At 38.0% G+C, this 60,948-nt stretch overlaps 4 protein-coding genes across 8 annotated transcripts in view; 2 read left to right on the forward strand and 2 right to left on the reverse strand.

Annotated features, from left to right (window-relative positions):
• Positions 1-8,487, forward strand: part of LOC131779212 (leucine-rich repeat-containing protein 74A) — a 15,395-nt gene extending 6,908 nt beyond the window's left edge. Inside the window, exons 8-17 of the mRNA XM_059095740.2 lie at positions 355-448; positions 1,726-1,856; positions 2,097-2,183; positions 2,799-2,914; positions 3,036-3,114; positions 3,496-3,585; positions 4,241-4,345; positions 7,106-7,264; positions 7,370-7,431; positions 7,756-8,487. Of these exons, the coding sequence (XP_058951723.2) occupies positions 355-448; positions 1,726-1,856; positions 2,097-2,183; positions 2,799-2,914; positions 3,036-3,114; positions 3,496-3,585; positions 4,241-4,345; positions 7,106-7,264; positions 7,370-7,431; positions 7,756-7,891 (1,059 nt within the window). The 3' untranslated portion in view covers positions 7,892-8,487. The remainder of the gene's footprint in view (positions 1-354; positions 449-1,725; positions 1,857-2,096; positions 2,184-2,798; positions 2,915-3,035; positions 3,115-3,495; positions 3,586-4,240; positions 4,346-7,105; positions 7,265-7,369; positions 7,432-7,755) is intronic.
• A 2,474-nt stretch (positions 8,488-10,961) lies between these two features.
• On the forward strand, positions 10,962-29,816 carry LOC131779205 (electroneutral sodium bicarbonate exchanger 1). 2 transcript variants are annotated; one of them, XM_059095732.2, is made up of 17 exons: positions 10,962-11,122; positions 11,425-11,497; positions 13,657-13,785; positions 16,921-17,229; positions 17,489-17,868; positions 18,549-18,794; positions 19,551-19,625; positions 20,244-20,413; positions 20,699-20,873; positions 21,326-21,934; positions 22,679-22,957; positions 23,635-23,813; positions 24,182-24,254; positions 24,658-24,726; positions 25,424-25,597; positions 26,098-26,304; positions 27,030-29,816. In XM_059095732.2, exons 1-17 carry the CDS (start codon positions 11,093-11,095, stop codon positions 27,477-27,479), a joined length of 3,627 nt encoding a protein of 1,208 aa, XP_058951715.2. In that variant the 5' UTR covers positions 10,962-11,092; the 3' UTR covers positions 27,480-29,816. The 2 variants fall into 2 exon arrangements, with proteins under 2 accessions (XP_058951715.2, XP_058951716.2); XM_059095733.2 differs by lacking the exons at positions 10,962-11,122; positions 11,425-11,497 and adding exons at positions 13,314-13,369; positions 13,442-13,520.
• Positions 29,817-31,017: 1,201 nt separating this feature from the next.
• Positions 31,018-54,899, reverse strand: LOC131779204 (golgin subfamily B member 1-like). 3 transcript variants are annotated; one of them, XM_066170953.1, is made up of 3 exons: positions 54,806-54,899; positions 42,377-47,701; positions 31,018-38,449 (listed from the first exon to the last, which is right to left on the reverse strand). In XM_066170953.1, exons 2-3 carry the CDS (start codon positions 47,697-47,699, stop codon positions 31,548-31,550), a joined length of 12,225 nt encoding a protein of 4,074 aa, XP_066027050.1. In that variant the 5' UTR covers positions 47,700-47,701; positions 54,806-54,899; the 3' UTR covers positions 31,018-31,547. The 3 variants fall into 3 exon arrangements, with proteins under 3 accessions (XP_066027050.1, XP_066027049.1, XP_058951714.2); XM_066170952.1 differs by lacking the exon at positions 54,806-54,899 and adding an exon at positions 53,001-53,115; XM_059095731.2 differs by lacking the exon at positions 54,806-54,899 and adding an exon at positions 50,724-50,856.
• A 1,186-nt stretch (positions 54,900-56,085) lies between these two features.
• Positions 56,086-60,678, reverse strand: LOC131779222 (uncharacterized). 2 transcript variants are annotated; one of them, XM_059095751.2, is made up of 5 exons: positions 59,345-60,678; positions 58,468-58,821; positions 57,595-57,757; positions 56,729-56,852; positions 56,086-56,419 (listed from the first exon to the last, which is right to left on the reverse strand). In XM_059095751.2, the coding sequence occupies exons 1-5, from the start codon at positions 60,676-60,678 to the stop codon at positions 56,229-56,231; spliced, it is 2,166 nt and encodes a 721-aa protein (XP_058951734.2). In that variant the 3' UTR covers positions 56,086-56,228. The 2 variants fall into 2 exon arrangements, with proteins under 2 accessions (XP_058951734.2, XP_066027453.1); XM_066171356.1 differs by lacking the exons at positions 56,086-56,419; positions 56,729-56,852 and adding an exon at positions 57,088-57,183.
• Between the last annotated feature and the right edge of the window lie 270 nt (positions 60,679-60,948).

The raw sequence follows: 60,948 nt of genomic DNA on the forward strand, positions 1-60,948 counted from the left end.
AAATGATTTACACCATGTTTAACAAAGCAGTGGTTATCTTTCGTTTGGCTCATTGTGGTCTCTTCTGTTTCTGGATGCAGCTTTATGCCATGAATTAACTCCCAAGATCTGATTGTTAATTCTCTGCTCTGGCTGCTACACTTTCCTTGTAAAGTGGTTATGAGATTTAGGGTTTGATCAAGGTAATATCTTGTACCTGATAAATTTGAGTATTCTCACAACTTGTTTGCTAGATAATGTGTGAATACTCTAAGGAGAAGTTACACGTTAATCACTTCTGGGAGTTAAAGGGTTAAATGTACACTGATCACAGCTGCCATCTTTTGGTACTGATGTATCATGTTTCATTCATAGAACCTGTCAGAAAATTTCCTCCGTTCAGAGGGTGGCTTAGCTTTTGCCAGCATGTTACTGAAGAATCAGTCTTTGGTAAAGTTGGTGTTAAGATGTGAGTAAATAATTTAGTAGAGAATTTTAAAGTCAGAGTTTTGTTGAACCTTTTAGAGGAAGGGGTAAGATACACTCGTTGAAGAATGGTTACCACCATTACGAGCTTATGATAAGAGAATGTCCCACGCACTGATTGATACCATTCTAGGTAAACAAGGAAGGGTGATGACAACTTGGCGATACCATTTCTTGGTCAACTTTGATGATTATTGTGATTTTTTAAATTATTTTCCATCCGTATTCTGATATCCTCATCTCCCGTCTTTTTCCCTTTATTTCGTTCTCTTGATTTTCATGATCTTCTTTTTCTTTGTTTTTTTTTTTTTTACTCAAGTTTCCTTGATTTTCCTCATTGTAATCAACGCATTAGCAACAAATTTAAGAGGAGTTTTATTTCCTGACGACTCGACCGAACTCTTCTATCTACACGCCATTGCCAGTGGTTTTTAAGTAAAGTATTACGAACATAATACATCAAGAACAGATCGACTCATTACAAGATTGGAAATAACATAGGAAATACAAATAACAAGAAATATGTATAGCATAGGCAATACTAATAACATGAGGAACATGGGACACTCGACGAAAGAGCAATTTACCTGACGATTTTGGAATACGGCTGCATAAGAACGTACTTGCGATTACCTTTTAACTCGAGCTCACACCTTTTTTATTTATATAATAAGTTTATATAATAAGCTCATATAATAAGATAATAAGCTCAGTTATGCACGCATTCTGATTGGTTCTCACTTATGATCTATTGGAGGACAGACGTATAGATGACGTCATCATTAAAACTTTTTTAATCCTTTATTATATAAAACAAATAGATTCCAAGTTGCCGTGCGTCTGTTCAGTAAAAGATCACAGAGGACGTCAAAATGTGGTAAGAACAGAAAAGTGGCACACGAGACGCAGCCGAGTGTGTCACTGATGTTCTGACGTCCTCTGTGATCTTTTATTGAACAGACGCACAGCAACTTGGAATCTATTTGTTAATTGCATGATTCGCGCAAAGGTCAAATTTATATGGATAGCCGCGCGGACTAGGGCTAGGAGGGGGAATTGGTTTCTACTCTCATTTTCCTTTTAACATAACAGACAAGTAAACTTGCTTGTAATTTTGGAATTTATCAACTGAGATGATGATTTAAATTGGCCACCGTAAAGAGTTTCAAAGCTGACGCTTCAAGCGTTAGCCCTTCGTCAGAGCGAATGATCAGTCTTAGCCTTATGTTTTGCCTTTTTTCTATCTTTCTCTCACTCTAGCAAATCACTTAGGCGACAAGGACGCCAAAGCCTTTGCAGATGCCCTGAGAGAAAATCGAACTCTAACATACCTCGACCTGAGCCACAATGACATTGGAGAGATGGGTGGTATTTACTTGGGAGCAGGACTTGTAAGAAGCTAAGAAAATACCATTTTTTCCCCTAAGTTCTACGCATTTCTTTTTGTTTAAGCGAGAGAGCTGGTTGCTTTATCGTGTGGCAGTCCTCCAGATTAGACCAGAACAACAAGAAAATATCCCGGCAATTGACGACCCAAGCTGTTACTGTCGCGCTTCGATTTACTATCTGAATGCTTGCAACAGGCTATGTCCACTTACAGTGGCTGGTTAACTGATAATTTGTTTTTTTAGGGCCTGAATTATGGCCTGAAACATCTGGATGTCAGCTGGAACTGTATAAGGTTCAAAGGTGCTGTTGGAATGGCACAGGGCTTGAAGGTAACTCACATTCACCGTTGAACTTCAGTCGTATCGCTCACCAGCTCCCTGTTGGCTTGTTAGCTCAGTTGGTCGAGCGCTGCACCGGTATCGTAGAGGTCATGGGTTCAAATCCCGTACGGGCCTGAATCTTGTTCAGGTCCTATTTTCAACTACTCGTTTCAGTAGTGTTCTTAGCTGCGTGAATCTCTTACATTCGTTTCTTCACCGCAGTGCAAATATACGAATTTCATATATCTAAAATCATTGTTCACTTTTCTGTTACTCATTTTGTGTAACCCTTTAACTCTTATAAGTGAGAAAGACAGAATTTCTCCTTACAATATCGATACAATATGAAGCAAAAAAGTGATGAGATTTAATAAATGTCAATTAGGGGATTATTAGTTGATCCAATACCAATTCTCTGAAGTGATGGGGGGAATTGTTTGGCAGACAGTAAGGAGAATTACTAAATAAATGAGATTAATGAGTGACAGGAGTAAGTAATTTTTTGAGGTGCATGGTTTGATTATCTTTTTAAACTTTGAATTTCTGCTTTTTGTTCTTGCAAATGGGAAAGGTCTTAGATCTCCTAGGTATACTGAACTGTTTCATTTGGTCTTGTAACACCAGACGAATGATTGTCTAGCTCATCTAAACATTTCTTGGAATGGCTTATCGTTGCTGGGTTGTGTTGCACTTGGACGATTTCTAAAGAAGAATGAAGCTTTGGAATCACTCGACATAAGGTACCAATTCCTAAAGAAGTACAAAATAAATACATGTTTAGAATGTTACTGAAAAGAATTTCGAAACGTAATTTCGACACACTAGTCGACAAAAGATAATTTCTATAATTATTACTTGTAGTAACAATCGTATTGGACTATTGGCAACACAAAAGCTAGCCCTTGGCATTGCTGCTCATCCAAATCTCAAGGTTCTCAAGGTAAGTGAGAAAATCAGCGTTTTGCATTAAGATTTTAAAGTTAACACCTCTTTGTCGAATACAGGATTGCAATGGGTTTGCTTGAAAACGCTCTGTGATTGGTCCAGAAAACTCGTACCACCCTCTCAACCAATCAAATGCAAAACTAAAACCAATCGCGACTTAGTCATCTGCATTTTCTCGCGTCTCAGGCGGTTAGCTATGATTGGCTCCTGGAGAGATATTCCATTGTTCGGATTGGCTGTAGTGACTACTGGTACATGTAGTGCTTTTACGCAGTTGAAATGCGCGTTATACTTTATGTTCAAGAATCTCTTTTGAGGTATTCGTGCCGTGGTTTCGGTGATTGACAACGTTCTTGGTGGTTTTTATTTACTACAGATCGGTAAGAATCCAATAGGTGACGGAGGTGTTGAGACACTTTTAAATGTCATTAAAGCTCATCGAGCAATCAAGTTCTTGTCTCTTGAGGTATGCTCATGAAGTTTTGACTTAAAAGATTGAGGTAATTAGTTTGTAAGGGTCCGTTTGGCTGTAAAATGGGAAGAATTAAACACTTACTAGATTACCAACATGAAGTTATGCTGTAGCTCGCTCAACTTTCCTACGTTAACCATTATATCAAATTTTTATAATCTGGTGCGTGATGCGTTAGCGCTTCTTCAGTTCAGCGGTTGCATTGACCAAAGATGCAAAACAGGAAACATAAGAGGGTTAAATGAGGGTGAGTTGACAGATGGCACAGAAACATTGGCAATTAACAACATTGGAAGAGGGTGAGGGGCGAAAGAACGTGATGCTTTGTTCTTGAGAAGTGTCCCAGGTAATTATGTTTAGGAGTGTTGGAAGGTTGAGAGTTGCCCAAGCGTTTGGACGGGTGGAAAGAGAGAGTGGTGATGTAGGGGCGAGGTTTCTGTCATTTTTCACGACCTTAATGTGCGGTAACGAGGTTATAACGCTCGAAGTGTCAAATTTTCAAAATTCCCAGTGGTGGTTGACTTCACCTCTCGATGGAGAGGTGAATTTCGTATAGACAGCCACAAAGGCTACCCTACATGGTTTAAAAATAACAGAATTCAATTTTTTGATTTCGTTACTGCTTTTCGTAATCCATTTACTTTTTTAGGACATCACTGTATCTCCAAAAATATACGATGAAATAAAAGAGATCGAGAAGGAAAAGGGTGTCACTATTATTACAGGCGGTATTGGTGGTTATAAAAGACCCAAGGTTTGTACCTTTTTATGCTCATTTCATTTTTGCTGTTGTCGCGGCGAGGGGCTGTCGTCGTCATCGACCCAAAGTTCCCCTTCCATATACAAAAATGCTGCTCGATGATTTATTGGAAAAAAAACTATTCCTTGATTCTTTGGGACTCTTTAAGATCCAATCTCGTCCTCACATCTGTTTTTTCAGAACAAGGTTTCACTGAAAAAAAATTAACTAGTTTCCAAAAATTGTAAAACGTTTTTATCATTTTTCAATTTTTATAAACTTCCTTAAAGTTTCCTTTTTTTGCATCAACCTTGTATTTGATGCTCGAAGCTTATAATTAGGTGACGTCATAATACGTGTCATTCAAATGTCACAGGATGTGACAAGCTTGATCTCCTTTGCCATCCTTTCGCATCACACGACATGCTCTCTCTCCTCGTGTTGCGTGACAACACCAAACAATGACTGTGAATGATTGCCCAGCTAGAGTCTGTTCGTCAATTTTTAAATTTTATTCATTATTTTGAGGGAATATTTGAAAATAACATCATTGACCTATTCATGAAAACTCACTCAAAAACTAGCTACTTGATACGGTCTACCAGCCAGTTCTAATGGAAGTCAAAAGCACAACAAATCGTGAGTTATGCCAGACAGTTGCTATAAACGCAATACTGGCTGAGGCTTCAAATCTTAACGACTTTCTAATAGGCTCCTTAAAACTGTCGGTTAAGGTTAGTAAATGGCACGTGTAGTTTATTGGGTCTTCTAGAAACCGAAATTCATGAATAAATGAATGAAGACAAACAAACGACCCAACGAACCATTTGTGTTTTCGTGTTTTTCAAAAACCAAATGACGCTCTGTATTCCTTTCTTTGTCTCTGTGCTTATTCCAGTTACTAATAGAAGCCACGGAAAGGTCGTTAAAATAGTCTGATATCAGCTAGAGACGGCTTAAGTGCTGATATATTAACAGACTTTTTGTAGACTTCGGTCGTTTTCTTTTTCGGGTTTTGTGGATATTCCAACCGTTTTCCGAGGTCTTTTAAAAGTGGTGAAGCCTTATGACTCAAATTCCGTAATGGCCTTCAAGAATGCCTTTTCATCTATTCCGAAGATGCTCGAAATTTTTAGCCTTTTGTGTATTTTTCCTTATTTGAATTTAAATATAAAGATGTTAGACCTCTAGAAAACTGCGACATATGTAAGAGACAATTGACTAAGTGTTTTCTGGGTGACGACAGTGCGTTTTTATTTCAATATAACACACTCTAATGGCGCCAGAAACATCTTAACCTTGCGATTTAAACGGCCCATATGTTGTGGTGGTTGTGATTTTGGATATTTTCGTTCTTTCTAAGTACGGAAAAAATCGTCTCGGTCGGCAGAGTTAGTTACCGACGTTAAGAGGCCGGGGAGGGAAGGGGAGGGGGGTGACCATTCCCTTTTTCGGCCTAAACAGGTATATTCCACAAACAGGGTATAGGTTTCGGGATTTTGAATCTCCCGAACAACGTTTCTTTCAAGACATGATGTCTTGAATAAAGCGAAATGGTGGTGCTGCGCAGTTTACATGGCCTTTACTATCAATTATTTTTCAATTTGATTGAGGTTTTAATATCTGACTATTCTGGAAGTGACTCTATTTTAGGCTCCGAATTTTCCCTTGCGAGTGCGCTCCTCTCCGTCCCCCCAGCCGCCCCCCGGTTTGTTAAGGTTACGTAACGCACAAGGATGATTTGTCTTACAACAAGGTCTGTCTACCTACTTTTCCAGTTCTTGCAAACTCCATTTGAAGAGATTATTTTTTTAAGAATTCCCCATCGATGCCCATTCCTCCTTTTTTTTCTTTGTCGTTCTTTAAGTCATTTTATCGTTTCAAGCTGTCTCTTGGGCAATTTTTGACAAGTACCCTTAAAATGACTTATGGCTATTGATAAGCCGAGAACACTTCTCATATCATCGGAAACATTATTTTTAAATTACCTTGTTTTAACACTTGTGACCTCATTTTCATACCATGAACTTTAGACGAGACAGTATATAATTAAGTGGTACAATTTTAAAGAAATATATTGCTTTGCTAATCATAACGCTTTGACGAATGAAATACGTTTCAAAGTGTAGGCAATATACTCGTATTTTATCTGCACGTGACATCGAGTATTGGCATCGAACTTTGTTCGTTAAACAGTGGTCAAATTGACGTGATAGTTTCGAGAGGAGCCACTCCGACTCACAATAATATATTTTACTATTAGTCTTAATTTGCCTGCGTTCAGTTGTATTGTGAAGTACCCTACGTTTTATTTGAAGTAATTTGCTGTAATTTGGTGCACAGGCTGCGAATATATTTTATTTTCAGACAGTGAATTTTCATGTTTTGCAGTGGAGTTTCTTTTACCATTGCCTTTGAATAAGTAACCACAACGTAAACACCTCTTTAAAACACGATTTGCGTAGGTTTGTAATCCACATCAGGGCAAAGGTTTGGTATAGTTTATGGTTACTGAAATCATAAGAAGTCCCCCGATGGTGCAACAATCATTTTCCATTCATTCAGGATCTCGTAGATTCAGTTACGATTCAAGAATGTCCTTTTTCCATGATACTTGCCGAAAACATTTGTCACTTTATGGCGTCACATATATTATGAAGCTCTCTCAGCTTCTTTTAATAAACTGTTTATTTTTTATTTTGAATTTGCATAATTTTTTAGTAGAATAGCGTCATCTTTTAAGTGTTTTTCTCAAAATTATTTTTAATCTTTCAGGAAATGCCCCCTGGTATGCGTATACTGCTTACTTTCATTCAAGATAACCGGCTTCGCCTGGTTGACTGGTTTAACCAGTTTGACAAGGACCACAGTGGTGGTATTTCTCGCGAGGAGTTTAAGATCGGGCTGAAGGAGACTGGGCTTGTGATGACGCAGGTATCATTCGGTTTTTGATTTGATGGTTTCTCCCTCTGATCTACTGTTCCCATACAGATCATTATTTTATACTCAAATTTGAGTTCCTGTCTTCTTCCATTGCAGAGGCAGCTTGATCGTTTGATTGACTTCATCGACATAAATGACGATGGTGAAATTGAGTACAGGTAAATGGCTAATATTATTTTCTAAAAGATTGTCTAATCCTTGGAGGATCACAATGACCAAACAAACGAAGGAAAATACCGCAGAGGGCCAATGAGAACTCGAAATAAAAACATGCAAACCACCTAAAGCGCGGGAAAACGCGGTTGGCCAAGTTTCTTTTAGTTTTAGTTTGTATCTAATTGGTTGAGAGGGTGATGTTTATTTCTGGTGACATTTCTGTCCAATCAATAAATCAATCAATCAATCGATCCCGGATCAGTTTCTAGACTTTATTAAAACTTGTTCTAACTTGATAACTGTGTTTCTCTCGTTTCCTCCAACAGTGAACTTATGCGAGGTCGTGAGATTACAATACAAGAAATTCGCCAAGAGAAAAAAATTGAAGAAAGGCAGAGAAAGTTTGATGAGGAGCGCATGCGTCTGCCTAAACTAGAGGGCTACGATTACGACCTTATGTAAAGAGGAAACTGGGGGACCGGTACTACGCCGGTGAAGTGTTCAGGTCTGCATATGCATCGAGGGGACTGGGACAGGCAACATTTATCGCACAGTTGTAGAACAAGAAACGTGTCTTATGTGCATCAGTAGGAAGAGATGCTGTGTTGAACAGTGACGTGATATACATGGAACTATTGATTATTTATTGGCTCTGCAAAAGTGAATGTGATTGTGGCTTTTAAACCGGGAATGGCCGAAATAGAGCTCGGAGATATTCGTAAATGTTCGAATGCTTGGAAGTTGAACAGCTAATCTATGGTCAAGGATGGTCGACTCTGTAAATATGCACTGTTACTGACATTTTAAGTTAACGAACGAAATTTGTTGAACTTCAAAATTTTTTCCACCCAACTTAATTTATAACTGTCAGATATAATATATTTTTACTTGCTCTTAAAAAGACGAGTCGTATTTCGAAAGAATCGAACTGATGATGTCTAATTTATATGTGTGGAGCTCATTTTTATTGCAAAAGATAGTGATTAAAGGCAAAGAAAGTAATCATGTTTTCGAATTGTTCTCCATGTTATTGTTGAAATAATCGACGCCTAACAGTAGATATTGATTATTATTACTATAATTGATACTTTACAATAGTAATAGGACTGAGTGGAGTCCAATTCGGTTTGTAATCATACGAGTGATAATAAAATTGGACGACCGCATAGCGGGAGTCCGATTTGTTCATCACGATTATGATTACAGACCGAATTGGGCGACACGAAGTCTTATAACCAAGTAATCATAAAAATTACAATTTCTGAGTAAAAAAAAAAAAAGCCAAGTTATGAAAGAAAGGGAAAATTTGCATTAAATGGCTGACAATTTCGGAGTCTGTACACTGTTTCTATGATGATTGAAACAGTTGCTTGGTTGATTTAAGCTACAACTTTGAATGTGATTGGCTTACTGGACTGTCCAATAACAAACTTTCCGTATAACAAACTGTCTGATAACAACTTGGCAAGTGAATTAGGGAAAACTAGAAATTTTAAACCATTCAAAATCGAGGAAATTGTAATTTTTTTTATTAAAACAAAATTAGTTGTAAAGATGACGATAATGAAAAATGAACTAATGTTGCGTTGAGATGATTTGATGAAAACTCTTACCGTGAGACAGGCGGCAATGAGCGAGTTTTACTCTTCCTCTAATATAGTACCTTGAGAGATAGCTACAGCTCTTCAGAGGCTTAGAGGGATTAGTGATGAGTCACCACCAAATTTGTAAAAACCAATTATGTACTCTTTTTCCTTCCCCGACTTTTGAAGTACCCGAAAGCTATCACTTTCAGGTTGACCAACTCAGTCCACTAGGGTGTCCCTTAAGGCGTGTTCACTGACATTGACATTCAATGCAAAAATCGACTTATAACTTTACGTATACGCTATCTTATTGTTTTATTTTTATTTTTATTTTTATGAACTCTGTCTTCTTATTTAGACCTTTTGGTTTGTCAACTTTGAAATTCCGCGTCAACCTGGACATGGTAACGAAAGGAGAGCTTAGAAGAACAATGATTTCCCATCTCTCTTTGCTTGCTAGGCTCAACTTACTAATCCTGCTTTTCAAACTGAAAGAATTCGAACTGCGTGAAATCCCTCATTGATTTACGTCATTCGGTATTAGACCCAAATGCTTTTCTTGAGACCTCCTGTTGTAGGAAACGCGTCAGAGAGAGATCAGTGCAGTAACTTGCTTTTTCCTTGCCGTCTCAAATTAGGTTCTTTGCGGCGAGACTTGTCGGATTTCTGTCTGTAATATAATTCAAGGTGTAAGAGAAAGGTATCATCAAATCAACTGGGAGGTGGTTGTTTTTGTTTTTAAGTTACATGAGAGGTTACGCCTTGATGAGCTTCGAGTGGTTGCTCTTATTGATATATTGTGCAGTCACGCGATGATCTCAACCTTGAACCCATTTCACGTCACAAAGTTTAGGTGGATACGCTTATCTCATCGCACGCATCAAGAGGAAAATGGGATGGTCACGGAATGACTCAGCGACGCAAGCTGTGAGTGTCACAAAAGCTTGCGTGACACAGTTTACATTTGTGCTACATTACTAGTTTTTTTTCGGTTAAGAAAGAGGTTGTCATCATTTCAAAACCGACTTAAGAAGTTGAAATCTTTCAGTGAAGCTAAAAAAAGTCCACAAAATGTACGCTTTACTTTACGATCAATTCCCCTTTTGGGGCACGGATATTTCTCGACGTAATTTTCTTAGGCCGGTAGGCAGCGTTTATATCTGGGAAAGGGTAATGGAAAATTCATGCGATAAAATGAGAAATACCATAATTAATAATCCATTTCGGATAAAGTAGATATCAACACATATTCGTTTTTTTTTTTACGCTAATTTTCACAGACAAAAAGTTCGGTACAAACAAAAGGGCATATATAATGAGATTCTTGTCATGATGTATTTGCGACGAATATATACTATCACTGTCTGGAAAAAAAACTGAATTGACAAGATCTTTAACTAATACTCTCTTGTTAGGCTCGATGCATATCATTTAAACTTCAACTTGTTATCAGTTGAACTCGAGCGTACATAGCCTATGCGAGACCTCGGTTTTTTTTTTACCATTACTGATATTTATTTATATCTGTACACACACTTTCATTCAATAGGTCCTCCAATAACGTTGAAAATAAAATTTTTAGGTAATCTTTCAGCGGTTTTGGTGTCAATACAGCGTTGGTTAAAATTCGCAATTTCACAGATCTAGAAATAGTGAAATCAAATGAACGCTCATTTTGGGAACAAGTAACTTTTAAACATTTGCCAGGAACCGATCATTAATCTTATGCCACTGATGCCTTGCACGATCAAATCGAAGTGAGCTGACCAGAAAAATGAATATTTAATATGTTTTTACCTGCCTGTTGTGCACGCAGTAAGTGCTCATCTTTGTTATGCAAAAAGCTGTTCTTCGTGTAGGTAAATTAGCAAAATGAATTGTTAGCGTGACGCTTAATTTTGATTGGGCTATTCTCGTGAATGACATCTCCGACTACCGTAAAAGATTGCACATAGCCTTAAAGAATCATTTCCAATGGCGGATTTTGAAAATCGAGGTTACCGCTTGCTTGGAAGGTTCATAGTTTCTTGACTTAAATGAACTAAAGAGTGTTTTGAGAGGTCAGTTATAGCGCAATATGACGTCGAAGGAATATCCGCCGAGAGTGGTAAGTTGAAGTTGTTTATAATTTCCAACTGGGAAGCGGCCAGAACTTTGAAGTCATTCTCCGGTTCGTACGCCGGGAATAAGAGATAGGGAGTTGACTTGCTCTGAAAGAGACCTAACTACTGTTTTAAGTGTCTCTGATCTTCTATTTCTTTATTAAATTCGAAGGATATTACCATAAAGATCCGATAAAATCTCCCGAACCAGTGATATTGTTGAACCGTACTCCTAGTATTTCTGTATGTTCCGTGATAGTGTGCTCTTTTGAAACCGACAGATGTTCATTTCATTTCTTAATTTCAGGCCTCTGAAGTTGCCGTAGATCCTCATGCACTGGACGTTTTTCATGCGCAGATTGAAGATGTTGAAATTCAAGGTAATATTCTCTTGGCAGCACCGAGATGGGTCAATTTGGATTTATGAATAATCATCGCGAAGACATAATTTCGTCGTCGAAAAATATTGATCAGATTGCCAGTACGGAACGCTTCCAAGTTATTAAGTGCTCAAGATTGTTTTAGAAGCCTTTCTTTCTATAAAAATCTCATTAAAATTTTGGCAGATATGAGCTTAGGGGATTATTTTTGTCTTGCAGAATGCGAATTTTTAAAGCTAATACAGTAGCAACAGGACGAAGAAAGAAATGTTCGATATTGGCTTCTTGAGAACTACGCAAACAATTACAAATGACGCGGTTATGTTTAGTATTGTTTCGTATATTACAGAATATTTCAAATCATAGGAAATCGCGATTCATTTCACAACATCACTCCATGGAGACATTTATTTCGTCGCGTCTTGACAACTACGAGACTAGCGATATTGAAAGCGACTGCCTGTTCCTTAATTGATCGAAGACACGATTTTTATCCTCTGCATCGTTGTATAAATTATATTTTGATCTAACGTTGCGAAGGCAAGTCTCGGACAATTGCGGTATTTTCTGCTTAAGCATTGACTTACTCCCGGCTCTATGAGTATCGCGAGACTCCACCAGGTGGCTGGCTCAATATCGATTACCTCCGGGAAACAAAACTTTCGTAGATTTGTGACGTCAGTGTCTTACCGAATCCGGCAGAAGTTTATCAAATTAGGAGATATGCTATATCAGAATGCGTCTTTGTTCTGTTTGTAAAAATGTACCGCAATGCTCATTCTATTTAATTAGTGTCGTTTTGAGCGTTTATTTATCCTGTGGTTGCTCTATGATTGCTCTCCAATATTTCATATTGACACTTTGGTTGGAGTACTTCTTCAGTTTATGGTTCTTTTTGCAAATTGAGGGATATAGCGCTTAGATAAATCGGAGTAAGTCTTTCGTATATCACTCTTACGGCTTTACAAATCTTACTTCGTTCTACCCTTGGAATTTTTTTTTTTCAAAAGCAACCAAAACCCGATCAAGTAAAAAATATAATGATAAATTATAAAGAAATGGATTTCATTAAAGCAAAGACATTTCAAAATCCCAAAGTTGACCAGTGAAGGAGCCTTTACTGCCTCCCATGTAGGAAGGAAAATTATTTGAGCTCGCGCCCATTTTAATTTAATTTAACATTTATCGTCATGTAAATGACACTAGGAAAATGGGAAAACAAAAAATTATCTTCTGTGCTCATAAACATTTTTGTATGGTATAATTGTATAGGTGGACATATCTGGATGAGTTTCAAAGGGATAATTGACAGTCTGAGAAAACTCTTTCAGTCTTTAATCTGGTGATCGACAATTTGTTCCCTTCCTTACGCGTGACATTATTGAAGGCCTTAAGGGTTATTTCACCTGTTTTCCTTTTCTTCCATAAAATGATAGAAAGTTTACTTCTTAAACTAAAAATTCCTTCTTTCTCCAAACTTCTGAAATTGATGGGGTCGAAGGTAAATGCTTTCGTCCCATGCCACCTGCGCAAGGAACGCGAATATACAATCGCCATTTGATGTTCACGTGCAAGAGCTTTGACAATGGTACGGTTTCGCTTGAATACTCACTCAGTGAAAACAATAAAACTTTTCAATCTTCTTTATTTAATTTTTGGCCGCATCAGTAACTTTCGCAACAAATTTTCCGTTTAAAACTTTGCAAAATTTATAATTATTTGCAAGTGCAAATAAGATATAAACACTTGACGCAAATATCACACGACTAGCCCCAGTCTTCCTGAGCTCTGGATAAAAACGCGACGCGCACGTAATCGAGGTCCAAACAGAAAAAGTGTGAGGGCCGTCGAATCATGGAGATCCGGCAACCGGTGAATAGCCAAGAACTTTTTTTGTGATCACCCATTTTGGGTAGAAATTATAACTTTCGTTCTTTCTCCTAGAGCTACGATAGTATTCCCGGACCCGTTGACGCTGGGGTATCCAGTAGGAATGGCTACTTTGGAGAGCTCGACTATCAAAGTACGCGCGGATAATCGAATTTTTTTCCGGAAACGCTCACGCTAGCCGCGTACAGAAATTTTTTACAATTTTTACCGTGAAGAGTACTATTTTTACTTTTTGATCGTACATCTTAATATGGTGATTTTTGTTACAGATCATCGTCAGGTCTATGTTGGAGTTCATATTCCTCTTCGACAAAGGAAACATCACCACCATCAGCGGCATCATCACCACCGTCGCAGGCACAGGTCCCTACTGGAATCCAAAGATGAACTCTCATCAGGTTAGAATTTGTTTTTGTTTTAAGCTGCTTGTACTATATTACGTATTGTAACATTTGCCCGAATTTTTTTTTATTTGTCGAAGGATCGCTCACTCTTTTGTGTTTGAACGAGGGTAGGAAAGAAAAGCGAAAACCTTTATAACGAGTAGTGTTTATATCATATAAGCGCGTGAATGCATATTTTCCTTTGAAGGTGCGAATAAAATATTATTCAGAGAAATTTGTAGTAGCATTACAAAAAGCTTTGCTTGTTTTCTATAGAAAAGTTTTATTATCATCCTCGTGTCACGAGCTTTAGGGCTGTTGTTATTTTTACTTTGGCAACTTGTAGTAATCAATCGAAAATTACGCAACGATCGATAAGCCAAAGAATTACTAAGGTTTCATATTTCGTGAGAGCTGGTAATGATTGTCAGTCCAAAATTGCACGAATTCGTGCCGTGAACCCAGCGTGCAAACTCATATTGTAATTTTTCTCTAGCTAATAATATCGATCCTTTTTCTGCGACGATTTTGCTATCAACTCAAGTTCCATTAAGTGAGGCATGCGTTTCAATATATGTACCAGTTTATATACGATTCACTCTGGTCAAGTAGTGGTCCTATTTCGTAGTATTTTAAAGAGCAGTTAAAAACCAAATACTGATGATTAATGTTGTCTGTATTGAAGTCTCTATTCACCAATATCACTGCATCGAAAGCTAGAGAATTGTGCATGTGTATTTTTGAAACCCAGGGGAACAAATTTATTCCTTCAGTTCAATGTTGTTACAGTATGTGTGTTCAAATTTGATATTCAGAAATCCTTTATTTCTCAGCGAATTTCGAAAAAAATTTCCATATGGTTACTTATTGAGGAAGTCTCTAGACTGATAAGTTTTCAAGAAATATGTCAGAACCTAAAATTATTTCGTGAACGTTACAGCACAATTTTTGTGCGTTGTTCGACTCACAAAGCTTCTTGCTAACATCAACTCTGTTTACATCCTCATTACCTAATGCCAGGTTATTTGTACAATCCGTCTTTGCTAAATATTACTTGACCTTCAAATTGTGAACTTCCATTCACAGTAACAACTGTGCAGTGTAATTTTTAAATACTATTTATGCCCAAGCTGTGCATTTACAGTGGTGTTTTTAATAGTAGGAAGATTTTGGTCATAGGTTAATTGACTGGAATAAATTAACACATTGTTCTCTGTTGACAATTAACCACATCTCAAAGACTCACAATTACTCCTGTGTTAATTAAACATTCGGTCCCTGTAGTTCTATTTCTGACTGTTCATTCTAAGTCTCATCCTGTCAGCAATATTTAGCTTGAATTTGTTCAAACACACTTTCCACACACTTGTGTTTTGTTATGTTGTTTCAAAACCTCCACATGGGGTTAAATGATGATTTAGATGAAGTGCTTACTTCAGTTGACAAAAACAAAGATTTTGTTTAACCTATAATAAAGATCAGCCGTTCTTAAACAGAAACTTATTTCAATGAATTTCCATCCTCATTGAACTGCTGCTCTAAACAGGTTCTCTACAATGCTTAATGTGTTCTTCTTTCTAATGGAACAATCTTGTGATATAAGCTTGTAGCAAATTTGAATTCTTGATCTTAGTCTAAGTCATTGATATTCAGAGAAAAAGAGCACAATTAATGTTTTTGCACACACAGCTGTTATTCCTAAGATAAGAATATGATCTCGCTCTTCACATCCAGGGTCCCCCTTTTCAGGCAGTAATGAGTAAAATGTTTATCACATCTAGTACCTCTTATCACAGCTTCATACAAAAAATCGCTAGGAATTCTTGAAAATTTAACAGGTAAATGGATAACTCTACTGGTTTGAAAATTTATTTTACCAGCTGTGTTCAAAATAAGGGATAACACTGTACAAAGGACATACAAAAAGCATACCAAGGTGAAATAAATGCTTTCAGACAGGATATAACAGCCGTAAACAAACATTAACATTATCATGACATTATTGTCTCATTAGCTAGACCTATTTTTTCCTCGCCAAACAGAGTATTGTTATGGATGTGAGCAATGGTATAATGCTCTATTATGTCCCATTGTGACTTGCTGGTCAAAGAGAGTTAATCGTGTAAGTGCACTGATTTAAAAACCATTGTCTGGAACTGAGCAAAGAATTCAACAGGTATTCAAGATCAGACAATTGTTTGGCTACTATGCAGATTTCTCAAGCTAAGTCTTAAGGGTTTGAGCTATTTTTCCTTCAGAGGCAGAGAATGTTTTTCTGGTACTTCACACTACTCTCTTTTCACAACTTTTCCTAATGAAAACCCCAAAAGCTCCCAAGAGAAATTGGTGTTAAAATGTTGCTTGTCTGAAGTATTGATGAAGTAAAAGCAGGAAAATCTATAATTATTTGCAACAGCTGACTGGACAGGGTTTGATAGTTTCACATTGAAGGTACTTCAACTTAATTCCACAGATCATGGATTTATTAGCTATTGTTGTAAGTGAAAATCACACATGGCACAGAATATTGGCATGATATTTGGCCTGACAAGTATTAAAAAATGGAAAGTGGTGTGTTGTTATGCATTTAATTTACTAAACCTCAATTCACTGATATTCTGAAAGAACCAGTTTCAATTTGTTGACACCAAAGCTTAGTAAAGGGGTGTTGTTTTGAGCAACATCCAGCATTGATTTCTAAACATCTAGAGTGGACAAGAACATTGGTCATAGATACACACACACACTGCTCCATTATGTTAACTCGTTCATTCCCAAGATCTCACGAGTAATTCTATTTACTTTCTGCCATACGATTCTTATGATGTTAGTTTAGAGAACTTGGTGTTGGATCAGCCAATAGTCTGCTAATTGCTATTTTTCCTTATTCTCATGCTTGATATTGTATTGATATTGTATGGAGAAATTCTGTTACAGTCATTCACCACAGGGTCACCCAAAATGATTGGGAGTAATAATTTATTATTTTAGCCTCTGAAAAGGTGGAATAAGCTTTGCAGTATCCAGTTGTGAATTCTCCCCCAATCAAGCTTTTTGTAATTTAGAAAACTAGACAGTAGCTGAAATATTTCATTCATCAATCCTCTTCTCCTATACAATTCAGCATAAACAAATTCTGCTTGTTTTTAGATGCAGGGACACCATCATTGCCAACAGACAAAGTGCGCTTCATTCTTGGTGGAGAAGAAGCTGACCAAGAGCAACACAAAATGTTCACAGAATTGCTGGAATACCAGGGTGATAAAGAGGGGAATGAGGAGTGGAGGGAAATGGCTCGGTGGTTGAAATTTGAGGAGGATGTGGAAGAAGGAGGAAATCGTTGGAGTAAGCCGCATGTCGGCACTCTTTCACTGTACAGTCTGTTTGAGTTGAGAAGTGCACTTTTGCGTGGAACAGTACTTTTGGACATGAATGCAAATAATTTATCTCAAATTGCTGGTAAGTGTCTCCTCAGAGCTTTAAACAACTAAAACATGTACTCTAGTTAATTGTAAAGAATGTGTTTCTTTCATGTCAAGCCATTCCAAATAAGGACAGAGAAAATCATCAGGTTAACATTCACCATGATTCACCAGGAGTTTGGTTCAGCTATTTAACAAGGATGTGTAGTCGTTAAGTGTTTACTGTACTTCATTAAATCATTTTTATTAAGTACTGTAAACACTCTTGTGAAATTAAACGATCTTTTTCTTTTCAGATCTTGTCCTTGATGATCTGGTGAATAAAAATCAATTGGATCAGGACAACAGGCAGCAAGTACGTGATGCAATCTTAAAGAAGAAGCGTCATCAGGGAAACAAAACAACAAAGAAGAAGAACTCCAACCCAATCAGTAGCTTTGGATCATTTGCAAAGAAAGGCTCATCTGCAGGCTTTGGTGACATGTTCAAAAGATCTGATTCATCCCATAAGACAACTGCTCCAAAGAATTTAGAGGTGGTGAACGAGGAAGACAGATATGATGGAGAGTTCCCACATTTGCCATCAGCTGCAGACTTGGTGGGAAAAGGGAAAGAGAGTGGTGTTAATGGTGATGCAGGTCTTAACAAGATAGACTCCGAGACTTGCTTAGAAGCGGTTGGTTTACCCTTTTTTCTTAGCTGTTACACTCAAAAACCATGAAAAGCCATATTTTTTATTCTGATGGCAAGTCTGCCCAATATTGTATTTTTTTTTACCTGAAAGATTCCTTCCTTGCTCAGAAGTGGTTTAGTTTAACTTTTTTCTTACCTGTTCCAGATATTTGAAATTCTAATAAGCTACATTTATTGAAAAATGTGATGTCAAGTCTGTAAAAGGTCAAGGGTCAACCACCACACTGTCCATGTGGACTGTTTAGCTTCATGTACCTATAAAAATAATTATAAAGAAAACTTTTCTAGGTGAAGTAACTAAGGTCATCATGCTATGATCCTTCAATGCTTTGTTGTTTTGAAACCAAAAAGAGTTGAAACACTAAGCCCTTTACTCCCAAGATTTCATTTGTAATTCTCCAAACCATTTGCATACCATTCTTATGATGTTAGTGGGGAGAAATTGGTATTGGATCAATTAATAATCCCCTAATTGCTATTTTTCTTCATTCTTATCAATTTTCTGCTTGATTTTGTATTGATATTGTAAGGAGAAATTTTGTCTTGGTCACTTATGGTGGTAAAAGGGAATTAAGCAACACTCTGGTTGTGTTGATCCACATGCACTCACCTATTAAGTGTTGAGTTTCTATCATCAAGATAATCAGAAAATTTCCCTTCCAGTTTGATGCCAACTTTATGAAGAAGATTCCCCAGGGTGCTGAGGCTTCCAATGTCTTAGTTGGTGAGATGGATGTCATAAAGAAGCCAGTGACAGCATTTGTACGTCTGGAGAATGCATCACTTTTAGGTGACCTCACTGAAGTTCCAGTAGCATCAAGGTTTATATTTCTCATGTTAGGACCACCTGGTACACCAGGAAGGTACATGGAAGTTGGACGTGCTATTGGGACATTGATGTCAGATGAGGTAATGTTGTCCATATCGTGCTCTAAAGCTGGACTAACTAATTAACCCTTTACACCCTGACATCAGCATGTATATTCTCCATGCTGTTCTTTATACATTTCCTATGGCAACGACAAGGAGAATTTATATGAATGAAAGTGATCCTCACAGTAATGTGCACTACTTGGGCAGTAGTGAAAACCATTTAAGGAGAATTTAGTGAAAAATCAAAAGCTTTTCAAGTTTACGATCATTTCCTCATTTCTCAAGAGTCTAAGATTTGATTCAGAAGTGAAACCTTAATGAGAAATTACATACTAATCACCCCAAAAGATTAAAGGGTTTAAAAAATGCCAAACTTGGTTTAAATTCCTGTTGTGAGTGTTTCTAACTTGAGATACCTCGCTTTCTCAGCCCTGTAATAGTGCAAAATGTGTATCCATACATTATTGCCTGTGATACTAAATCCAACCTGAAACTACACATTTTTAAGACATTGGTTAATTAAATAAGGAAAAACATGGCTTTGTATTTTATCTGATGGAATTCAAATTTGGGAAATTTGATTTGAGTGCACAGACATGTTATAGCTCAAAATGAATCCAGGTGCGAGTGGATTATATTTAGTTTGATTCAAATTTTTATTTTTTCTAGATACATAACCATAGTTCTTAAATAAGGAAAAGTGAAATTGAAACAATTTTGAAATAATTTTAACCTGATTAATTGAAATAAGCATTTTTTATTTCAATTTTAACCTCTTTGTTTATTTTGTAGATTTTCCATGAAGTAGCCTACAAAGCACATTGCCGCGAGGATTTGTTGGCTGGAATTGATGAGTTTTTAATGCAGGTAATTTAACAACAATATCTTCATCATCCAATTGCTGTTAGTAGTTAGTCATGAGTTTTTCCCAATCCTCCCTGTCTTGTAGTGCTCTTTTACCTTGATACCTCCTCTGGCATTTGGTTGGTATTCCTCTCTGATTAGACCAGCCATATACTGATGGAATATTATTAGCTTTGGATTAACAGTCTTGTCATTGTTGGGGGTATGGTGGAAAAGGTAGCTTATTGAACAATTTGGAGCTTAAGGAGGAATGGATATGAATTGATGTTTAAATTTGGTGATCTTATCTTATTTCATTCTGACTGTGTGGATAAAATGGAGCAAACAACATATTTGTTATATCTCTAATTCCTTGCACAGTCTAACATCACTTGTCTCAATAGCAAACATCTTGATTTGAAAAATTTTAGTGTGTCTGTATGTGTTAATATAGGCATTGTCACAATTGATGCCCATAAATATAAATTAACGCCATTTGCCATGCTTCTCTTGGTTATAGTCTTGTTCACTGTGTCAATAATTTATGTCACCTTACATTTGACCCAACCATCACAACTCTAAGGAAACACTTATCCTTTCATTTCATATCTTGGAGAATACTTTTTTATTTTGTGATTTCAGGTTACAGTGTTGCCACCTGGTGAATGGGATCCATCCATCCGCATTGAGCCCCCAGATGCTGTTCCATGCCAGGGAAACCGTCTTGAGACTGTGAAGTCTGGAGGTGGTGGAGAAGTGGAAGAACATGATCCTGCAGGAGACAGAGAGGAACAACTTCAGAAAACAGGAAGGTAGGGAGATAATGACTGGTACAAAAAACAATGCAGAGAATTTGATGCATCATGTTTTGCCTGACAGTTGGGTGATTAGACTGTAAAAAAAAGGATCTAAAACCCAATTGAAGGTTAAACCTCTTAATCCCAAGATTGAAATATCAGCTAAAAGAATTAAGCCTCAAATGAACCAAACTTTCCAATCAGATCTGATTGGGTAGTTTCTTAGAGTGTTTAGTCTTTTTTTAGTCTTCCTAGTCTTTTTTTGCAATAACTGGGAGTCATTCTTTATTTCTCTGACAGGTTATGTGGTGGTCTTATAGCTGACATTAGACGTCGTGCTCCTTGGTACTGGAGTGATTTTAAAGATGCCCTCAACCCTCAATGCATCGCATCAATCATCTTCATTTACTTTGCTTGTCTCACACCAATTATTACATTTGGGGGTTTGATGGGCACAAAGACAGGGAAGAACATGGTAAGATGTGACTGATAATGCAGCTGTTTTACTGCTATATGTTCCTTTTTGGTTGCTACTGCAAAGCATTTTGGTATGAAACATGGTCAATTTTGCTCATTTTCATCATTATTTGAAAAAAAAATATATAGTTGCTGATTGCTGTCGTTTAACAAAAATTAAATAAAATAAGCTTACTATTGCTATTGAATAAAAATACTGTAGGTTACCTTTCTTTAAATGCTATATATGTAATGTCTGGGAACAAACTAGTTTGCTTCAGCAGCTCAACGTTTTCTGTTTCAGTTGATTTTTCCTTCTGTTTTACACATTTTTTTCCTCATAGCTACATGTATATATTTTTTCTCTCCAAAGCTCTAAATAGGCATGTTTCCAATTTCTTGCTTTCAGGAATTGTCCAGGTAACCTATCCTAAATTCTCTCTCCTCTTACTACCTCTCCTAAATTTTTAGGCTGCCATGGAGCAAATTCTTGCTGGTGGAATTGGTGGAGTCCTCTTCTCCGTATTTGGTGGTCAACCACTTATTATTCTGGGTGCCACTGGGCCTATGTTAGTGTTCGAAGAAATTCTTTATACATTCTGTGATAAATTTGGCCTCGACTACATGCCGTTCCGTTTATGGATTGGCATATGGACGATGTTGTACTGCTTTATCCTCGTGGTAACAGATGCTAGTGCACTTGTGCGATACTTCACCCGTTTCACAGAAGAGTCATTTGCCACTTTAATTGCGTTGATCTTCATTGTTGAGGGCTTCAAGAAGTTGTTCCATGTATTGCATGATAGCCCAGTGACTAAAGGTTACATAACTAATCATAGCTGTTTATGTTATCCGGGAGAGGAAGATTCATCAGATCATCACATGACAGACAGCTCGTCTTTCTACAACATAACACCCCTGGACTATCCTATAGGAGACTGTGCAAGGTATGGTGGTCAGCTTGTGGGTGCGGCATGCAATGATAATGTGTTTTTCCTGTCTGTCATCCTTTCTCTCGGAACCTTCTTCCTGGCAGTCTCACTGAAGGAATTCCGTAGCAGCAGTTATTTCCCAACAAAGGTGAGTTTCATTTCATTTTATGCTCCAGACTGTCCTACAGGTACATGAGCATCAACTCCTTATAGGAAGACAAAGGCAAAACATACACATGTTTTGGCTGAATCAGTCACTGCATCATAAGTGATAAGAATGCCCAATATCTTGTTCTTTTTGGTCTTGTCTCAAACTGTGGCAAAATCTTGTCATGGTAAAGATGATGTTAGATATTTGCTCCAAAATATCAGGATTTCAAAAAAAGCTGGTGACAGCTGGAGTTCTGCAGGCTTCTTGATAACATGTCAGCAGTTAATCTGCTCAAAATAATTACCTTTTGGCTCTTAATGAACTTTTCACAGTCCATCACTTTTACTCAGTCTGATGCTTAAGCAATTCAATTAGATTAGTGGTCCCAACCAAAAACAGCACTTTCCAAGATAACGCATCGAAGCTATTGAACAATTTACCAGAATCTATTAGAAACTGTAAAGATTATAGATTGAACCTTTTTAAGACTTTCAAGGAATTTTTTTATTTAATAGAGTACAGAGTGATTAGTTGGTTTTACTCTAATTTCTTTTCTGTTAATCCTACTTCTACCTGATGGATCTGTTGATAAACCATTATTATTATATTATTATTATTATTATTATTATTACATCAGAACATTTTTAAACCCCTTGCAAAATAGTTTATCCTATGCTTCCTGAGCAAGGATGTGATGTCTAATTTTAATAACCTAAATTTTTAGTGTCTTTCCCACAACAGGTCCGCTCAGTAATCTCTGACTTTGCCATCTTGATCAGTATCATGGTTATGGTTGGTGTGGACTTGGCATTTGGTGTCAACACTCCTAAGCTTGACATCCCATTGAAATTTGAGCCAACAAACAGTAAAGCCAGAGGATGGATAATCCCACCTTTGGGTAAGAACCCTGTGTGGACCATCCCTGCCGCAGCAATCCCAGCCTTACTAGCCACTATCTTAGTTTTCATGGATCAGCAAATTACAGCACTGATTGTAAACAGACGGGAACACAAACTCAAGGTATGAAGATAGATAGATATCTTTTTTAGTGCCTGCTTGAAAAACAATACTTAATAACTTAAAAGTGTCTGGTAAAATTTTAATGACATAGATCAATATGAAGCTTCAACATTTGCCCCCACAAAGCTGGATTCAGTGGTCAATTTTTTTTATAAAAGGCAAAATCAGCAACTGTGACTTTCTACATATTGACCAACCTTTAATAACTAGACCTTGAAGACCTTTACTTTTGAGCCACTCCCTCACAAAAATTAACTCTTTACCTATGGATACCTTCATGTTTAAGGTAAAACACTTGTATTCTGCTGGAAAGATTTGACACTTCTGGTTCAATTTCCCCACTCCAGCTGGGCAAGGTTCAAATACCCATCCCCTGTGTTTTAGTCTAAGACCAATGCTACCTTATAGGAATCCTAGCCCAAGGCCAAAATAAGCCACAAAAACCTTGAATTAGATCTCAAACTCTATGGGTTTTTTAATTACAATCTAAGCCTGAACACTTAAAAGCCTTAGGCAAAACAGATCAACTTTTACCTAGCATTTCACTGATCTGAAATTACTTAGTACCAAGGTTATGTTGCCAACAATGGGTTAACATTTTGGACCAAATCAGCAATAAGTATGTGCTTTCAATTAGACTGGTAATTAAACTCTCATTATGTTATTTCTCTTTACAGAAAGGAGCAGGTTATCATCTTGATCTTCTACTTGTGGCTATTATCATTGGTATATGTTCATTGCTGGGTTTGCCCTGGGTAGTAGCAGCCACTGTTCTGTCAGTCGGTCATGTGCAGAGTTTGTTTGTAGAATCTCAGTGCACAGCTCCTGGAGAGAAAGCACAATTTCTTGGTGTGAGGTATGTTGGCTTGTCATTATGCAAATACATTACGCTCTTGAACATACCTTAGAGTAAATGAAGTTACTTGAAAGGGGTGCATTCATTTGCAAGGTGCCTGAAAGGTGTTGTGGTGAATGACGGAAAGTAGATCCACTATGTTGCAAGAAATTTTTGTAGAGGTTTTAGTTTGCAGCTTTGCAGCTTACACATACATTGGATATACATTTAGTGCTAAATTTTCCAATATTTAAACAGCGTTTGCTACATGTTGCATTGATCTAGATACATCAAACCCATCAAAGAATAGTAGTAATAGATAACAACATGTAACACTCTATGAATAGATTCTAGTAACTCCAGCTGTACATTTGTTATGTACCTAACAGGGAGCAACGTATCACTGGCACATTCATTTTCATCTTGATTGGCCTGACTGTGTTTATTGCTCCTATACTTAAGGTTTGTGTTTCTTTGTAACTTCCCCTTAAATTTATGTTTAACCTGTTTTTTTGCATGCAATTTAAAGAAAATTTTGTTTTATTTGGCTTTTGTAATACTAACAGCAGGTTTCAAGAAGTGTTGAAATTGATCAAAACTAAACTCATTATGACATGGTCACTCCTGTTTTCCCTCAAAATAAGCAGTTGGCGTGTGTGTGTGTGTATGGGGGGGGGGGGGTATTTTCTTTACTTTGAACTTTCATTGGTTCATTGTGATAATTTCACTTACTCTGATTGGCATTTATGGTTACTTCTGTGTTGGTCACATGACACTCAATCATAATGTGCTCTAATCTTTTCCATGTGTTAAGTTATACTGGATTTGATTGCTTCATTTTTAATTTGCCACCTTTTTTCTATAGTTTGTTCCAATGCCTGTTCTTTTTGGTCTCTTCTTCTACATGGGATTCTCAGCCCTTAGGGGACTGCAGGTTAGTACCAACCTGTGCCTATTGATTAAATGTACTGGGAGATACATGAAGCAGTGGCTGTTTATTGTTAAGAGAACCTGAAGACATGGACGATTCAGGGATACTCATGAATTGTTGGGAAAATGTAAATAGTGCTGTAATTTAAGGACTAGTTACAGCTTGCTGAGGACAAAACTGAAAGGAATCTATGGTGGCACCCCTAAATACTCAAGGAGAAATTCAGGGTTTGGTTCTTGATGATGGACCAACAAAAATACTGGGAGGATTCATGTAGTAGAATGCCGACCTTGTTAAAAATGCTTAAGGGAGTGTGAGACTCCATAATTGGAGGGCTCAGAGCAAGAACGATCCCTTGATTTTTCGGCCATTTTTGAAAGTGTTCAGAAGTAGTTGACAACTACTTCTGAACACTTTCAAAAATGGCCGAAAAATCAAGGGATTGTTCTTGCTCTGAGCCTTTCAATTGATTCCCACACTCATAAAATGCAGAGTCTACAGGGTGTCTTCTAGTGGACCAAAAACCTCATTAAAATGCCGAGGGGGAGATGTTGTTTACCAAACAAATTTTGAAAAAGATGTGCGTAGCTTAAAGGTATAAACTAAAATACCACTTAAGAGGTCATAGTCATATTCTTGAGATATTTGGTCACCAAATCATCTGATTATTTACTGATGCGATTCTTCTTTTGGCCAACAGTTCTTTGATAGGTTAAAGATCATGTTTATGCCTGTGAAGCATCAACCTGATCTGATGTTCCTGCGACAAATTCCTCTCAAGAGAATCCATATCTTTACACTGATTCAGCTATTCTGTTTGGCTGTACTGTGGATCATCAAATCCACTGATGCTGCCTTGATCTTCCCTGTTATGGTTTGTACTTGCTTTATGCATATAAAATGAAAAACTTTTTTATCAGTCAATGAAAGAGTATGTACCGCCAATTTATAATTTTCTTACTATTTTAGTATATTGATGTGCTCTGTCCAAGGGGTTAGGATTGTGAATGAGGCGATACGATATTTAACAAATATTGTAAACCTAGTTATTTGTGATGTAAATTACCTTTCTCTTTTTGCATGGTGATTAAAATTTGCATTGCATTGTCAGTGTTGTAATGTTGTCATACCTCTGTTAATTAGTAGGTCACAGATAGGTTGATAGGTTAAAGTCATCAAAATGTGGTAACCTTAAAAAAAGTGGCACACAAGGGGCAGCCAAGTTTGTCTCTGATGTTCTTACCACATTTTGATGTCTTCTATTACTTAAGAGACCCACTGCAACATGGTCAAGCGCTTCTATTTTAGGAACCATTTTTTCACATGTTTTGGCTGCTATAAAAGACTCTGAAAACCTTTCCATTTGGTTAACAGGTATTGATGTTGGTTGCTGTACGTAAAGTCATGGAGAAGATTTTCAACCTCCATGAACTTGAAGTGTTGGATGACTTGATGCCAGAGAGCATCAAAAAGAAGCAAGCTGATGAGGCAGCAAAAAAGAAGGATGATGACTATGATTCTGATGAGGATGAATATGATGAGGACGGTTTTAATCATTGTGATGAAACTGATGGCAAAAAGGTGAATATAAGCTAATCTTTACATAGTGGTGTATATGGTGTAAGTTTTGCATGATATTATCTTTTCCATGTAAGTCACCCTTGGTAAGTATTGATTAGTCTCGGTGGAGCCAGTAAAAGCCAAGCCTACTTTTTGCATGGGTTCATGATGTACCTGTTTTATGAATTTGATATTAAACTCCTCCCTATCCTTGTAAGGTAGACAGCTGTGCTGATGGTAAGGGTGCTGTGTATTAGTGCTGTGTTTCTGCTCTTGCAAATTTCTCTCAGTAAAGCAGATAGTGTTTACTGTGTAGATTGAGAGTCTCAAATTCCTTTATATGCTAATCCTGTTGAAAAAACTACCACACTTTAGTGATGGTGATTGGTGCTTTTGGTAGTTATCGAGGGCCATCTTGACCTGATTTGTTTACCTGTAGACATGCAAAGAGTCTGTGTGTGTGACAGTTGATTTCCATTTTGACTTATTTTCTCTGTATACAAGGCAAAGCAACAATTGGTTTCATGCTTAAGTAAGCAATGGGAAAAAAGAGAACCTTTCATTTTGAATATTTACAGATGTAAAATTACTTGTTCTCCATGATTAAAACTCAGAGATAAAAAATCAAAAATGAACTAAGACCTGCAACATTTCCTTCTGTTGGACATTGGGACTGAAGGATTTAAAAGTTTGTTTGTGATGTGTTTCCCTGTTCAGTAAATTCTACATTTTAAACCTTTTTTCAGGCCCTCACTGATGGAAAGGAGTTAAATGGCACTGCAAATGTTGTAGCACCAATGAATATCTCAGAGGAGATGTGCAGGAGCTCACTGTGGAAACAGTTTGTCAAGGATGGAACAACAGCAAAAAGCAGAAAAGGCAAACCTGGTGACAAATCCAAGCATAAACACAAACACCATCACAAAAATAGGCACCATCGTCATAAGAGAGATCGTGAAGGATCAGCTGACGAAGAGGGACTGTGGATGCTTGAAAAGAAGAAGGAAAATGGTGAAGATGCAGGAAGTGATGTTGAAATGGGAAGAAAGCTTTCTACAATAAATGAGGACAAGCAAGATATTGTTATTGACATGGAGGAGATACAGAAATCATTACTTGAGTTGAATGAAATTGGCAGCACTGTAGCTGGTGAAGATGACAAGCAAACTCCTGGTGATGCGGAAAATCCTGTTTAGATTGTTTCTTGCATGAATTCTGGTATTCATGTAATGCCAGTATTGTTGGTCACATGACAACATATTAGTACGCATACATGATTAAAAGGCAGGTTCAATTGCATAAAATGGCACACTTTGAGGTTGAAATAGACAGCAGCAACCCAATGTATTTAATTAGTATCTCCAGTAACAGACATAAGTTGAAGTGCATGCATGTTTACATAGCAACGGTGAATTTTCAATTTTATAAAATTTTAAAACTCCAGATTTCTCTTTGGACGTGGCAATGTTTATTGACTGCATTAATTGATGAAAAAATTCTGATTTTTAATTGAAGGCTGTATTCAAACATAAAGGTGAAAAAGCTGTATAGGAAAGAGATCTTTTGATGTGACAAGTTATGTGTGGTTAAAAAAATCCATAAGATCTGTTCTAAGAGTTGGAATTGAATTAGAACTCCCTGGGAAATTTAATTATCTGTTGAAAAAGATTTTGACATTTGGCAATTTCTTCACATAATGATCTCTGAATAGAAACGTTTGTCTCAAAAATTCATCAGACTTTGTGTGTGGGCTGAAAGATGATATATAAATTTAGGTGGAAAACAGCATCAAGAATGCTTTGTGATAAATCAAACTTTGTCTGTTAAGATTGCTTGAGAATTCACGTTCTTTAAAAAAACTATAATTAAGGTAGATATAGCAGTTAAGAAAAAGGCTTTATGTGGAGAATAACTTTAGTTGTTGATAAGAATTGTATTTGGCCGGCTTTTAAGCACAAATGGTGAGTACTTACATTGGGTTGTAAGTTATATTTAATAAATAAGCTGTCAAGGTGGTAAAATAAAAAGATATCCATAAAACAAATAAACAAACAAACAAACAAGCCTTTCCAGCAGAGACAACAAACAGTGTTGTGTAGCAGTTTTTGCTGTAACTAATAAATTTCAGTATTTTTGTATTTTTAGTAAATAAGGCAAAGCAGAGGCGGGTCCTCTTAATAATTGTTTCTAGCTTTTGTTAGTTCAGCCTCTCAATCATGGTTTTCTTTCTCTCACAAGACGTCTGTGACAATGCAAACTCAGACCTCACCCTCAGGCTCAAGCCATATTTTTTCACTTAAAGTTTCCCTTCATTTTGAGATTTCTTTCAGTTACTCAGGATAAAATGACCCAAACTAATGGTTACTGAAGGAATTTATTTTGAAACTTAAGTTAATGTGAATTAAATTTGTGACAATCTTGTATTTGTGACTTTCAATAGAAGGTATTTATTCCAGCTTAATGCTATAATTTAAGAGGAACCGTCCAATTTTGTAACTTTGTAGTAGAATTTTTTTCAGTGTTTGTGGGCGTACTTTCAATCTTTTGCATTTGATTTTCCAGTCATGGTGTACCACTTAAAGTATGAATCCTTTTTGACAGTAATTTACTCTTAATCAAATATTTGCTTTTGTAACTTAATGTACTGATTTTTATGGTTTTCAGTCAGTGATAACATCAATGAAATTGATCTTGCAATTATGTTCACCTTATATTTTAGTAATAGTACTAAGAGCACTGTAGGCTTAAGCCATAGATTTTTGATAAGTGACATTTGAGAATGTTTTATGTAAGTTGCTCATGCAGTAATTATCATCCTCTAGGTTATACCTGATGTTGTTGAACTTCTCTCTTGGTTCAAATTTTGTCATCATTTCTTGCTGCTTATAGTAATGAATGCGAATTCATTTGAACAAAATACACTTCATAAATAGGCTTTGAACCAAGAATAAAGTTTAACGATGATATACATTTCACTTCGTCATTTTGGTTTAAAATTGTCTTAATCAGTTGGAATAGTAAATGTATTTTTTTTATTTTCCTCAATTTCGGATGATCATAAAACCAATCTGATCACTAAAATTTTAAACCTCCATGAATTTTTAACTATACTATAGACAAGCTTTATTCACTACACATATTCCAAACTTTTAGAAATGTATGTAAAAAGTATTGTAATGTCAAAATATTTATTGTAAAAACACAGCAAGTTAAAATTAGTTTGTAATTAATGAGGTTACCTCAACAAAAATCTGTGTATTGTGTAATTCACAAGATTTAAGTATGTGATCATAATTGCGTGCATTTGGGAACCAGTTCATTGTCTTTTGTTTTCCAGTTGTAAACAACTTAGAGAATAATTTTGTCAAGAAGCAACACGAGTTTGACAAATAATTTAAAGAAGCTACAAAATTGCCCGTAAGTGAACGTGATATGTCATTCAAAAGTTTTGTTCATAACTTATCTGCTAAACTATTGTCAATTTGTGTAAGTGTTTCTGGAAATCAAATAAAGTTCACACATTCACATGATAACCAGAATATTTTGAGACTAGATTATTCAATAACATATTTTGATAAGTGTTACATTTCCTCGAATAATTCGAACAATCACCCGAGCACTTAATGAAAATTTGGCGAAAAGGAGCAGGGGGAGGGCGGTGCTTATTAAATTAGCACAGCAATAGAACCAAAAAAAAAGTCAAAAGAAAAGATAACGCATATAAAGAACTTTGCAAGCAGATAGAAATAACAGGAAGGGGAAAGAAAGTATTCTCCTGTACTAATTTCGCTGTAGTTGAAGCTTTTGAAAAACTTATAAATGAAGTGGCAAGAAGAACAGGTTTTCCTCGTATCCCTACTATTTAAGAGAGTGAGGGAGAAGGGGGGGGGGGGCGCTTATTTGATACTATAGCCTAGGGGGTGAGCGCTTATTCTGGGTAGGTCGTTTATAAAAGCGTGGGCGCTTATTCGAGGAAATACGGTATTTTTACGTTTAATATCAGGTAGTGTCACAGATGGAGTTCAGCACCATGTCAGTACCAGAGATTCAACTGTAGAATCCTCTACCATTTACCTACAGCTTCTCGAATACGTAAACAATAACTACGTTTTGCTGTAGACAGTGTAAAGAATTCGATATACTTTTGGCTATGGGACGTTTTCAATCACTTGCTTAGCAGCTATGTGACGGAATTGGAGCAAAAGAAACTGTACATAAATGAGAGGAGTTCAATCCCCTAGGATCCCTTTAAACAACACCATGGCCGCCATTTTATGGTTTTTAACCAATATAGTTGCAGTAATATAGCCAGTAAGACGCGCGTTTCTCTGCCGGCGGGAAGATTTGAGACGAGTCAATCGAGGAGAGGTTTGCTGTACCCCCCTGGCAGACCCGGTTTTCACCGACTTGCGTTGTTCAAGGCCTCATACCTGTATAGCCTTTTTTCGGGGAGTATCCCTTCTTCTGAGTGAAGTTGTGATGCTCTGAAACCGCGTTTCAGTGAGAGCACGAAGTGCGTTTGACCCCAATTCAGACGCATTTTCTGGCTAGAATTTTAAGTTTGCAGGCACTAGCATGACAAGTTACTTATTTCTCATCCAACAAAGGACGATTTCTGTGATCTAACGATCTTGTACTCAATATTTTTGGCTGCAGTGTCCTCTTCTCATAGAAAAAAAAAACAAAGATCCAGGGACATTTAGTGATTTTTACACAGGAACTCCTTTAAGATAACTTTATTAAAAATCAACGCATACCCTAGATTATTTACAAGAAACTGCTTTTATCGGAAGTCCATTCGTGTAAGTACGTTAAAATATTAAAACTTTTTCCTTAAAAGAAAAATCCTTTCATGCATTGGAACTGACGCACATTATACCTCATCTGATTCCAAACAGTATGTTTTTGAAATGGCGATTGTTCGAAACGTTAAAAAAATACTGTTTCAGTTCAATATATTAAAGGCTCTTTATGAGGAAATCATCTTCTTAATCTCTGGAAGTCATAGTTACTCTATAAACCTTCGATAAACTATTCGTTAAACGTAATTTATGCAACTTTGCCTTTGTCCACACACGATAAATATATGATTTTCATGGTACAAACAAACTATTTGCCGTCTCAAAACAAAAAAACATTTTGGATCGTTTTGCGAACGCAAAAAAACTCAGCTAGTGATATTCACTCATTGTATTATGACATAAATGTTCTTCACATATAATGTATAGCTTTGCAAAGTTCTTACGCGAGAGTCAACAAGGTCTCTAATACATTGTATACCCGGGTTTTCTCCCTCCACTTACTCGCTCGGTGAGGATATGCTTTCTCAGTGATTTCATTTCTTTCATCTTGCCTTTCAGAAGACTTCTCAATCTCTCTGATTCCTTTCTGCTCTGCTTAATGGCCTCCAGAAGCTCAGCTTCCTGCCGTGATCCTGAGGTGTTTTCCAGCTCTCCTCTTTTCTGAAGCATGTTCTCCATCTGAGCGCACTTAAGGTCTGCGTGTAGGCTCCCCAGTTCAAGATGATAACTCTCTTTCAACATCCGTAATTGCTCCATTAGATCTGCAATCTGCCTTGTTCTCTCGTCCAGCTGGTCTTTCATGATCTCCAACACGTCGCTTTTTTCGCTGGTATGCATCCTAGTTGCCTGGAGACGAAGCTTCAGGTTGTCAATCTCCATGTCTTTGGACTCAATTGCAAGCTTGGCTGCTATTTCATCCGCGTGTCGTTGTTGTTCACTGGCCTCCTGGATAATGCGAACTTCTCGCTCCAGGGCCTCAACGCGATCTTGTAAAACCTTGACCTCATTCTCGTAGCGCGTGCGCAGTCGTTCGAGCCTTTCCTCCTTTGACAGACTGGCGTTCTTCTGCTGTTCCATTTCACTTATTACAGACTTGACTTCTTTCTCCCAGCATTCTCTCTCAATGACATAACTCTGAAGTTTGCTGTTAGTGGATGTTAGATCCAGCTTCAACTCCGATTCCCGGTTGTGTTTCTGCATCAGATCTTTCTTCAGGAATTCGTTTTCTTTTTCTGTCACTTTGAACTTGGTGACGTTATCGTTGTATTCTTTTTCTTTTTCTTTCAGCTCTTTCTTCAGCGACTCTGACTCAGCTTTCAGCTTACCAAGCTCCAGTTGTTTCCGCGCCGAGTCAGCGCATGCACCACTCTGGATCTTCACCATCTGTCGTTTGAGGTTCTCAACCTCGTGGAAGGAATTGACGGATTTTTGCTCTGCAGCTGTCAGTTGTTCCTCTGATCTATTCAGCATATGTTTTATATGGTCCTTCTGTTCAATGACTCCTTTTAATTCGCGATCGAGACTCTCCTTTTCGCATTTGACCTCGCGCAGTTGGCCGTTGAAAGCGTTGCTAAGTTCTTTCTCCTTATGAAGCAGGGCTTGGTATTGAGCACAATCTCTTTTCGTGGTGTCTAGTTGTTGCTTCAAGATCTCGTTAGTTGCTTGAAGACTTCCACTCTGGATCTCAAGTTCTTCACATTTCTCGCGCGAATGTTGTAAATCATCCTTCATTTTCTCTAACATCGAAGTTTTGTCATCAACGTTGTTTTTCAAGTCTGCAATTTGATTTTCGAGGCTGGCTTTCTCCAGTCTATTTTCCTTGCAGTCCTCCTCTAACGTGGCCATCCGTTCGTCCGCTCTTGCAAGCTTCGCATAGAGCTCCGTTTTCTTCTCATTGGTATTGTCATACATCTCTTCCAGTTCTTGGATCTTCGATTGGTTTATGCAAAGCTCTTTATCTTTTTCTTGAATCACTTGCTCTTGTGCTTTATCGTTTGCCTCCAGCTCAAATGTCCTTCGCTTTAACTGCAAAATGTTTTCCTGAAGTGCGTCAAGCTGTTGTTGACTTCCTTTGATTTCGTTCTTAGCATCAACAATCTGCCTTCGCGAGGCTTCTAGATCCTTGTAATATCTCTCCTTGTCTTCTTCTGAGGTTTTCAACTGCGCCTTTGTTTGTTCTAATGCCTCTTTCGTATCCCACAGCTCCTTCTCCAGTACGATCTTTTCTCCTTTAGTGTCAGTGATTTCATTATCCTTCTCCTTTTCCATTTCCACGCATTTGAGTTTCAGTGCTTCAAGACGTCTTCGCAATCTTTTAACATCGTCTTCCAATTTTCCTTTTTTCTTCTCCAAATCATGAAGGTATCTTTTCATCTCAGCTGCGTTATTCTTCTCCTTTTGAAGACCTTCGTCCAGACGAGCAATTTCGTCTGATTTTTCAGCCAAAACTTGTTGAAGTCCTCTGTTGTCGTTAAAAGACGAGAGGCACGCTTCATGGAGAGAGGTCACTACATCTTTCATTGAAGTATTCATTGGTGTAACTGGGCGAGCATCACCCCCGTCAACCCCTTCCTCGTCTTCTTTAGCCATGAATTCCGATGACGGCAGCTCTGCGAAATATTCGCCGCTGTTCGTAGCCTTCATCTTGCGTACAACGTTAAGCTTTGCATGCGCTTCGGCCAAGAGATCTTCTACGTCCGTATTTCGTTCCTTGAGCTCCTTCTCCAACCACTCTACCTTCTCTAAATTGATATCCAAGCGCTCTTTCAGATCATCGCTTTCTGCGCGCGTTTTTTCCAGCACCTCTGTGGTCTTCGTCAGCTCGTTCTTCAAGTTTGCGTTTTGCATTGACAAATCTTCCAACTCTCGATTGCGTTTGGTAATGTCTTTCTCAAAAACTTTCTCTTTTTCGCTTAGAACGTCATTTGTTTGTTTTAGATCGTTTTCCATCTTTGCTAAAGCTGTCTGAGTGATCTCTAACTCTTGCTTGAAATTTCCACGCTCTCCGACTACCTTCTGATGCAGTGTTTTCAACTTGGTCATCTGATCGCTCCATGCTGATACTTCTTTCTCGTTTGTTTCTCTTTCAGATTGCAGTGTTTCTTGAAGGTGTTGGTTCCTCTGCGCGCTTGATACAATCTGCTCCTTTAGTTCCCTGATCTCTGCTCGTAAGTTTTGAATGGTTCCTTCGGCTTCCGTTAGCTCGTTTTGACTAGCCCAATACTTCTCAAATACTTCCTGCTTCTTCTCTTCCAGCGACTTGATCTTGCTTTCGTCCTTTTTCAATTCTTCTTGTAACTCTTCCAATTGTTTTTGTCGCCGGTCCAGCGCACTTGTGGCCACGGAAAGCTCCTTCTTCGTTAGCAGCAAATCATTCTTCAAACTGGCTGCAGTTTCTTCGTTGCTTGAGATTATGACTTCTAAAGCCTCATTAAGGGACATAACTTTACTGGAACTCGTTTCTTTCTCCTTCAGGAGCTCATCACAAGCTCCCTGTAGCTTCGAAATCTTCTCGTCTGCGGCAATCATCTCATTCATTAACTTCTTTCTCTCTTTCTCGCTTCCTTCATGGTTTTTGTAAAGACTCGTATACTGATCATTCTTATCCGCCAGTTCTTCCTCAAGTCTCTTCATCTCAATGGCCTGTAGCTCCGTCTCTTTTCTCAGTGCGTTTCCCGTTTTCTCTAAAATACTGACTTTTTCCTCCAGGTCCGAGTTCTCCTCTTGCAGTCTGCTAATCGAACGTTCTAAATCTTGTAGATTGTTCCTATACGTCTTGCATACCGCAGTGTTTTCACTGAGGTCCAGCTCCGCTTTTTGCCGTATGTCTCTCTCCGAATTCATCTGTTTCTTCATACTGTCAAGCTCCTTACGGGTGTTCTTTAATTCGACTTGATCCTGTCGTAGCTCCTCTCTCATTGTACACAACTCAGTTTTGGCCTCTTCTTTCTCTTTCAAGACATCTTCTAACTTGCTCCTGAGTTCTCGTAAACTTGCTTCCGTATTCTCCAACTCGCGACTGAGTGTCTGCTTCTCGCTGTATTCGGCCTCTAGCGAGGCAATCTTCTTTTTGTCGTTCCGAGCTTCCTCTTTCATTGCTCTCGCACTTGCTTCTAGATGCGAGATTTTCTCGTGACAGACCAGTAGTTCTTTCTCCAAAGCTGTCTTTTTCTGTTCAGTTCTTGTTAGATTTGAATCCAGTGTTGATAGCTGTTGGTTCGCGCGCATCAGCTCCGCGTGTTGTTTTTCTGCTTTGTTCTCGTATTCACCAAAAAGTGACTCCAACTCGCTGCACTTGTTCTGTAGTTGAATTATAGATTCGCAATTCTCCAGATTTTCCTCTTTCAAGTGGTCGTGCTGTTCTTTCTTTTCTTCCAACAAAGATTCCTTCTGAGCCAGATCTTCTTTGAGCTTTTTTATCTCTTCGCATAACTTTTGAGAAGTAGTTGAAAACAAGGACAGCTGATTTCGAAGTAAAGCGAACTCCTTGTTGATAAAATCGACGTCTCGCTGATAGCTCTTCGTCTCGTGTTCGGTTACTTTGGCCTCCGCGCGGAAGAAATCAAGATTTCGTTCTGTAGCTCGGATACTTTGGCGCAAATTCTGCATTAGAGCCTCATTGTCTGAAACACTAGTTTCGCTTTCTGCTTGACTGAAATTTTCTTCCTCTGCGACTCTTCCTTCTTTGTTAAGAGCATTTCTGATGGTTCCTTTCATCTCGCGGTTCTGTTGCTTAATCTCATTGATTAAGCTCTCTGCATTCTGTTGCTGCGCTAACACCTTTCTTGTGGCAACGAACAAGTCGTTTGTTAGACTCTGCCGCTCATCTTCAAGTTCTTGTTTCTTTGCTTGCAGCTCTTGGATGACTTCTTCTTTCACGCTGCAATCTCTGAGTACACTCGCTTTCTCTAAACGGGTCTTTTCTAGCAATATATCCAACTCTTCATTTTTACCTTTCGACTCGAGGAGGCTCTTTTCCATCGCTTCATTTCTCTTTAGACTTCCTTGGTGCGCAGTTGTCAGCTTAGCCATCTCTAAGTTAGCCAGGTTTAATTTCTGCTGCAGATTTTCTTCCTCTTGAACGGATTTCTTGTACCGTTCTCCCATTTCCGACAAGTCTCTCTTGACTAACTGTAGTTCGTCGGAAAGCCCTCTTATCTCCGAGGATGAAGCGATCTTGCTCTTTTCCATTTCTTCCATTGATTTTTCAGCTTCTTTCTGCTTCCCCTCTATTGCTGTGATATGGTTTTTCGCTTTGTTCAATTCATCTTGCAGTTCTTCACAATGCTTCAAAGTTTCGTTCCTCACAGTTTGCATAGCTTCCCTGTCTGTTTTCTCCTTGTCGGCGGACTCTTTGTGTTTCTTTATCTGTCTTTCAGCTTCAGAAATCGTCAACTCCACCTCACACTTTGCCTCAGTTAACGCCATGATATCTTTCCGTAGCTTCTCGTTTTCGACCTGAAATGCATCATTTGTTATCTCAATCTCTGTCATTTTTACTTCAAACGACTTCAGCTCGCTTGCCAGTTTTGAACTTTCTTCATCTGCTCGCCGTAAATCGTCTTTCAAACTTTCGTTTTCCGCTTGGAAATTTCCATTGGCGTTTTCTAGATCCGAATTGATCTTTTTCATGGTGTCAACTTTGATCTTCAAGTTTTCTTCATTCTTCTTCGCCTCGGCCAAATCCTTTTCCATGGCTTTGTTTTCATTTTCCAAAGACCTCTTTTGTTCTCCAAGCTTATTGACTTTAGCATTGGATAGCTCGTCACGAATGCGCGAAGCTCTAAGTTCGCCTTCGAGTTCTTGCCACCGTTTTTCAGATTCCTGGTATTGTGTTAAATCCTTCTGCAGTTCGCCGTTCGCCAGTTGTAAATCAGCGCACTCAGCCTGCAGGCTACTCACTAACGTCTCCAAATCTCTCTTCTTCTTCAACAGCACATCCACTTTGTCTTCAGCTGTCGTTGCCATGGAAACACCACTTGGCGCGGAAAGGAAAATATCAGCATGATCGTTTGACAAAGTAGAAAGCTTTTCTTCTATGATTTGAAACCGGTTTTTCTGACGGGTACTTTCATCCAGCAGTTGTCGAGAAAGTTCCTCGTATTTCTTTTTCTCACTGCTTTCATGCTCAAACTTCTCTGCCACAGATTTGGAGTACAATTCCAAGGTTTTTTCTTTCTCTTCCTGTAGGTCAATTTTCTCCTGTAACTCTGCAAAATCCCTCTCGCGATTCTCAAGAGTTGTTTTCAAGAGGTCCGCCTGCGTCGATACCACGGCAAAACTGCGCTCGAGCTCGACAGCTTTATTTCTAGCTTCTCGAGTTTCGGCCTCCAACAACTTGACTTTGTCTTCGAGACCAATGAGACTTTTCTCCTTTATGCCAGCGTCGTTTTGCAGAATTTCATTCATCTGCGATAAATGCTTCAATTGGCTCTCCTGTTTCTCCTTTAGCACAGTGAATTCGCACAATTTTCCACGCAATACTTCGTTATCTCGAACAACCGCACGGAAACTTTCGATCATGGTCGGCATCTTGCATAGAAGTCCAGTTTCCTGGCCGAAACCATCACCGGAGAATGCATTATCTGAGGCAACAGAGTTGGGGCTGCTTGGGCCAGAGCTGAACTCAAAAGCAGATGTTAAAGAAACTCCTAGAGCAGAATCCGGAGAAATGCTTTCATCTCCTCGGAAACTTTTGCGCAGGTCGTTTATAGTTCTTGACGCGTTTAAAATCTGCTCCTCCATTTTTTCTTTTTCCTTCTCAGAAACTTCTAGTGCGGAATCTTTTTCGTTCAGTTTTTTCTTCACTTCTTCGATCTCACGCTTCATCCCGTAGTTTTGTTTCTTGACGATCTCATACGCTTCGTTCGCCTCTGAGCACGCTGATTTCAAACTGAACAATCTTTCTCGTTGCTTCTTATCGTCTCCTTCCATCTTCTCCAACTTTATCTTCAGCGTGTCTAAAGACTTCATGTTTTCCATGCGCAGTTTCTCCTCTCGATGAATGCTCTCGTCTTTATCCCTAATCTGTGATCGCAAATCATAATTCTCAGCCATCAGCTGTTTAATCTTCTCTTCTTTCATTTTAACCGAGGCTTGCGCATCGCTGAGTCCTTTTTGCAACATGATCATTCGTTCGGTGGTATTCTTCAAATCTTTTTCAACCTTCTCCTTCTCTTCTTTGGTGAGCAGATACTTCAGCTCTGCTTCTTTCAGCTTGTCAGCAATACCGTGATACTCAGCTTCCATTTTCGCTTTCTGTTGCCAGTTGACGGCTTGTTTCTGAACTTCCATTCTAAGCTGCTCGACTTGGCCTTGCAGTGTCCTGTTTTCTTTTTGCAGCTTCTCGATGGAGTCGTCTTTGGCTACAAAAAAGAAACGTAAATGTTTAACACTTGGCTGTAACGATAGGCAAGAAGACAAACAAACAAACACTTGACAATTTGAAGAGTAAACTGACTTATACCTTTGCTATAAACAAGCTAACGCCAAATCAACGCGTCCACGCCGAATTTACAAATACAAGTTATTGTTCTCTCTTAATCCAAGTGGGAATTGGGTCTTTAAATAATTGGGGTTCTTTGCATTTTTATTACCGATTAAAAAATATGTGACTGTAAACTTTAACTCACCCAATTAAACAGGCCTTTCTTTGAGTGTGAACCAAATATTTTTTCTAATTCATGTTTATGAATATCCGAGTTAGTTTTAGATAACTTTTGAGTAAGCGTTAGATCCTTTGCGTTCACGAGGTCGGCGTCGCTCAACAAAACAAAAGCTTATTTGAATCAAACGGAAAACGCGTGCATTATAATGGGACAAAGGTTTGTAATCGAAGTGTTCAACACGCTTACGCAAATCTTATCAAAAACTTTCCAGAGAAGTCTAACTCAGTTTTATTAACATTGCACTAGATATCAGATATAAGAATTTCTCTCCGGTCGGGGCAAATTTGCCTAATATGAGAGAGTTTGGTTGATGGAGCAAAGCTAGCAATATCTTCATTAAAGCCAATAAATTCCTATACGTAAACAGTTATAGAAAATTTAATGTAAATTCTGCAAATTACGATGTAATTGCGTCAAAAGATTATCAGGTTATATATAGGTTTATCCTGTGTACGGAAAAAAATTATCGAGAATTCCGTGATCGTTTCATTTTTTTTTTCTTTTCTGTGATATTTGTTCTACCTCTCAGAAACGTGCCATCCGTTAAACAACGATTTTACAGTTTTCCTTTGTTTTTGATCTCCGCTAAACGTAAAAGTGGCAATTTATTGTTCACATTTGTTTAGTTGTAAAAGACCGCCAAAGATTAAATCAAACGAGAGAGTATAACAGCTGATTTTGAACTCCCCTATGCTGATAAAACATCCTCAGTGGACAGAAAAGTCGCTCGCGATAATTCCAGAGTCAAATGATAGTAAACTTTGGATGCGCTTTATAGTTTGACAAATGATACTTTTCTGATCCAAGTATTCCGCTGAAAAAAGGAAGAAAATTCCAAGCTGTACATCATAAGTTTATCATTGACTAATTGAATGTCTGCACAAGAAAACTGCCTTATAAGTTGCTCGTAATTGATTTTTTTTTTCTTTCCACCTTGGAATACCCACGCTTTCGGTGAGAGGCTTGTTTTGTTGTTAAGGAAATTGTAGCTCCATTAAAGCTTTGTTTCAGAAGTCAATTAGACTGCTAATTGCAAATGTTTTACCCATTCCAACAAGATCTGGGAGTTTACTCTCCTAACAGATGTTTATCTGTTCCTTTGTAAGTTATTCATAAGAATCGAAGACAACATCGGCCTGATGGTTAGGTTTTTTTTTACTTCAAGACCCGTTTGCTTGACACTGTTTTCAAGTTGTTAGGCTAAGAAAACATTTGAAATGATCAATAGTAAATTAAAAGTTTCAAGGAGCATGTCATTAGTAATTGAATGACAGCGCAGCCAAAAGTTGAGTAGAAATCACACTTGATTGTTCTTTCTTTGTTACTCTGAATACACATGAAGGCCTTATCAAATTCGTTTGTGAGGCCCAATTGCAGTGGTAATGGCAAATGTTGTTTAATGATTTTAGTCAACAAACGTTATCATAACGTACAAAGGTTGTCTTATGTTTAAGATATATGCGAATCAAGAACTTATATCTAGGACAATGCAAAAGTAATGTTTTTTTTTTGTGTGGTCATTAATTGACGTTGTTTTTTCCTTTTTAATTAAGCGCTAGCCTTTTGCTTCGCACACACAGCGTAATGAGAGGCTCTGAACAAAAAGGGCATTCCCTTTGGGAATTCCTAGTTCTTTAATGTATGTTTGTAAACTTACTAGGTTATCAGCACATAATGAAAGCCACCTTTTTAAAATTTTTTCTTTACTTTCAGTCAAAGTTGTACATATTCGTACATTTTGAAAACATTTGTACTTGACTTAGCTTCATACATAGGTTTTAGTGAGATTTGTGAAAATAAAACAATTATTGCAAAGTTTTGTTGTAATTTGGATGTCTATATAGGGGTTTCGATAAAAGCCGGTCACTAACAGTCTACCGCCACCTATAAATCTCTCACAGCTGTCTTTAAGCTCGTGTTCTGGTTTTGCGGGCACTGCCGCCTTGTAGAGGGTTTCAATTTTCAACCGTTAGCCGTAAAATGGTCAAAAAGTTAAGCCTTAAGCGTAAAATTGAAAACTTTTAACTGTCAGTCGTAAATAAAGTTAACCGTAACAATTTCCGTGAAAAATTCACCGTTGGCTGTAAAATGACCAAACTTTTAATCGTTGGCCGCAAAACCCATGACCCCATTAAGACCCTCCTATAACACCATCGGCGGCTGTGTAGGGAAAAGTTATTCAAACCTCTGGTTTATAGAGTTTTCATATCTTATACTTATACTTATTAAGAATGAAAAGAACTACAAGAGAGAGAAAGCAATACCATATGTTTCTGTTGATGGAAAAATTTAACGCTGTCGAACAAACTTCATGGGGAATAGCGGGGAATAGCGATCGACTCCTTCGCTCTCAAGATATAAAAGTTAATTCTCCTAACTAATGATCACACATTTCTTATTTGATTGTTCGTGAGAATTTGGTCTTATATCAAGGCAATATCTCCTAGATAATACTTTTATAATTCTCCTTATCTCTTTCATTGTTAATGTATAAATGATTATAAGAGAAATTTACAATTGATAACTGCTGGGTGTGAGAAGTTTATTCGGCGTAACCCTACCTCAAAACGACTTTGTTTAAATAATTTTGATAATAATTTGGTCATATCAATTTTTAACGACATTTCGATATTTCGGCCGGCTATGAGAAAGACGGAGAGTGTAGAACATCCTTTTTGAGTAAGCAGAACTTAAGGTAAAAATTCAAGGAGTCTTGCATTACTGTAGTAATTTGGAACGTTGCAAAGATGATCGTGTTATGCCAAAAAAACAACCAGGCATAGTCAATTTGTTGTCATGATCCATCGGCGCCCAAAAACTGTAAACTGTTATTATCCAATCAGTTTTGTAGGTGATTTTGCGAAGCATCATTTGCACTTATTCTTTTGAACTATACTAAAATTAGTAGTGTTTGGAAACTATTAAAATTCGGAATGTTCTGGTCAAGTGTTTGGGAATTGTTTTGGCCTGTTAGATTATCTTGAAATCCTCGTTCAATCTTGTGGGATTGCTGAGGTTAACTAGCTTAATCAACTCGCGCAAACAGAGGAACCAGGAATCTGACCAAGAACTTTTATTCTCTGTCTGCTTAATGACTCGGAATGGCTCTTCATCGGAATGACTGAGTCTCTCTAATTCAGCCCTAAGTACACGCTTTTAAATATCCTATCGTTAGGCATGTTTGGGCTTACGGGATAACTGACCTTGGCAGAGTTAACACATTTTTAGAACGTTAACCCAAACAACTCCATAAGACATTCGAAATGAACAACAAAGTACTTGAAAAACAATCAATCTTCGAGAACTAAAACCTAAATAAAACCTCCCGTTTAGGACTCTAAGCAAGGTCAAAGACAAACCCAAACACGACTGGCGATCACGATTATTGTATGAGAATTGAGCCCTATTACAAAGACACATCACTCAAAAGGTAAAAATAAATGTGTGGTCTTGCAGCACATGACAAACCAAGGCTCACAAGACTTGCACAACGATTTCAAGATAATCTAACAGGCCTAAACAATTCCCAAACACATAGCCACAACATTCCTAGTTTTAGTCTTTCCGAACACTTCTAATTTTAATAGCTCATTACCGGTAAATCATCAATGAAAACTCGCTTACCTGTCAGTGCGGAATCTCTTTCGCGAAGCGCCGCAGTTAAGCTTGCTTTTAGACTCTCAATCTGACTCGTCTTCACTACTTTTTCGTTGATGAGTTCATGCAGTTCGTTTTCTTTCTCTAACATCTTTTGTGCATTCTTTTCCAGTGTTTTCTCTGTGTCCTTTACGCTATCCTCGAGAATTTGGACCTGTCTCTTTAGTAATTCTAATTCCTTTTCTTGATTGATCTTTTCGTTTTGAAGTCGCCGCACAGTTTCTTCTAAATATCCTTTTTCCTTCTGAATTTCGTCCAGCGCGACTTGAAGAGTTTGTAATTGTTCCTTGACTTCTACGACCTCGTTTCCTATCTCCTCAATGTCTTCAACATTTGTGCCATCTATCGGAGGACTCTGAGATAAACTTTGAGCTGCAGCTGTTTCGCTTATGATTTCTCCGTCAACAGAGTCAAAATATAAAGGATCTTCTAAGCGTTTCAGTGAATCGTCTGCGAATGATCGCTCGAGTTTGTCTTTCTCTAACTGTAAGTGCTCAATAAGTTTATTTTTCTCTATGATTTCCTCCACTTTATGTTCCAAGTTCTTATCCCTTACACCGAGTTTTGTTTCTAAAACTTTAACTTGTTCCTGTAATCGACTAACACCTAATTGCTCCTCCATAAGTTGTGTAATGGTTTTGTTGTCTTCTTCTACCTGATCTTCCAAGGCTTTCACCTTTTTGTCGGCTTCCATGAGCTGAGCTTTCAAATTGTTGATCGTAATTTGGAGTTTGGAGTTACTAGTTTTCAGTCGTTCCATCTCAAGTCGCGTTTCTGCTTCCTTCATTTTATGCTCCTGTTCTTTCTCGTCGCACTTTTTTATTTCATTCTGAAGTTCATTTTGACATCTTTCTTTATCGCTCCTTGCATCTTCGATTGTAGCTTGCAAATCTGAGATCTGAGTCTTATAACTTTCGATTTCGTCATCGTTGGGGCTGGTTTTTTCTTTTGCCTTTTCGAAAGAATTCTTCAAGTCAAAAAGTTCAGACTCATACCTCGTAATTTTCTCCGCTGAGGCGAGATTTTCTTTTCTTACGTCTTCAAGGGTAACTTGTAGATCAGAGATTTGGAACTTGCATCGTTGGTTATCTTTCACCATTGTTTCCTTGTCTTTCTTGGCCTGTTGCAGAGAACTATTTAGATCACAAATCTCGGATTCATTTTCCACAATATGTCTCCTGGCTGCCAGATTTTCTTCACGTTCTGTTTCAAGCGAAGCTTGCAGGTCTGAAATCTGACTCTTGTAGCGCTCATTTTCACAATGTTTGGCATTAACTTCCTTGTTTGCTTTATCCAAAGAGTCTTTCAGACTGGAGATTTCGGATTGATATTTATCAATTTTTTCTGCTGCAGCACGATTCTCCTTTCTTTCTGCATCAAGACAAGTTTGCAAATCGGAGATTTCAAATTTGTACAACTCGTACTCTTTCGTTACATTGGTGCTCTCTTTCTTTGATCGACCAAGTGAAGTCTTCAGATCAGAAATTTGTTGTTTGTAGTCGTCAATTTCCTTCAAATTGTCATTGTTTTCTTTCTTCACATTATCAAGCGACTCTCTCAAGGTCTCCGACCGGGATTTGTATCTTTCAATTTCTTCAATTGCCCACTCGTTCTCTTTCCTTTTAACTTCGAGCGAAGCTTTCAAATCTAAAATTTCTGACTTATCTTGTCTGACTTCTTCTCTTAAACTAGCATTCTCTTTCCTAATTTTCTCAAGCGACGCCTCCAGAATCAAAATCTGAGACTTGTATTGAGCAATTTCATCCAGAGAACTGCGAGTTTCATGTTCTGTGTTCTCCAGGTGTGATTTCAGTTCCAAATTTTCAGTTTGGTACAGTTCAATTTCCCTTTTAGCAGTACTGAGTTCTTCATTAGCATTGTCCAGCAAGGCCGTTAACTCTGGAATTTTGGATATTGATCGCTCAATAATTTCATTCGCCTCATCTTTTTCTGCCTTTATTTCATCCAGAGAAATTTGTAGATCTATTATTTTAGATTTGAACCCTTGAATCTCCTTCTCCGCTCTGAGTAAATGTGTCTTTGAATCTTCAAGAGAAATTTGTAAGTCGTTAATTTGAGATTTGTACTGTTCAATGTTTTTTACGAAATGAGCATTTTCTTCCCTTATTTGACCAAATGCTGCATTCAGTTCTGAAATTTGTGATGTGAACCTCTCGCATTTTTCTTCTGTTTTAAGTTTTTCCTTCTTTGTCTCTTCTAACAAAGCAGTCAGTTCCGCGACTTTAGTTTGTAACGTAATAACTTCTTTGGCAGCCCTATCTTCCCCATTGACTCTTTCATCTAAGCGAGCTGTCAGTTCAGGGGGTTTACCTTCATGCAGCGCTATCTCCTTTCTAGCTTTTCGTAAATCTTCTTCCTTTCTATAGAGCTCTGTTTCCAATTCTTTACTCTGTTGTAAAGAAGTCGCCAGATCTTTCTTCATAAGATTGATAAATGACTCCAAGGTCGAAATCGTGTCGCCTTCCCACGATGATACCTCTAACTGAAGCTCGTTAGGAATCCGTCGGCCGTCTTCGTTGTCGAAAACGAATTCATGTTTCATATTTTTTGTTTCATTTGCACTCACAAACTCTTGCAAGCTACGACTTTGCTGAGAATCTGGGTTTCCCTTTTCAAAGTAATTTTTTCTCTCGGTTTGTAGGCTTGCTTTGAAACTGTCCCTAGCTTCAAACGGTAACTGGGGGTTCTCTCGTTTCAAATTCCTTATGATAGCTTGTATCTCTTGTTGTTGTCTTCCAAGCTCATCTTGCAGCTCTTTGTTCCTTTTTTCTCCTTCTTCTTTTTCCTTCCTAGCCCCTTCAAGGGACGTCCACAGTTCAGACACTCTCTTGGGATAGTTAAAAGGCATACTGTCTTCTCCACTCTCGGCAGAATCTTTCGTTCCTCCTCGTATTTTTCCGAGCTCATTTACGAGGCTTGCGATCTCTTCGTCTTGCTTTCCGAGAATCACTCTAAGTTCTTGGTTGTCTCTGTTCAAGGCTTCTCTTGTACGTTCAAAATCTGTGAAATTTTCTGGCACCTTGGTAAGTTGTTCGCTACTTTCTACCTGAATCGCTTTATCTGCTCGTCGTACCAACTTCAGCTTTGTTGTGGTAACTTTGCGCTCCTGTTTAGTTCGAAAATCTGTTGGATCTAATGACCTTCTTCTTTCTAAACCTTGCAAAGAACTTTCCCATCCTTTCGGATCTAAGGATAACGTCCTTCTTAAAGTTCTTCTACGTAGATCCTCCTCAGATCGAATTCTCTGAAGTGGTCTGGGACTCGGTGGTTCGTTACCAACTTTTACTTCCTCGTCTTCTCGTTTGAGTGGAGAACTTTCCGTGCTTGGTTCTGAGGAGGGGCTGTTACTTCTCACTCTAGATGACTCCTTCTTTACGTTCCATGCCTTTTGTTCCAATGCAGGCTGGCTGGTAGGTGTAAAATTTAATTCAACCCTGTGAGGTCGATCTTTGGCTTTTAGTTCCGGTTGTGCTATTTCCTCTCTTCTTCTCGCCGAAAGCTCCTGTTTTGTGGCCTCTAGCTCTTCCTTAAGATTATAAGTTTCAATGCTTGCTTCCCTCAAATGTTCCTGTACCACTGAAATTCGCTGTTCTTTTTCCTCGAGTTCTTGCTCCATTTTCTTATTTTCCAGACCCCTGCTTTCCAGTAGATTCTCCAAATTAGAGAGACTGGTACGAGACTCAATCAGCTCATCTGAAAGCATTAGCTTGTCCTCCAGCACTTCAGCCATTTTATGCTTCATTGACAACATTTCAGCCTCTCTCGGTGACATAGGGGTGCTGGTGTCTTCGCTCATTCTTCTCTCCATGCTGTTTATGACGCTTTCAAGCTCCAACTTTTCAATTTGGGATGTTCTTCGAGCTAGAATGATACTGTCAACTTTTTTATCTGCGACCGAGAATTTCCTGATAGATCTAAGTTTTTCCTCGTCTTCTCTCTTTGAGATTTGCGCCAATTTTAGCTCGTTGGACAAATCTTTGAGTTCGCCTTCCAGCACTTTTAATTGCGTTCCAACTTTGTCCTCTAGCCTTTTGGAGGTCTCCACATGTGAAGATTCTATACGGTCCAAACCTTTGATCTGGTACTTCGCCTCCTCGATCAACTTCGACATTTGCGAGGTTTCTTCGTTGTCTTTCCCCAGCCGAGATTTTAAGCCCTCAGTAACAATTCGTTCAGTAGCTGTCGTCAGCTTTTCAATGGGGATACTTTTGTCTGGTCTTTTGTTATTTTTGCTTCCCAAAGCAACCTCTAACTCTTTGCGCAGGATTTGCTTTTCCTCCTCTGACAACAAACACGAGCCTCTTCTCATCTTTCGCGGTGATATTAACCCGTACTTCTTGAACTGTAGATCTTCTTCGCTGTCTTCTTTCATAAGATCTTCCAGTACTTGTTTTTGCATATGAAACTTCTTCGAGGTTACACTGTGAGCCAAAATCTCATTTTGCAATTGCTGCAGAAAATATCGTAGCCGTGTTCCTTTGTCAACGCTTGTTTGTAGAAGATGAGCGTACTTCCGAACGGCTTCCGACCTCTGCACCCGAAGCTCTCCGACTTTGGTTTCCTGAATCCGAAGCTTGTTTCGTAACTCGTGTAGCTCGTTATGAAGTCGTTTATTCGATTCATTCATCATCTTCACTTGCCTCTCCAGAATTTTGTTCTCCGTCTCTAGTGCAGTTGTTTTCGATCGTAATTTCCGCATTTCTTCGTTGTGTTTGTCATTCTCTTTACGTTTATCAACAAGTTCTTGATCCAAGAGATTTATCTCATGTCGCAAATTTTCAATTGTCATGTCCTTCGTTTCTGATAGCCTCTTCTCCTTCAGAAGGCTATCGTTGAGCTTCTTGATGGTATCTCGAGCCTCTTCCAAACCATGGACAGATGTAAGGGGGGATGCAGCCGGTACCAAGGACATTGTGATTTTCAACCAAGGCTGTGAACCAGCTATGGTATCTAATGAATCCGTTTGCCCTCTCTCAGTTAGTTGCAAATCTCCTTCGCTTCTGTTCCTCCTTCTAATTTGTTTCTCTTGATTCCCAGAAAATTCTTCTATACTTTTTCTTGCTTCTTGCTGTTCTTTGCTTATAAACTGCACTGTCAGTTTCCCAACTGGACAAAAACTCGGGATTGTCCTGATTGTCACCGAATTCCTCCTTATATTAAGATCTTCTTCGGCTTTGTAGCTAGAAGGCAAATGCTCTTCAGATCGAGACCGTCGTATTGCCCGACCGTGTGATATGGATAATACATGCAGAGTACGATGGTTGCTCATATCTGTGAAAGATTAAGATAGAAAGGTGAACAATGAACTCTGGTTGTGCGGAAACCTTGTTAGATAAGCTCTATTTTCGCGATTACAGTCGACTACAGTTAATGGATCATTGTTTTGAAAGATGCCTCCCCTAACCAAAAACAAAGTCATGGTCCCAGCCGTAAAAACCCTGCATTTTTAACCTTCTATGATAAGAACACTCCTTGGCTTAAGCCGATACCTTTATCCCGTTGTCCGGAGGTTCAGAAAGGACTTATCAATTTTGAAAACCTAACTAAGGTAAACTGATACGCAACACTTTTCGTATATTGAGATACTTAATGACAGTGTTTAAGATCTTCCTCAAGTCCACCCGAATATTTTGATTCAAATCGGTATCAGAAGTATACATCATAACCTGAATCGAGTGCCAATTGTTTTTCCAGCTCTGACTGAATTTACAGATGTTAAGTATCAAGCAGAGCGCCGATTTTCACGGGCGAGCTGCAATTTTAGCAATTACAGGAAACGAAGTCTTAAAAAAAGTAAGGCTTCAACGGGATTCGAACCCCGCGTGTCTCCCAAATATAGAGGAGGAACTGTGCTTAGTCAATAACTGGTTTATTGTAAATCAGCCATTATGATTTTTTACAAGTCTTGTCGAGTGACAATTCAATCAATTAAAAACAAACGATCGGTTTTCGTACCATTCTAGCTGACCTCATATCATTTGAAAGTTCAGGTTGACCATCTTCTAGGTAAATAGGAATATGATGAAAACTAACAACTTACTTTTCATTTAGTTTTGATTTTACAGAGAATAGACCAAATAATTTAAAGTCGTTTGACATAGAAGATGAGAGTATCACCGGATCTAACTGGAGTTTTGGAAAGGAACAATACTCCTGTCTTTTCAACGCAGCATTTTCTCTTTAAACTTGGTTCCCGTGGAAGTGTTCATTGTTTTATTTTCTCAGACTTGTTGTGCGGTCAACCATTGCAAACGAAAAGGTTGACCACCGTATACGCAGTTGTCCGCCAATCTTAAATTAACAACGACGAGATAAAAAAAGAGTTTATGATTTCAATAACATAGCGGAGACGTAAACAAAGCCCAGCATTGTTCCATAGATAATCACTTCAACCTTACTATTCTTGTGGATTAACCCGTAGACGTAAAAATTGTCAGTATTTTGTTGGTGTGTCGCCTGCAGTCGACAGCTCTTTAGCCCTAAAAGAACAGTGTGTTTAAGGTTTTTCCACTTTTCCGAACTTGTTTATGATCTTTTATCGTTGTCGTTTACACCTTGTTTGATATCTTCGTTACAATCTAATATTTCACAATGTATTTTTTTTAATGGGATTACTTTTCAAGAAGATCGCAAAAAGAGGACGAGAAATGTTATGAAGTAATTCAGCTTTCTTCTTCTAGCCAAACGAAGCCTCCTCGTTTCGAAGTTGCCGTGCCATACGCCTACAATAAATAGCACCTGTTATGGATCATGAGTTTTATGACCTGTTCGACAACTTTTCTATCACAAAACATCAGATTACTGAAGCGACAAATCATCTACTTTCAGAAAAGGTGCAAAAGAGAAAAAAAAGTTTGGCTTTCAAAAACAACGCTTATGCCAACATCGAAAGAATAAAAAAGTATAATGTGTATTTGTGGAGTAAGAATAAGTCGATTGTCTACATGTTTTGATAAGATTTCTTCCCAGGGAAGATTGTTCATAAGATACACCGCCTCGAACCTGCTGTGTCTTCGGCAATTAAGCCCCCACTTAGAAGTTTTTCTGGAGATTTAATTTTTTCCTTCATGACTGCGCAGCTTGACATTATCTTACAGTAACTCACAGTCTTCTGTAACCTACTGAGCCAGACAATGAAACAGTCGATTTTTTTTGTAACCTATGTGAAGGCTTCTTTTGCATTTTAGGTAGACTTTGTCATATGTCAACAGCCCTCGTCGCACAATGTAAACTTTTCAGCGAGCCGTTCTCTCATAAAAATCTTAATGCCTGAGTAACTGGCATTTTGCGGCCACTTGAAAATAAATAGGTTTCTTAAAAACTACGAAAATTTTACGCGCCGTTTACAAGTGCGATGCAATCAACGCTAAAAACATTGCGGATGTGTTTTGAATTTGCAATTCAGCCTTTCTACAGTGTTGACCCTAGACTGATATTTTTCCTCATTTTTTTCGCTAAAACCGCCCTCTTGACACGTCAAACGAAATTATTCTAGTGGTTCAGCTTTCTCTTGTTCATCATTACAGTGAAGAGCTGATCAAACTCCTCTTGACAACACAGCGTAGCGTTCGATTAAATGTCACGTGTCGAATCGAATATTGCTTGCATATCATAAAGTCAAGTACTCGAGAAGGAGAGAAATTTTCGTCAGCCGCGTCCGGTTTTGCGAGAATTTTGCTTTCTATGCAATTTTTAGCGAAGTTCGAAAATGACCAAGTGCTTTTCAGATTCCGTGAACCGGCGAATTTCATGATAAGCCAAGAGCAAACGATATTTGTTAAACTGTGCCCATGATCGGCAGACGAGTCATACATGTACCGAATTATTACCCCAAAACAACTGCTCTCATTGATTATGTTATCAGTGAAGTATTTTTAGATAATTTAGGCAATATTCTCATGTCGTGCTAGTTACGTCTCTCTAACATCCACGAACAAACCTCGCATCGTTAACTTGACATCAAAGAATCATGAAACGTTTTGTTTACCTAATTTCCATTCAGTAAGTAGATGTTGTAGCGTTAAGTACTTATCGTCCAGAATCTTCTAACAACACTGTCAGCCGCTTAGTAAATTCGCCCATACGTATACGATTCAAAATACCTTTTCATCAGCCACTCTAATTTAAACAAAACTTAGATATACAAAGTCAAGTTTGTCTTATTTTAAAAGCGTGCTGCGAACCACGCTGAGAGATTTGTTTAAAATCTACACAAGGAAACAAATACAGCACCTTGCTATTTAAAACAGGGCACTTTTTATGATTTTTTTATTTACACCAAATTTTTACTTACATTAGATCCTCAAGCGCCTCCATAGTAGCTTAAATACAGCAGTACCAACGTGATGGGGTATTTTTCTTGGCCTAAGTCAACCTCTACATCAGACGACGCCGATCAAATCGGTAATGAGTGTGTAACGTGTATTTGAAAGAATCAGCTGAATGCCATAAAACCATTGTGCATAAAATATGAAGGCATAATTAATGATCTCGATATTAACTACGTGGTAATTTGGCCTGGTGAACAGGAAAATTACAGACCAGATTGTTATAATTTCATTTTTGATTCTACAACTTTCTCAGGCTTAATTTGTTTTATTTTCCAAGTTCTAAAGGTTACAAGTTGTAAGATTGTTCACGCTCGAACGTGTTGATACCAATGTTTTGAAGGAAAAAGCAGTTATGATCATTTTGAACACATGACTGATAAATTGCGCGCGTTTTCTTCGCGGGAAATAGTTTGATCACATGAACAAAGCCAATGAACTCCTCATATTCAATCTCCAGTGAAATCTTAAAACCTATTTGCAAAATACATGAAATACTTTAAAGAACTGTGCCCTATTTTTAAAAAGGTCAAAACGGCCTGTCAGGACGCGACCGAAATTTTAATATTTTGAACGCTTCAAAGACTCAGTTTTCGTCATATCCTGCTACAATACTAGCGCTATGTTCCCAAAGTTTACATTTCCGCTTACGCTTTCAAAATTGCTTTAAAACAAACACATTTTTCACACCAACACTTTATCACACGGCAAACTTAACAAGCTTTTATTGGTGAAAAGTGAATAACATTCAAACCAATAAACAATAAAAAGGCAGACAAAACAGCTCTGCTAATTATACGACTTCGTTCTGCACTGGAAGCTAAGCGTCTTGTGAAACAAAGACAACCAATCATTACAAGTACAGGAAAATTTTATTGTACTGAAACAATTACTCTGACGGGTGGTAAAAAGGCTCTCGACAAAAAGAGAATTATCAGAATGCGGCGTTTATGAATCTTTGCAAATTTATTTTCAGGATTTTGAAAGCGAAATGTGGAAACGAATTAGGATCACACATAGAAATTTGGACCACACGATTTCTGAACGTTTAAAGAGGGGTTAACTTCTGTTGTCATGACAATTTGAATCTACGCCACATCAACAATTGCGCGCTTCATTTCCGACAAATATTTAACACAAATTGCATGCTTCCACTACAAAGGAATGTGTTTTGTTAGTTTGACTTTTGAAATTTCTTTTCTGAGATTGCACAGATCGAATCCTCGCCTCAATTCTAGGCCAAAAACTGGACGTATCCCAAGGAAGATTTCAAGGAAATGAAAAAGGTGTTTTCACGGAAATTAAGTTTGCATGTTACTTCCCTAAGTGAAGCGGTTCCTATTTATGGCTGTCATTGATAACAATCATGGTCAGGGGAAACTTTAAAAGCACCTGAAAAGTTCTGGGACATATTTCGAATTCTCACGTATACTTGTTTGTCTGGTTCCTCGTATTTTTAATTACTCCTTCAAGTGCTAGGAATTGTTAACAGATAAAAGGTTACTTTCCTAACAAACTTACTGCAGATATTTTTAGCAATTCTCAGCTCGTGGCTTTAAACCACTATCTCGGCGTGAAAAGTAGCAACCAAGAAAAAATTTATACAATTTTCACACAAAGCCGACGCTTCAAGCGTTCTCACAAAGGATTTGCAACGCAAAAAAAAGAAAAAATTGCAAAAGTTTGTAGGCAAAGCCAAACAGTAATTCTATAGACAAACAATCAAACGAACAAAGTCTATAGATTAAAAAACAAAATGAAAGAAACCTTCGGCAAAAAGAAGAAGTTTTCTGAAACCTCCCTTTTCATCATCTTAATTGTCAACTTAGTTTTATGTCTGCCGCCGTGTATTGTAGGCTTCTTTCCTGCAAGGAACCTACCTTGTAACATTGTTTAACAGATATTGCTTTTAGAACTGACGTGTTCTAAGTTGTGGTGTGGATACTCAAGAATCAATCCGTGGATTGATCCGCTGCAAAAACGAAATGACTTTGAAGGAAATTAGCCAGCTGCCTTAATTAAGCATTAATATTACTCCTTGTGTATCTAATCCATCGCTCGGATACGGAAAATATGGCAATGAAGGAAGACAAAACAAATGCTAAAAGAGCCCGTCATTTCACCATGAAAATTAGATTAGGTGACTCCCTAAACACACTGAAATTCTTTAGAGATCTGGTCGCATCCCTTGAAATCGTTAGACGCAAAATCTACTTCACTATGGTTACAAACGAACAACAAACCTGAAGCTTGCTCGTTTTTCCAAGTTAACGTTTCCATCAGTAATGAAATTCAATATGCTAAACAAGGCCTTTATGCGATTTGAACTGAATCTTCTTGGTCGAATTTCATGAAATTTAGCCCACGTAAAATGCTTAGCCAAATTTCACTGACGTCAAACAAACCGCTACTTTAACTAAAAATAAACATTCAAGTTACAAACATCCGATAACTGCCTGGATCGTTAATGATTTGGCTGAGAACACCTGACAATCATTCCCAATAACATTTCTCATTTTCAAAAATTCCGTGGACAGCTCATGACTCCCCATATTCTCAATCATTTTTGGTATAGTAGAATATAATTTAAGTAGAGATTATAAGTTTAGAAGGGTTAGTATCACGCTAAGAATGCGACTGAGCAAGCTTTTCTAGAATAAAAGGCTTATTACTGGTCACGTAAGGTGTAGTTATCAAACAGATGGAAACACCTCTACGTTGGCAAACTCAAGGCCTAACTTTGCCTTCCGAACGAATCGATTTCATACGAAAGCTGTAGAGTAATGGTTGAGACAAATGTATTTAAAATCCCTCAAAGACAAAAAAGAAAAGGGACAGTTGTTCATTTAATAAAAGATTTATCACTCAGACTTCTTCTAGGACCCTTAAGTGCTCAAAAGTGAAATTATTTCTCATGTTAAAACAAAGAAGGAGGAACATTGTGGTGATAATTGAACGAACTGCTGCAGAAAGGTGTCAATGTGGCGGCGTCGACTCGTCTGCTCCTTTATTTCAAAAGATGTATTTATATTTCTCGACTCTTGTTTCCATTAAAAGGCTAATGGCATCGACTTGAATTTCACTTCAATCTGGTGCAAGTGTAAAAGGAAGGAAATAGAAAAGCGCAGCTTTCTTTGACAAAGACACGAGAGAGATCTTTGTCTTTGACTCGATTTTTTTTACAATATGGATAAAACATTTCAAATCACTTTCCCTGCCTTGTGGATTTTGGTCGGATTTGTATGCTAGATATTATCATGCCATGCAAAATATGAACAATTATCTTCAAGTGTTTGCACTCTATTCGTTGGTTTTTGCCAAATATAGACTAAATCACATCTCATTTAACACCTACGATATTTAAATTTTACAAGGCAACTCGGAGAACTATAGGTCACACCAGTTAGGCAAAAAAAGAGGGTTATTTTTATTCTGTTTTAAAAATGCTCTTCTATTAAATTCCGTTTACTTTTGAGTCTAGTTAAAAGCATGTCAGAAACATCTCTGTCTAGTTAAACACTTATTTTTCCGCAGTACTCAGTTTATTTATACGTATTAACTTCCTTGTTTTCTTGAAATAATTTTCGAAGGATCTAATGCGATTTCTCGTGCTTCGGTTGATTACAGTTATAGCGTAGCTCGAGCCATGAGACTGATTCTAGAACCAAACCATGAGTTGATTTAGTAAATATGGTAGAGCTGTAATATACGAAAACGTTCAGTGAGCAAGGGTCTGCCGGACGATTCACGTTTTCGATAATTTCGTTCATTGCAACCTAAATAATCTCGAAGAGACGACAACATTGACTTATATTCGCGAAATATGTTCATAGATTGAACATAACAGATATAATTTGCGATGGCAACGAAATTATACTTAAATTGCTTGCAAGGAAGGATCGTTGTACAAGACAACAAAAAACCGCAAACAAACGTGTCAAGAAGATTCGCAGGAAGTTGATATTGGGTATAGTTTACTGATGGTGTTTCTTAAGTTTGCTTACACATTTATCGGGAAACTGAAAGTATATTTTTACTGGCTACTTACCAAAAAGTGCTTGTCAGACGCCTTTCGGAAAAGATGATCATCGACTCTTCGAAAGCGTTGCGAAAAATTGTAGAAGTCTCGTGCCAAACCTCGGAAAAAAAGCCGTCACTCAATATTTCGTAATTCGCTTGAGAGTACGATTGTATTGCAACTCTTAAGAGCCCTGATTAGCATATTTATTGTGACTATAAGTTTATATTTTTTTCTTGCATAAAGCGCTGCGTGGTTTCCTCCGTCGCGAATATCATCAGTGACTCTCTGCTTTTGAACATCACATATGAAAATTATAACAATCACTTGAAAACAAAGAAGAAGGAAATGAAAGCGTGAGAAATTGAAAACCAAAAAGAATACGTATTTTATTTTAACACCAACCAGCTATCTTCGTTTCAAATTTGGACTCCAGATCGTACATACTAATTGATTTGACCGGCAGGGGGCAAAAGACCTAAGATTCACCGTGGAGTAACAGTTTGTGCAACGAATTATTTCTTAAGCTGTATGCATTATATCTTAACTAATTAATCGAAGATTCGTCAGAGATCATTGTGACTTTCATGAAATAGCAGACGGAAGTGTCATATTTTTCAGAAGCATTGCTTCTTAATTATCACAGTAAATTAATTGGATGTCGGAAACTTTAAATTTGCTTATTTCAAACTGTAAATTCGAGGGATCTCTCATAACTTTATGATCGGCTCAAACGATTCCTCTTTGGAGAAATGTGAAATTCGTACGTATTCGTCTGAAATAAGAGATATTTTTTTTAGAAACTTTTAAACCCCAAGGTCATTAAAAGTTCATATCTGAGATTTTTTCCCATGAACAGCTATCTCTTGCTGTCAGTTTGTTGTCATAGCTCTTTCCAGCCAAAACAACTGACGTATCACTCCTGTAGCCACAAACTTCCCGGCACAATATCTTGTTCGCCTGCAGTTCAACCCAGTTGATGTTATCGAGAACGATCCAATGTGCAGACGACAGTTGAAGAATACGGTAGCACAGCGATAAAAAGATTATTTCCAATACCTCGGTGACGTTGTTTCTATTGAAGCCGTGCTTTGATAAAATATATTGCGATCGAATTACCTTTTAAATAATTATTGAGCATTTTTTCATGAATAGCACTAAAACTCGTTCGCTTCACTCGTGAAATATTTTTCAACACGACTTGAGAGAAAGTTTGCTTCTCCAAACGGGCATGTAATATTCTATTTATTGAATAAACATCAATGAAATAATTAATCATTTCGAAAGGTGAGATTTTCACATGAGACCATAGCAACGGTGATCTTTTTACGTGTGAATGTAAAATGTTATTTAGTGTAAACATAACATGTTATCTTCACATATGAAGTTGTCGTGTTTTCGCGCAAAAGCTCACTTGGTATTTCATTGGTGTTTATATAATAATTCATTTAAATTACGAGCTTTTGTCCCACATTCCATCTTTCGAGTGATAAAAGTGATAGAACCCGGGCAAGCGCAATCGCTCGACTTCTAGCCCCACAGCCAGTACTCTGTCAATCATTTCCCAATCTTCCCCGCCCCATTTGTCTCGGAAGTCCTGGACGTTCATCCCTCCAAACCTGTCCCAGTCCGACTTGAAGATACCTGCGATTGAGCAAATAATTTTTTTTCAGCACAGCAAGGAGAAGCGAATACTTGTCTTCGTAACTGTTCTTATTATGATGCAGTTAATATTTCATAACCCCATGGGTGACCTTTTGTTTTTTATTTTGTAAGGAGAAGTTTAATCGAAATCGGTTATGGCAAGGACAGAATCAACCGCCTGAATTTTTCACGGATACATTTACCTCGATTTAAATTTGTTTGAAGTGAAATTTTTGGCGGATTTTGTAGATTTTTCAAAACACCCCTTTTTAGATATAATATCGAATTACGTTGAAAAGTGTCTCTTACTGAATATTCCAAATCCAAATGTTTCCCAGTAGCCTTTGGATTGTGTTGTCGTCGTCAGCGGTCTTCCACAGAAGGTTAACCTGAAGAGGACTGGGGTGAACGCCATCCTTCCCTCTACTGTGTGCTTCGCATGTGATAAAAGAGCGCTTTTATTAAATTTCTTTTAATTCGTATCGTTATATATATATATATTTGACTACCGTTCACTTTGCACATGCTCGACTGCGAATTCAAGAGCTTTCTTACCATGTGGTAGTCAAGATTGACACTGTGCATGATGCAATATGTTTTGTGTCAGTTCCAAATGGACATGAGAGTAAATCTGACACCTTCCCAAAGGCCAATGGGACACGAGCATAGGACATCCAAAGCCCACACCCCTACGACGTCTTACTGGAAAATGCTGCCCAACCCTCCTGAATGCCAGTAATCCAATCCTTAAAAGATACTCAAATCTAAAGGCAAAAAAGGGTTAATTGCACTTTGGGAACCCTTACCCTTAGTTGCACCACTGGCAATCTCTTAAGCAGGGTACGATTTAAGCTATAATATTTGTATAATTTATAATTTCATCATAATGACGTTTTCGTTGTAGCCTTAAGTAAAGCTTCACTTCCAATACAAATGACGTAACTGAAGCGGAATTTTTTGTAGAAGAGCAATAAATGGGATCAAATATTCAGTGAAATCCAAATCAAATTTTATCAGTCACCGTGATAGTAGATGTATGACAGTTTCCCTAGCATCTCTGTTTAAACAGGACTGTAGCAGTTTGTTCACGTTTAAAAAAGATATCAACGATTCTTGTCTTGTTTTAAACCTTTTAAAATCTTCCCTGCGTGTCGGCCATTGAGCCATTTTCTCACCTTTCTGATAACGCTAAAGAATGTGCTCGGTGTGAGAAGATGAAGATCAAACAACAGCACAATGCTGTGTGGATCTGTAATGGTACTGACCGCTGACTGAATGGCTTCTGTTTTGTGGAACGCGCCAGTGCGCTTCAGGACTTTGTAGTTTGTCAACGAACTTCTGTTTGAAAAACCATAAACAATTTTAAAAACACATACACATTCATGATTCAACAACAAGGAAAAGTGGATTGTACAACATAATTGAGGTTTGTATGGCGATCAAATGACGAGCTCTTAAACGAAACCAGTTTTTTAAATCGCAAAGGTAATATTAATGTGTCGAAAGAAAAAGCAAATCAGGATTTTCCTGAATAAGGTAATGCAAATAGTGATAGCAATGTTAAATAAGAGCAGTGAGATTCACCTAAATTCAATAGGCGAGAGGACACTTTGTACTGATTTATCTGTAAATTTCAAAGCAGCTTGATTATGATCGGAAGGGGAAAGCCGCACTCTCACATTAGGCTGGACTTGTACGAGCGTATCTGGGGACTTGCAAATACAAGAACGGTTTTCAAGGGCAACAACCAGGCCAGATGCGAATAGCGGCTGAAACAGATTCCTTAAACTTGACAAAAAAGTTTGATAAAACCCTAGGAATATGAAGCATTCTTAATTCGTAGATTGACTAATCCAGAATTTAAAAAAAAAATGGCCTGCTTAACTCATAAATAGCTCCTCAACACTTGGCAACCTTTAGGGCTTTTTACTTGTCAAAATAGTTCTAAACAACGGCGTAGTCTAATTAAACTGATTCCTAATAGTTTTTCTAAACACTAATTTTGCTATTGTAATTCGTTTATGTTAAGACCAAGTACAACTACTCACTGCCTCAAAGACTCCTCTATATTGATGTCCTTACTCTCATAATCCACCACTATTATGTTCACGTGATCTTCACGCGTCTCTTCTGAAATCCGGGACATCTCGTTAATGAAGTGTTGGGCCCAGTTTCCTTGGTTCTTTACGGTCAGAATTACATTTACTGTCACGTTCCTATTCCAAGAAATTCCCGCTGGCGTACAAAGTCTGGAACTGTTGTTGAATTTGTACACATATTCGGATAGTTTTACGACCTTGTTCCGAGCCCTTTCTCGGAAAATGAGCTCGAGCAAATATCGACTTCCACGCGAGATGTCTTGGGTTTTTTCGACGTTAACGATAGCCTTCAAATCATATTTCCTGGCATAAAGAAAAAGACAGTCATTTTTAATTTTATATAGTGTACACTAACTAAACTAGGTAAAAATTTAAAATATATGTTTTATGCTAAATAATTTTTACGGAGTAGTTCACCGAGTCAGGAGGTAACAGTTGAATCTAGGAAATGCCAAGAACAGACCTGCTTTATGAAATTTAGTTAAAGTAAGTTGTTGGGTTAGGTAAGCTAAATTTTCAAGCCCCGGTTGTTCGAAGGTCGGATAGCACTGTCCACTAGAAAAATCTCTATCCGTTGGATAACCCCATACGTTTTGCTATCACTTATTCGCTTAATGGCGTTATCCGCCCTTTATACGACTGGGCCCCAATGTTTTGCTCTTTAAAAGTCTCAAAATATTTGCAGGTGCAATATTTGCAAAATTTTGGTGACAAGATTCCGCAAATTCTTGCATGTTTACAGCGTAAACAATTGCGCGCTCTTAAACTGCTCCAAGATATCTTTGAGTTAAGAAAAAAGTGAAATAACTAAACATTCTGACCCTACTTGGGATATTTTTCTTGAATAGTCTTTGTAAAAGTCCGAACAATTTCTAGTACTTCATCCGCAGTAATTAAACTGTTTCCATGACAGTCTCTTTTCAGTCTGTTTCCAATGCATATGAACTCTTTCGTGCCGTCATCTGGGAATACGGAGCTGAAATGTGTTTTCCAAATTCCTTCAAAACGTTTGAAAGTCCTTTTTTGGGCATATTTTGGTTCGTAAGGGCAACTCGGAAAAATGGATAGTATTTCCTGAGATACCTCCGGAAGTTGATCAAAAGTCATCGAGTCGTAATGATTTTCGATGTTAAAATCCTCTCCAAAATACGATGTAAATTTTTTTGACAGTTTTTGTTTTCTAGGTATCTCTATTCCTTCGTAATCCTCATCGCCTTCCCCAGCGTCAGCATCATTGATTTCCGAGTCAATAACGCTGGGAGATGCTCGTAGCATATCACTGCGTTCTGACAACTCTCTGTGATTAAAAAAAGAAGGATCATCCTGCAATAGGGGTGAGAGAAACTTAGCAGAAATTTCGGTAAACGCATGACCGCTGGGAACCAGCCAAGTGACATTCACGTGATCACGACTCATCATTCCTCCATTCATCACGTGAAGCAAATCAAAGAAATACTTCCCTTCTCTCTCGAGATATATTTTCCGGGACGTGTGGCTTACAGACTTGGCTGAAGAATGTTTGTTGTTTTCTATTGCAACTTTTGCGATCAATTCAACATCCGTCGCGTTCTGTTCCTTGCCAAGCCATAGTTCAGCGAAGACATGTGCAATTAAGTGAAAAGTGTAATTACCAGTGATAGGAGGATACACGAATCCCATAATTCTTTGCCCGTACCAGGTCCCCGACGGACCAGAGTTGATGGTGTGACGAAACAAACGTTCTTTAGGTAGAGTTGGAAATAAGGGGTACTGTCTTAAGCTATTTATTTTGGGACAGCACAGTCCCCTCCAGAGATGAACATTAACATTTCCTCTGTTGATTCTTGAATTGGCGTCAATGTTAGCAATTTCGCCTTCTGTTACGTTGATATCTGACTGTGCATCTTCCATTTTCTCAATGATGTGGTATCTGACATCATTTTCTCCAGGGGTCCGTTTAACTCCCTCCCAGTCCTTTACTCGCCCATCATTGTCTGTGCGCTCACTGGGGGCTTTGTTTGCCGTCGCTCGCCAGTCTTTCGAAATTAAAATCTTTGAAAACTGCACCGACTGCTGCCTGTTGTGTCGAACGACCAGGGCTATCATTAGAACGTATATTATTCCGAATAGCCATTGACATGCATAGAGCCGACAAAATCTATGGCGAATCCTTCTAAACATTTACCAATGATAATCTCGTTTGAACCAAATGAAATCCTTTGTCTCGTTCTAGAATGAAGCATCTGATGATGAAAATTTTCCTTCCTAGGAATAACTCAGTTTTGACTTGGGCGAGTCATAATTGATTTCAAAGCGTGGTTCGATTTGGACCATCGGAAGACATTTTGAAAACAACTACATGGCTGACTTCTAGTTCTGAAATAAGAAAAATAATTTGCATCACTGGTACCGGTTGAGAACAAAACATTGATTTGTTCTGTTATCTCGCTA

The sequence above is a fragment of the Pocillopora verrucosa genome, chromosome 8, assembly GCF_036669915.1.
Source record: "Pocillopora verrucosa isolate sample1 chromosome 8, ASM3666991v2, whole genome shotgun sequence".
NCBI classification, from domain to species: Eukaryota; Metazoa; Cnidaria; class Anthozoa; order Scleractinia; family Pocilloporidae; genus Pocillopora; species Pocillopora verrucosa.

Bases quoted from the DNA above. Each gene is read 5' to 3' on its own strand.
- LOC131779222 (XM_059095751.2), bottom strand. From the start codon at position 60,678: ATGTTTAGAAGGATTCGCCATAGATTTTGTCGGCTCTATGCATGTCAA. The intron at 58,822-59,344 runs GTAGGGTCAGAA...TCTTTATGCCAG, and splicing joins ATTCAAGAAAAATATCCCAA to GAAATATGATTTGAAGGCTA. The intron at 56,853-57,594 runs GTGAGAAAATGG...TCACATGCGAAG, and splicing joins TCTTTAGCGTTATCAGAAAG to CACACAGTAGAGGGAAGGAT.
- LOC131779205 (XM_059095732.2), top strand. From the start codon at position 11,093: ATGACGTCGAAGGAATATCCGCCGAGAGTG. The intron at 20,874-21,325 runs GTAAGATGTGAC...CTAAATTTTTAG, and splicing joins CAAAGACAGGGAAGAACATG to GCTGCCATGGAGCAAATTCT. The intron at 23,814-24,181 runs GTATGTTGGCTT...TGTACCTAACAG, and splicing joins GCACAATTTCTTGGTGTGAG to GGAGCAACGTATCACTGGCA.
- LOC131779204 (XM_066170952.1), bottom strand. From the start codon at position 53,037: ATGGAAACGTTAACTTGGAAAAACGAGCAAGCTTCAG. The intron at 47,702-53,000 runs GTTTGTTGTTCG...AATCTTTCACAG, and splicing joins GAAAAACGAGCAAGCTTCAG to ATATGAGCAACCATCGTACT. The intron at 38,450-42,376 runs GTAAGCGAGTTT...TCTTTTTTGTAG, and splicing joins AAGAGATTCCGCACTGACAG to CCAAAGACGACTCCATCGAG.